Raw genomic sequence first — 72,089 nt, forward strand, 5'->3', positions numbered from 1 at the left:
GCAGCTGACGATACGCCTATAGCAAAACTACGAAAATTGGAATCAGTCATTTCCCTTATAGGTCAACTAAAACCAAAACCAACACCTACAACTACGAATATCAAAACCAATACCACAACACCTCAAAAATTCAAAAGTCAAACTTCCCTACGTAAATTAAAAGACATTCAGTACATGAGAGAGAGAAAGAGAGAGAGAGAGAGAGAGAGACGTCACACACCATAACACCTTACGTCATGGGTCAAAGGAGACGGGTGGAATTGGACGCTTCTGTTGCCCCATTTTCATTCTGTGAACACACTACACTTTTCATTCTCGCACTACGTACTATTCAGTCGGGTAAATTTAGCATAGTAGGATGCGGAGGGCAGTAAGCCTTGTAGCACACACGAAACAATCGCCAAATAACATTAATGGCTATGTAGCTAAAGATATAAATTTGCTTTTTGAAATGGGTCACTAAGAATGAAATTTCAAAAAGGACTACTATTGTCAATGTTTATAGAATGTACAAATAGAATTTGTTAGTGTAGTGTGAACAAAACAATTAGTTTTCTCCATACACATGAGAAGTGAGAAATGTGGGAGAACAAAACATGCACACATTGCCAGAATGCAGTGAACAAAGGGCATGTGGGAATGGAAGAAATGAAAGAATTTCATTTTGGAAACATTTAAGCCATGTAGGGATTAAAATGTAGCTCAAGTGTAGATACTGAAACACTTTTTTCATTGAGTATTGTAACAACAACATCCACACACGAAACGCCAATCTTCCTGCCTCTACTCTGGCAAGGTTCCTTACAGTGTATCCTAAACCTCATTGACTACAGGTGACTCTGTACTGTGTATCTGTTGGTCATTTGGTACATAGTTCCTGTACAGTTAAAACAGCTAAATTTACAAAACTATCTACCCATTAGTGTGTGAAAATACTGCAACTAAGTACTGACATCATTTCCACGCTGTTTGCTTCAGTGGTCAAACGCAGCTACTTGTATCCAATAGCAAACTATATCCATCCATGTATGAATAAACTGATCTTGATTGTGCTAGATGACCTGTTGTGACAAGGTAATTGGTTTTTCAAGATGCTATCATTCATATTTTACATAGGCCTGCTACATAGTAGTTTCCATGTACATCAGTGGCCTACCACGGTTTCATGTATGTGCAATCACATGATTGTAGATTTAATTAAAATTATACTTTTACCAGACGAGACAGGCTTCTACCATAGCCATACAAGAGCAAACATACAGATACAGTTTTTTTTGCCCTGTTTTCTGTGTAGAAAGCCTCGTAAAAAAAGTGTGTACTCTTGGCCCATTATATCACAGTAAAAAGGAGATCCCTGTTACAAAGCATCTGATAAGTAAAATAAAGCTCTAAGTAGCAATTATACAGGGTGTTTATAAATGAATATAGGAGTTTCAATGCTTTATAATGTTTATTACATTAAACTTACAGTTATAGAAGAGATGTTGAATGAAAGAGCAACTCAAACAGCTTTACCAAGAACCTTATAAATGTTCACTGAAATAGGAAAGTACGCGATTGGTTGAACTACACTGTACCTAAGCTCCGGATAGGCTGCTAGGGGGCCAATGACAGGGCTCGCTTTGCATGGCCTTGACGTTCACCCGACCTAACGCCATGCGATTTTTTCCTTTGGGGCTACATCAAGGATCGTGTGCACGTACCTCCGCTACCAGCAGACCTCCCCGAATTAAGAAACTGGACTGAAGCAGCTGTTGCTACAATCACTGAAGACACACTTATCAACGTTTGGGAAGAACTCGGCTATAGACTTGATGTGTGCCGTGTGACAAATGGTGCTCACATTGAACATTTATAAGGTTCTTGGTAAAACTGTTTGAGTTGCTCTTTCATTTGACGTATCATTTATAACTGTAAGTTTAATATAATAAATGTTATAAAGTGTTAAAACCCCAATATTCATTTATAAACACCCTGTATATATTTTCAATCAAAAAGAAGTAGTTACAGGCAAGGACATATTAAATTTTGTTCATTTTATACATAAAGGTGGACCATGTTAACTCAAAAAAGAAGAGAAAAGTGATCATGGGTACACCAAAGAAAGAAAAACTGTCCAGCAACACTGGACGTTAAGTGTGTCAGGGTATTCCCCGATTATGCAGTGAAGTCTCCAATAGACAGTTAAAAAAAGGTAGTATCAATTGAACAATGTGTGTGGATACATTAGCCTGATCAGTTACATGTATGTAATTTGACTAGCTCTTGTATATAAATATTTGTAATTCATTGATAAATTTGTATTGGATTAAAGGTTATTGAGAAATTGGAACGAGGCTTGGAGTCAACACAGACACCAAAAAGCTATCTGCAGTATTATGTGGCTGCCTCCCAAGCAAGCCGCCATAATCATGGCATTGAATGTGTGAAAGCAATTGGACACATACACCCTTTGCTTTCAAAAGAGATCAGGGATATGGTTGCAAAGGGGAGATAATCAGTTCAGATTATTAAGTTAGAACTGGAAAGATTTGTGGTCAACAGTTTCACTGGGGAAAACAGACAAGATCAGATGAACATAATGTTTTACCCAACAGACAGTACAATTTGTAGCCATATGTATCGGGTTCTGATTGATTTAAAGAAAACTGGTACTGACCACGTAGCATTAAGAAATCAAATTGATGAGTGGGTCAAGGAATTGAAGGATGAGAGACTTTTTTTCAGACCGTTTTCAGATGACAATGAAAACGTGCAGCCATTCCTCTTTTGTTACCAGCACAAGTGGCAAAGGGAACTTTTGAAAATGTATGGTATCGTATGTTTGCTTGATGCAACATGCAAGACAACAAAGCATGACATTCTATTATTTTTTTTTTTTTTGTAGTGAAAGCTAAGGTATGCTATTTAGTAGTTGGGATATTCTTCATTCAAGTAGAAAGCACAGCACCAATTAAAGAGGCTCTAGAAATTTTCAAGACATGTAACCCAGTTTGGAATCCAGTTTCATGGGCTACAGATTTCTCTGAGCCTGAGATACAGGCAATTGATGGAACATTTCCAATGCCAAGGGTTTATCTTTGTTTATTTCATCAAAAGCAAGCCTGTCACCAGTGGCTTAGCAAAAAGAACAATTTAGACCTACCAGGAGATAGTGAGCAAATTCTGAAGCTGTGGGAAGAAATTGCTGTGTCACCATCTGAAGAACAATTTTTAACTGCAAAACAAAAACTTCAATCTCATGAATTATTAGCTAGAATTTCTGGTGCACTTGATTATTTTAATAAGCAATGGCTTTCAGTATCTGAAAGGTGGGTGACGACCTATGAGGACAAGGAGAATTTGTTCACCAATATAAATACTACTAATGGTGTTGAATCATTAAATAAAAGAGTGAAACTTTTTTTTCTTAGACATTCAACGGATAAAGTTTGAATAAATGATTTCCTCCCTAGTCTGTTTAAAAAATATTGTCTGAAGAATTCAGCTGTCAAATCATACAGCAGAGATATTCCTCATTTCTTAAACAACAAGTCACACAAATTTGTGAATCAGATAATGAAAAGATATTCTTTAGCACAAAATGTATTTATCAAAAGTTCAGTGAGAGAAATGAGTGAGGGATTATTTTGCCTAGAAAGTGCTGAGTCCAAGGATTGTTACTATGTGGTGAATTTTGCAAAGCCTAATTGCATATGTGAAGACTTCCAAAGGTGGAAATATCCATGATGCAAACATTTCTGCGCTGTTTTCTATTATAACCTGGTGGGGGCTTTCATAAGTTGGATGACAGTTACATGAACAGCCCTTTAATTTGCCTCGATGAGACATTTGGGTTTGATTCAAGCAGCAGTCAGTCTGAACCTGCCAGCCCTGTGTTACAAAGTTCAGAGGATAACACCAGTGAGGAACCAGTAAGCCAAGGCAGTGACAATCCCAAAGCTCAACTTCATCAGAGGAGCAAGATGCACAGGAGTTAGCAAGGCAGGTTATAACCTGACCTACAACTATAGAAACAGAGGAGTGATTGTTAGAACACTCAACAGACATAGGGAATGTGTGGAAGATTTAACATAATCAGATCCACAAGCTGGTGGTCTTTTGTTATCTGCCCAAGTCTCGTAATCACACATCAGGGCCACTGTAAGAAAATGGTTGGAGGGAGGAGTAAGAAACATGCTTAGCTTGAACAGATGCAGCCTGAAGTATCCTACCTCTCTGCTGAAGCAAACTTAGCTCCAAGAATATGTAAGTGAAAATAAATTGTATTGGTATACATTTTCTAAAAGTAATGTACTATCACTATAATCAGGAAAGAACTACTTACTTGCATGGATGCCCATACTGATCTCCCTAGACTAAAAGAGGAACATAAATAAAATTCAAAATACGTGTCAGCCCCATGAATCAGTTAGGAATGAACATAGCAAGACAGCCAGTAGTATTTATTTAAATGTAATAAACTAGTTGCTGAAAACCAATTTGATTTTAAATACTTGGTGCTAAAATCTAGAATGATCCTTTGACATATTCAATGAGAGACAAGAACACACCCAATGTACTTCTAGTGCTGAAACTGTAAAGCATTGTCATGATTGCTGTCTTTCAGTGTATTAGTGAGTTTTGAGAAATAATTTGTGATAAGGGGCGCAAGCTAAAAATTACTGATTTCGGTGATTGTTCTGCACGATGATGTCATCTGTTTGTGTATATCTCATGAATTTATTGCAGAGACATGAAAATGTCAGCTGTGATGGGAAAATGACTCTTAAAGAGTGTGGATGGAATCATCTGGAAGTGCAGCATAAGCCTCCACTTTGAGTAACAAGATCAATGTTTTTTTTAACTCCATCACGGAAGAAGGTAGGTGGATCAGTATTTATTGATAGTTGCACATGTTATGTATTAAAAAACACCAATCCACCTACTTTCTTCCATGATTTAATTAAAAAACATTGATCCACTTACTCATTGCTCTCGTGTAGATAGATTGTATACCAACTCAAGAGGAGAGAAATATTTCTCTGCTTTCTCAAATATACCATGGGTTGTGACACTGTACTTACTTTGGTGATACTAGCACAGTTTAAATAGCTGTGACTCAAACAGGGAGCAGTTAAATATATGATTCTTGTTTAAAGCAATGTTTCATCCTTTTTTTCAAATGTATTACATCAAAACTCAGTCTGCCTGCTGCTCTCTCATTGGCTACATAATGCAGATGACACACCCTCTTTTGTTCCCACGTTATCTCACAAGAAGTCCTGACAACACTCCTGCACAGAACGCATAAGTATGCTACTGGCCCTATTCTAGATTTTTCACAATAGTTGGTTCACAATTTGGGCTGCTTCCACATAACACCCATTTGTGTAGCCTGCACAAGTGCCAAGTGCCAACTGCCTCTAAATAACTGTTTTACTGTCCCCCCACCCCACCACCCCCACATCACACACCTCTTCCTCCTCTCATAGTTTGTCCTACCTTACCAAAACCTTTTCCTGTTCTAATAATGTGTGCCTTATAAATCTTCCTGTAAGCAAATTCTTTCTCTATCAATCTATTTGCCCTCATTCTGTCCACCTTATCTCTTGTAGAGATTCTTTATCTTGCCTTTCACTACATATTACTATAATTACTGAAAGGTAGAGGCACCTGGGATGACTCAATCTCCATGTTTCTTGTACTGTACTGTGGTGAACAATTTTCGATGTTTTCGCTTGTGGAATTCGCTGTATACATTCTGGTGGTGATCAGACAAAAGGAGCCCTTGTCTTAGGTAGCTAATGCCTCATGGCATCATGAAAGGACTAAATGTTGTTGTACAGCTACTCTTACACACAACTGGCTTTTATATAAAATTCCCAAAGATTATTCAATTATTCTAGCTGTGATTATATACGTACACAAATTTCTCTGAGGCTCTGGTCTCTAGATCCATTAATCACTAATAGTATTGCTATTTTCATCAGTGGTATCATTCCAGTAGCCCCTTCCCCCCTCTGCTTGCCAATCTTGTTGAGAGATCATGTGTATGCCTTGAGCTGCCCTCATATTTTATCCTGCTCCTTTAACTTCTAACAGGGAACTGGTATAGAGCCTTACCTATGTGGAAAGATTTACCTCAGTAGCTCTGACATTTTCATTGACATATGAAGTGCAGGGATAAGTACATAAAAAATGGAGACCTTTATCTGTTGTATGATACTCATTCTCTGTGGGTAACTCCTAATATTTTACCAATTAATTGCATAGAATGTAGGGGTGATTGGTAGAAGTCATTTCACACACAGTGTTCGATTTTTTTCCATAGTGAAATTTTAATGACATGTGTTACATCTGCACTTACTTCTGTAAAACAACTTGTTAAGACTACCAATCATGATGTGAAAGCAACCTTGTAGATACAGTAAACAATGTAGACAGTGTTGCAAGGGGATCTTTTATGGTTGATAATTAAAGACAATGGGCTTAGCCCTTAATTACTGATTTACACATCCTGTAAATTGGAATTTACAACAATGAAATTTGTCTGTCATGGCAGGCACTGTTCTAGTCTTTGCTAAAAATGAACTGACATGTTGCAGCTAATTCCAAATTCACACAGTGTGTTTGACATTCACTATCCAAAAATTAGAAATTGTATGGAGACAAAGTCTGTTGAACATCAACATTGATGGAGGACTTTCCAATTGTGGCAGACTTAATGAAGTGGGATATTAATGTTACAAAAAGGATAGGAGAAGTTTTCGCAGACAGGCACAACAAAAAGACAGATAAATCTTAGCTTTCAGCCCAAAGGCCTTCATCTGAAGTAGGAAATACACAAACACGACCAATGTCTCTCACTATTGAGGCCAAAATTTGTGTCTAATTCGTATTTCAACAATGTTAGGCAGGAAAGTTGCTACTCACCATATAGCAAAGATGCTGAGTCGCGATAGGCACAACAAAAAGGTTCACACAATTATAGCTTTCAGCCATTAAGGCCTTTGTCAGCAATAGACAAGCACACATCTATTGCTGATAAAGGCCTTAATGGCTGAAAGCTATAATTGTGTGAATCTTTTTGTTATGCCTATTGCAAGTCAGCCTCTCCGCTATATGGTGAGTAGCAACTTTCCTGCCTAATGTTGTTATATTCCCTCCTGGGTTTTCCATTGTTTAATTTGTATTTCAGTTGGAGGAGCTTTGGCTGAAAGTGAAGATGGATAACAGTGTAATATTGTTGTTATTCCATCCTGGACTTTCATCAAGTAGAATGAATTTATACTGTTTGCCACAGTTCCTCAGTGTACATACAGATTATTATATTGCAAAGGAAATTTTTCTCAACACCTTGTCAGTCATATATAGATTGCAGTAGTAATAGGTAAGAATTGTAATATATCTTTTATTTTAAAGCTGTGGGTGGTGTGAGAGTTATCCCCTTTTGCAGTTAAACATGTTACTTATGTACATCATCATTAAATATGTATCGTTTACCCTTTTCTTGCTTACTTCATGAAAAAAACATTATATCACAGTTCACAAGTGCATTGGTTGTGTTCTTGTGCCACATTTAAAAGCAACATTCAGATCAGCTTTTTTGGTTCTTTCATGTTGCCTGGAGCCAATGGTGAAGCCACAAGTACAGTTTACAAGAGAGTTGCAGTTGCAGATCACCTCAGCATTGATTTTTGATTAAAATATCACTTGCAGGCCAAGTTATGTTAAAGTTAATAATTGTATTCCCATTCAGGTGACACAGCTGTCTTCTCCCAGCAGTGAGAGGCAATATTGTGGTCATTTCTCTGTACCTCCTTCTCTTGTGGAAAGTGTAATCGACACACAATGCATACCCATGTGCAGTTGTCCCTACCATTACTAGTGAGGTTACTGTGGCACATTATTTGGTTGTATAACATCAAGGTGCAGAGAGTGTTAACATTTATGAGTATTTATGTAAAATCTTATTACACGGCAATCTTTTAAATTCATTTTGCTTTCTACACTTAGTTAGACAGTATCAGTCTAAGGGGAAATATAATGGACATAAATAAGAGAGTGTTCAGTTACAGTTTCAAACTAATGGCTGGATTTTCCAGGTTTTCTATTCAGTGAGCAAATTATTACTGGAAAACAAAAGTGAGTGATTGTGAATTATATTTCTAGGAGCTTGTTATCTAACCACTTCAGTGTACAAGATTTGACAGCTTTGTATTGTTACAGGTTATTGGTATTCCTAAATCAATGATTGAGATAGCTGCAGAAGTGGCCTTGGTGTTCAAGTAAGAAAGAAAGGCAAATTAGTTAATTTTTGTTAAACATGCTGCTATTACATCATCCTCAGGGTAAGATGATGTAACTAGTGCACACATTCTCAAAGTATATTAATGTTTCTAATGTTGTAGGTCAGGTTTATAACCACCCTAGCTAACTGTCTTTCATCTTGTCCTCTGATGAAGTTGCGCTTCTGAGATTGTTACTGCCTTGGTTTTCTGGCTCCTCATTGCTAGTATCCTCAGAAGTTTGTAATATAGGTCTGGAATATATAGACAAACTACTGCTTGAGCCAAACCCATGTCACATCAAGACAAATTAACGCATTATTCTTGTAACTTTCATTCAGTTTATGAAATCCTCAGTAAGGGTAACAAATGAAAACTGTGCAGGTATGTTTGCATGGATATTTACACCTTTGGAAGTCTTCACACATGCAATTAGGCTTTGCAAAATTCACCACATTGTAACAGTTCCTGGACTCGGCACTTTCTACATAAAACAATCCCTCACCCATATATCTCACTGAGCTTTCAGTAAATTCAGTTTGTGCTGAAGAATACCTTTTCATTGCATGATTCACAAATTTGTATGACTTATTCTGCAGAAAATGAGGAATCTCTCTGCTGTAACATTTGACAGCTGAGTTCTTCTGCCAATATTTTTTAAACAGGCTAGGGAGGAAACCATTTATTAAAATTTTAACAACATTTGTCAATGTTCTATCTGCTGAGTGCCCAAGGAAAAATGTTTCACCTTCTTATGCACTGATTCATCACCGTTAGTTGTTATATTGGTGAAGAAATTTTCCTTGTCCTCATAGGCTTTCACCCACTTTTCGGATCTGAAAGCCATTGCTTATTAAAACAATCAAGATCATAATAAATTCCAGTTAATAATTTATGAGATTGAAGCTTTTCTTTTCCAGCTAAGAATTGTTTTTCACATGGTGATGCAGCAATTTCTTCCCACAGCTTTAGAATTTGCCCACTACATCCTGGTACATTTAAATTGTTCTTTTTGCTAAGCCACCATTGGCATACATGCTTTCAATGAATTAAACAAAGATTAACCCTTGACATTGGAAATGTTCCTTCAATTGTCTGTATCTTAGGCTCGGAGAAATCTGTAACCCATGAAGCTGGAAATTTTGTATTTGTGGGGATCCACAGCTTTCAGATACTAAAGAAATGGAAACATGTTCCATAGTAGGCTGTAATACAATGTTTGTTTGATCGTGCAATTACCAAATTGTGACTGTCATTGTGCAGTACATTAGTAATATCCGTATTTCATGTCATTTTCAGATCATTTAATTATAAGTAAAAATTACCCATATTCCATCATTTCACAAAAGGATGCACACTACAGTGATGCCTTTTAAAATTGTATTCTGAACTTTGCTCAATATACAACTTAACTGTTACAAATGTGCTTGACGATGCTTAGTTGAAATTAGCTGATCGAACAATTAAACATTGCATTACAGCCTACTATGGACCATGTTTACATTTACTAACCTTGAAAATTTCTAGAGCCTCTTTAACTGATCTACTGTTTTCTACTTGAATGAAGAATATGCCAACCACTAAACAGCATATACTAGCTTTCACTACTAAGAAAAATAATGGAATGTCATACTTCGTTGTCTTGTATGTTGCAGCAAGCAAACATACCCTACCATACTTTTTCAAAAGTTCCCTTTGCCACTTATGCTGGTAACAAAGAGCAATGGATGCACTTTTTCATTGTCACCTGAAAATGGCCTGAAAAAAAACTCTCAGCCTTTGATTCCTTTTCCCAGTTATTAATTTGATTCCTGAATGCAACTTGGTCAATAACAGTTTTCTTTAACTCAGACAGTACAATTTATGATCATACATATCAGGCTCTTCAGTTGGGAAAAATATTTTCATCTGATCTAGTCTGTTTTTCCAGCAACACTAAAGTGCACAAACCCTGAAAGTGTTAACCAACAAACTTTAGTTATGTTCTATTTGCAGCAAGTGTGTGTCTTTCTGTATTGCATCCTGGTCACTCACTGACTTCCTTACAACAAATAAGCTCTGTACACATAGGTGTAAGTTGTTTAATCTGTGTGATGAAACAATATTTGAGAAAAGGATTTTTCATTTAGAAAACAGTAATGAAGTCAAAACACTTATGTGCATTGCTCATTTAGGCTTTGCTATAATTTTTTGTTTAGTCAGAATACACATGCTGATTCTTGTTATTCCCTACTGGAAATAAGAAATCCAATTATGTAATTATCATTTCCTTTGGTGATAAATCATATAAGTCAGATATAACATTAGAGGGAACAGCAATTTTCAAATCATCTTTGTCAGTGTATACTCTTATACATGCATTGTTCCTTTAACTGTACACACAATCTGTTGTTCAAAATGACTAGTAGTTTATGATGTTTTTAAAATGTTAATACTGTTGTACATATCAATGTATTTTATATGTTTCACATTTATGTAAACATGCATGGACAATATACGTGAATTGGACATATGAATAAATTTCATTGTGTAATTATCTTTTTTGAGTGAAAACTAAACTCACTGTATTTCTTGTTATAGATAATAAAACAATGTGGTATCAATAATTATGAACTATTTTCTTAATCTTTTGCATTTACCCACTAGAATCCACAGGTATGAAGGTAAGGTAGTGTGATTGTGGTGCCTGAGTAATGTAACTCTCCTAACAAACTTACAACTTTTAGGTTAGTTTACTTCACAAGAGGATTAGAACTTTAAAAATGGCATATACACCTAGTAAGGAACATACTACAGGGGAATTTCTACACATGGTATTGCCCTCATCATTGTCATTTGCCCTTTCCTTTTGCATTTCTGGAGACTCTTACTCACCTTACAATTCTTCCTTGGTACCACCATATGGGCACCAGGTAGACAGTAATTCAAGTATGGAGTTTTCTGGGGAGAATAACTTAAGGCTACTGAATGTTATTAGAAATGTTGGTAGCCCAGCAAAAGTTGCTACCATTCTATCAAATAATGGTTTTAAAATTTAGCTTTTTTTTAGCTTTAAAATTTAGCTTTTTTACTTCTGTAATTCACAATCTTTTATATCCAATATGCCAGTTTTTACAATAAATCATGTGATCTGTCTTGTATGTTATGAGAGGCATTACATTCCAAATTTTAGGTACCACAAGCACTTCAGTTTAATCATTGGCTACTAATGTTTTCCTGTGTAACACGGTGGCACCAATGTGCTAAGTATTCTAAAAAATGTCTGCATCATTTTGATTGTGGTACTTCATATTATTTTAAATCATATTTTCCTTCACTATTGAAGCCAGAACATCAAGTAAACAAAAATCTATGTAAGTGGGCCTGCTTGTCTTCATATCTCATTACCCGAAAGAACCGAAATGGAAGTCCTTTAAAACAAGAAGATGCTAACAGAATTCTCACTGCCAATGTTCCATTTCACCCTTAGGAAGTACTATGGTGGGTTTTTGGTCTGAGAGATGATAGAAATGCTGCTTTAGCACTATTACAAGGAGGAAGCACTCCATAGCTTTAATAAGCCTCCACTACACACTGCGTGCAATGGGACATGCTTCCATTCAACTCAAGTTAAACTTTATCACTTACCTCTATTCTGTACAAAATGTTACAAACTGAAGATATATTACATTTCTTAAACAATTTAACACATTTGCAACTGTCTATAAACTGAAGTTTTGTTATATTTTAACACATTGATTGGCACATACTTACTGATGAGTATTTCGCTGCCAACCACTCAGTGTTAGATGCTAGGCTCCGCTATGGTCTCCAGAGGCTACATAATGTCAGGGCTGTGGTTCTACCATGGCTGCCGGCAGCCACAAGGCAGACAGTGTGTTCAAGAAATAAAAAAGTACTTGTTATTGAAGTTGTTATAATGGAAAATCTCATTTAAAAATGTACCAGTATTAGAGCTGGGCCATCTTCTTGCTGAAAAGCACAACATAAACCTATTCATTGGGTGCTTGAACAATACAATGGAGTATGCAGACCACAGTCATTTGCTTTGCTTCTCATAATACACCACAGGATGCTACGTGGACACAATCATGTAGCCCATTATTGTACACCAGATGTGCAATTATTCTGTGCAGACATGTATAGATGTACAAAAAATTAACAAATGATGGCACACTAGCAATTTTAGGCATGTACACAGATGAAAATCGATTGTATACTGGTAAGAACTGTCAGTTTATGAATCACACGTATATCTATACAGTACTTGTATGGTTAAGAAACATACCTGCTTCACCTAGTACTAAAAGAGAAATAACCTTGTGGGGAGTTTGTAATGTACATTATTTAACTGAAAGAGCTACGAAAGGCCTTAGTTATTCACTGTTTTTGCAGTTTAGAATCAGTTAGAGGCACAGTGAAAAATCTGCAACAATAAACTCTAGCTTATGACAGTCTACTGTATATAGTACAACAATTTGCACTGTTTGAAAAAAGTGCATCACTGAATTTATTTCTTTGTGTACTGTATCATATAGAAAGTGCTCATCTCCGTTTAGAATGTATTCTCATATGCCAATACTGAATGGAAATTGCCAAAGTAGTTAGCTTCTTTGAAAAGTAGCTGGGTAGCGCATACAAGTATTTCAGTCACACAGCCACAAATGTGTTTCATTTTTTTGCATCCAGATACAGTGTGGACAAAGCTCCTAGCTACACTTTTACAGAACAGCATGGAGGAAGGGATGCAGATCAAGAGAGTAATGACCAGGGTACAAGAGGACAGAATTTCATTAATATTAAACATGAATAAATGAGTTTTCATCACAATTGCAAGAGGTATTTCCACAACCACCTAATTTCAATATCTAGGATGACAAAATTATTCGCTACAAATAGTAGCAAGGGTTAATATTTGAAAAGGAAACTGATGTCTGAAAAATATTGAAAACTACTTTGGGAACAGAGCAGACAAGTGCGGCCCCATGCAGTTCTGTCCTCTTGTACCCTGGCCATTACTCTCTTGATCTGCATCCCTTCCTCCATGCTGTTCTGTAAAAGTGTAGCTAGGAGCTTTGTCCATAATGGTTTTTGGTTCCCTCATCTTTCTTTCTTTCTTCCCTTCACTTACACCATAGTCCCGCAGCGATCGCAGGGTCGGTGTGGTTACAATGGATTTGGCAATTTTAGTTTTAGGGATGGCTGGATACCCTTCCTGCCGCCACCCCATACCCCTCAGGATGGAATCAGTGTACCCCAACTGTCTGCATCTAGTGTAAATCGTGAAATAGTGTGGAAGTGTTTCAAATGTCTGCGACGCGTGTAACTGAGTCAGAACGTGGGGACCAGCCTGGTATTCACCTAGCAGGATGTGGAAAACCACCTAAAAACCACATCCAGGTTGGCCAGCACACCGGCCCTCATCGTTAATCCGCCGGGCGGATTTGATCCGGGGCCGGCACGCCTACCCGTGTCCAGGAAGCAGCGCATTAGCGCTCTCAGGTACCCTGCCAAGTCTTTTGGTTCCCTCATCTCCTGCATCAATAAGCAAGTATGGTCAAGGGATGAAGACAGAGTATTCTGTGCACCCACTGTTTACTGTTACCATCAATCTCTGTACAGGGCCTGCAGTCTGTCTTGCTAACAGTTATCAAACATAATTTTAATCACAATAAATAAAATAAAGAATGATTGACAGCAAACTGAATTGGACATCTGATAATCTACTACATTTGTAGAAGAGACCAAGCTTTGTGACTTTTGCTTTACATCTCACTTTCATGCCATGAAATTGACTGGTTTCATACCACTGAAGCATAAAATAGCCACAAGTGTGGCAAAAACTGTTGCAAATAACCTTTCTAAGACTGACGGAACAGCAATGAACAACACGTGCAAAATTCTGTGGGGGTGCATAGAAGCATCAATACTAAAACAATGTGTCACGCTATGAAAAAAGTTTCCAATATCAGTATCTGGATGCAAACAAATGAAACACATTTGTGGCTGTGTGACTGAAATACTTGTATGCGCTACCCAGCTACTTTTCAAAGAAGCTAACTACTTTGGGAATTTCCATTCAGTATTTGCATATGAGAATACATTCCGAACAGAAATGAGCACTTTCTATATGATACAGTACACAAAGAAATAAATTCAGTGATGCACTTTTTTCAAACAATACAAATTGTTGCTGTTTACAAAATCCACGCCAACCTTAAGGATAAAAAAAGGTTCAGAAGCAGCATATACTATGCCAACAAACAGCCAGTCAAATCACACAGTTACATCAATATTTAGTTTGTAAATTATGTTTAATCACCTACTACCACTCAGAAGATAGCCATATTTTATTTTCACTTTTATCAACACATTATTGCACACTATTTGCACAGTTCAGTATGTATGGAGCCATGATTATGAGTGCGGCTGGAGACTGTACATTGCTCTTGATGAAAACAATAAAACAATACATACACTTTCAGAAGAAATAGCTTTCACCTGAGAGAACAGGTAATTGTTTCATAATTTATTTACATTTCTTTTTCAATAGTCATCTGAACATCCACGTTCAATTCAAAAATTGCGGATACAGTGTGGGAATGAATGTTCTAAATGATGTGCTGACACGAGTCGTTTCATATATACAGCACCAAATACAGAGAAAGACCTCTGTGAGTCTGTGTCAGACTTTGGTAAATACGTTTCAGCAAACCAGTTAACACGTTTTTCGATTCAATATGCACTTTTTTGGAGTGGGTCTGTTAATATTGCACTTCATTAGTCTACTAGGAAAAGCATGTAAAATTTGGCGAATATAGTTGCAAGACAGGTCGTATGCAAATGTTGCCACAGATGAATTAACAGACACCGTATAGTTAGAAAACAACAGAAAACTCAATAACTTATCCACATGTTAACTACATAATTTTATTGCATTGTTAACACACTCAGGCCTTCGCAGATACTCCGTGTGAGACAGCACCCGAAAGGTCATAGCTAGCCTAAGCTTTCATGTCAACTCGATTTGTACTCGCGATCGACGTATCGACATACTTCGCGATAATGACTCCGATCTGGGATGGCACGAGAGCAGGATGTGTGTACTGGAGCTAAGGGTGTGGCGGATCGCCATCCGGCAGAGTTTGTTCTGTTGGTGGCCCCATCCGGCCCCCCACTTACAACGACCCCACAAGTATCCATGGTCGCTGATTTAGCAATGAAATGGACTAAGCATGCCGTGACCAGCGATGTACCCTCGCTGCTGGTATCCACCACCTCCACCATCACCACAACAACCATCACAACCACCAAAATTCGCTCCACCATCGCCACTCCCGGTCGCAGCTGCATTGATGCAGGCATCAATGAAGCAGCACCTAGGGCTGTTAGGGAATCTGGCACACCAGGGCCCCCTTCATGTGGGACCAACCCACGTGCGCCGAGGACGAGGTCATGCTCCCCCCTCCCTCCGCCCCCCCCCCCCGCCCCCTCCCCGGGCCGCCCTCGACATGCCTGACATCCAGGACGCCATGTGCCTCCCGCAATCATCTTCTGTACCAGGTGATGACGTTGACACAGCGATGATGACAGACGCCGGCATCCAGGAGGGGCTCGCTGAGCAGCTCATCGCCCTACGCGACGCCACAGCTGAGGGGGGACCGCAGATAGACAGTGTTCGGCTGCAGGCCCTCCTTTACCCAAACATGGCTGCTGTGGCCGACGACAGTGATGACGGGAGACTGATGGACTATGATGACGACCATTGGCGCCCGGTCGCTGACCATTGGAAGCAGCAGCTAGCCACCTCCTCTGACTCAGAGTCCACCCAGCCTGCAGAAGAACACGGGCAAACAAAGAAGAAGAAGGTGGTTGTTGACATGGAGGGCTTGCAAGTGCCGCGCAAAATGGCATCCTGCCGCCAACTCGCCGCGACTACTGCGGACGTGCCCGTCTACAACACGTTTGCGGCCATTGATGGCATTGCAGACACTCCCAGCACCACCTCCTCCTCCCCCTGCAACCTCAGCCACCCCCACTGCCCCCCACCCGTCATCATTGAGTACAAGGAGCCCTTTAAAGGACTCCTTGACATACTGAACTCCATAACCACCTCCCCTTATCATATCAAAACGGCAGGCGAGGACCTCTTCCGCCTGTCCGTTCAGTCGCCAGAAGACCTCATACCATTCGTATCCTCAACATCGGATACTCCACTACACCACCCCCCCACCCACCAAGTCTCGCCACCTCTGGGTCGTTGTCAGGGGGTCCCTATGAAGAACACTGACGACAACATGAAGGCGGCCATAACTGCCCTCAACATTACACCCAAAGTCATTTCGAGAATCATCTCCCCCCGTACCCATTGCCCCACGCCCCTCTCCTTTGTCTCTGCCCCTGACACGCCAGAGAACTGCCTCCTCCCCACCCTCACCTCCATTGATATTGTTAGCGTGATGATGGAGAAGCCTCGCTCCAGGAGTCTTACCCTGGTGTGCTATCGCTGTCAGGGCCTGGCGCACTTTGTGGGTGACTGCAACTGCGAAGTGCACTGTGTGAAGTCCGCCGGGGGTCACACATCTTCAGAGTGCTCCAAACCTCAAGAGCCCCCCCCCCCCCACCTGGGCCCACTGTGGTGGGAACTATACAGGCAGCTACATGGGCTGCCCCAAGAACAAATCTTTCCGTGCAAATCAGCATCGATCTTTGGGGCCCTCAGTGGCAACTCGTCCGGGTGTCAGTTACTCTGGCACCCCGGGGTGGGGGGGGGGGGGGGGTCGGCGCCGCAGGCTTACCCCCACCATGCCTCTCACTCCCATCGCGACCCTCTGGGCTCCTACCCACCCCCCTCCTCACCATCCCCATTCCATGCCCCCTACACCACTCCCCCTCCTCCCTCCCCAGCAGGTGTCAAGCTCTGCTTCCCCTTCCTCACAGCAGGCGTCATGCTCCCCTGTTCCTTCCCCACCCCAGCAGCAGGCGTCAAGCTCTGCTGCTCCCCCTCCCACCCCAGTACAATCGCAGCAACACCCTCTCCCCACCTCGTCCTCTATTCCCACAACTTTGGTGACCTCATTTCCATCATTGTCGAGGCTCTGACCGCAGCAATCACCACTGCCTTCAACTCCTTCCTCCAAACCATCCCTCTCCAGCTTGCCTCGTCCCTCTTTCTATCCATGTCCCCCACCACCACCATCCCCGCTCCTACCGGTCATGGCTATTAGAAACCATGGGTTGACAGCCATGATCTGGAACGCCAATGGTCTCCATAACCAGCAGGGCCAATTTCGACAGTTCCTCCTTGATGATGTTGTTGACATTTGCCTTGTCACTGAGATGCACCTGAAACCTGGTGTTTTTGTCCGTGTAGCGAACTACTCCTTCTACAAGACTGAAAGGCCCACCGCCTATGGTGGCACGGCAGCGTACGTATGTAATTCCCTCCACCACCACCCCACCCCCCTCCCCCAACTCAACACCATGGAAGCCACTGGCGTTGTCATCCCATCATGTTCGTGCTCTTTACAGACCATCAGCCCATACGATCCCACCATATACCCTACTGCAGGACATCCCCCAGATGTCTTAGACATCACAGTTGCGAAAGGTCTTCCCAACCATATCACTGCAGCCACCCGCATCACTCTGGCCTCTGACCACCAGCCGGTCATCTGCTCCATCGATCTCTACATCTACATCTACATCCATACTCTGCAATCCACTTGACGGTGTCTGGCGGAGGGTATTGCCTTGGCCGACGTCTTCACACACAACTTCATCCCGGTCGATGACTCCATTGACTCTGACCATATCCGCCTGGTGACGGCACGCCTGCCACAACTCCTTGCCGTCCAGGAACCTGAGGATCAAATCATCCCCATCAACGAAGGAGGGATTGAACTGCAACTGCAGTACCTCAATTCCAAGAAAGCTGGTGGCCCCGACAAGCTGACCAATGCCCTCCTCAAGCAGCTACCCCCAGCTTCTATTCCCATCCTGACGGACACCTTCAACAACGTCCTCACAACCAGGCAATTTCCCACTGTCTGGAAACATGCTGAGATGGTCACCATCCTCAAGGCTGCGAAGGACCTTCATTCCCCAGCCAGCTACTGTCCCATCTGCCTCTTGCCTGCCATCTCCAAGGTGTCCAAGAGGCTGTACCTTAACCGACTGCTCATCCACATTGCCCAGGAACGAGTCCTCCCTGATGAGAAGTTTGGCTTTAGGCAGGGTCATGCAACCACTGACCAACTCCTGCATCTTGTATAAGAGGCACTGGACGCCATAGAACATAGGGAGCACTTCGGGGCCATACTCTTTGATGTGTCCACGGTGTTTGATTCGGTCTGGCACGAAGGGCTGCTCTACAAGTTATTCTCACTCGGCTTTCCAGTATCCCATGTACGGCTATTAGCCACATACCTGGAAGGTAGGATCCCTGAAGGGAAATCCATGCGACAATGTATCAGGGCAGGAGTACTGCAAGGCAGCGTACTTGGATCGCTACTCTACTCCCTCTTTATGGCTGACCTGCCCTCTGCACCGAGGGTGCATTTAGCCCTCTATGCTGATGACATGATGCTCTTCTCTCATTCTCAGAGTGTGGCAGGTCTTCAAAAGCGGCTTCAGGGGGCAACAGATTCCCTAACTGAATGGGCTAGGACCTGGCGTCTAGCATTTAATCCCTCCAAAACCCAAGCCCTTATCATCTGCCAACGCCATATTCCCATTTGGCTCCCGCAGGTGTTGGTCCTTGGTACCCCAGTCCCTTGGACTTGTACTGTGAAGTACTTGGGCGTTACCCTGGACCAGCGCCTCAACTGGCGTGCCCACATTGATGACATGCGTCGAAAGGCAATAGGGGGCTATGACTGCTCTACCCCCTCATCAGTCCCAACTCTTCACTCCCTACACACCTTGCTGTCAGATTGTACACCTCCCTTGTTTATCCCACCCTTGAATACGCGGTGGTGGTGTGGGGAAATGCTGCCCTCACCCACCTCCAAACCATCCAAAATTGGGCTCTCCTGCGTGCCCTCCACCTCCCTTTCGACTTCCCTACCCAAATACTCCACATCCTGGCCGAGGTGCCACTCCTTCACTCCTGCATCCTTTCCGCAGCTGCTTCCTCCCAGTCCTTTAATCCTTCCCCTGGGGACCTGTGTCCACCACCTGCTGGCCTGACCTTCTCTTCCGTCCCCCATTACTCCTATTCACTAGCCACTTTCATTTCATGTCACCTTATCTTTCTCATTTCATCGCTCCATCTCATCACCATGTCATGACATTCAGCCCCCCCTCACCACCCCTCACGCCACCCCCACCGCACCTCACGCATGCGTATTCAAATACAAAGATATGTAAACTAGCAGAATACGGCGCTGCGATTGGCAGCTCCTGTCTATCTATCTATCTATATCCAGATCTCGCTCCAGCTACTGCCAGGTCTGGGTGCTGACGAGTCCCACCATTTTTCTTCCTCCACTTGCTGCCAGCCGGTGTGGCCTGCCAGGTCTGAGTGCTGACGAGTCCCACCATTTTTCTTCCTCCACTTGCTGCCAGCCGGTGTGGCCGAGCGGTTCTAGGCGCTACAGTCTGGAACCGTGCGGCCGCTACGGTCGCAGGTTCGAATCCTGCCTCGGGCGTGGATGTGTGTGATGTCCTTAGGTTAGTTAGGTTTAAGTAGTTCTAAGTTCTAGGGGACTGATGCTCAGAGCCATTTGAATCCACTTGCTGCCAGTTCACACCTCTACTTTCCACAGATATTCTCACTCCCGTTTTCCACCGAGTTCTTGGGCGCCTCTAGGTCTTTTTTCCATCCATCTTTAGTTCTTCCATAAATTTGGGGAGTCTCTGCCCACACATTCTCTTAACATGCTGTACCATCTTAATCGCTTTTTTTCAATTTCTGCTCTCATACATTGTTGTCTAAGGTCCTTTCTCATATCTACATTCCTTACTTTGTCCATTCTTATTTTTCGCTTAACTGCTCTGAGAAATTTCATTTCCGCTGTTTGCAGTGTGTTCCTTTCTGTCATTGTCCATGTTTCTCTTCCATAGGTGACAATAGGGAAGTAATAACACTTATACATAAGGAGTTTTGCTTTTTCTGAAACTTCCTCATTCCAAATCAAGTGTTTTATTATTTGGTAGAAATAGTCTCTCTTCTGTAACGTCCTATTAATTTCGTTGGTTATTCTTCCGTCGCTAGATATTTCACTCCCTAAATAAGTGAAACTGCCTACCACTTTGAGGGGTTCTCCATTCAAAGTAATATTTCCGTTGATTGCTTTGTCTCTTCCAAATACCATTACTTCACTCTTATCTTTATTTGTTTTTAACACATATCTTTGTTTATTCCCTTCCACACATCAAGTCGTAACTGTACATCTACCTCTTTATTGCCCCATATTACCATATCATCTGCAAAAATCATCTTTTTGTCTTTTTCTTTTACTACATCTTTAACTGCTCTATTCATTCCCTCCATCACAACATTAAAAAGTGCAGGAGATAGAATACTTCCTTGCTTAAGTCCTTGTCTTATTTCGATGCATTCAGAGTTCCCCAATGGTGTTCTAATTCTACAATTGTGTCCTCTGTACATTGTCTTTATTACATTAATGTATCCATCTTCTGTATCTATCTTCTTCATTTCTTCCCAGAGTCTTTTCCTTGGTAACTGAGACATATGCCTTCTCTATGTTTATAAAAACCATTATCACCATTTTTTTCTACTCCCAACTTTTTTCCATCAGTTGGTGGATAGAAAATATCAGGTCGATTGTGCTTCTTCCTTTCCTAAACCCATGCTGTTCTTCACTCAGCTCCTTTTCTATCTTTTGACTTATTCGATTTAGTAAAATTCTTTCAAAAATCTTGACTGTATGACTCATAAAGGTTATTCCTCTATAGTTTTTACAAAGTCTTTTATTGCCTTTTTTGAAGATGGAAACAATGTCTCCTCTTCTCCAATCGTCAGGTATTGAACTATTTTTCCACACACTTGATAGTACTCTATACACCCACTGCATTTCCACTGGGCCAGCTGCTCTTATCATGTCCACTGATACTTCATCAGGTCCTGGGGCTTTCCCCCAACATCTTCTTCACAGCTATTTCCATTTCTTCCTGTGTAATTTGTCCTAATTCTGCTTCTTCTCTCAATTTCTCCATTATTTGTCGTTTCCTCGTGTATCTGCTCCTCAGCGTTTAACAGTTTCTTAAAATATTCTTTCCAGAGATCTTTTATATTCCCTGGATCAAAAATTTGGTTCAAATGGCTCTGAGCACTATAGGACTTAACATCTGTGGTCATCAGCCCCCTACAACTTAGAACTACTTAAACCTAACTAACCTAAGGACATCACACACATCCATGCCCGGGGCAGGATTCAAACCTGCGACGTAGTGGTCACGCGGTTCCAGGCTGAAGTGCCTAGAACCGCACGGACACGCCTGCCGGCTTTCCCTAGATCTTCAATCACAGTACCATCTTCCGTTTCCATCTTTACTGGTAGTTCAGAATCCTTCCTTTTATTTTTCATCATTTTATAGAACATTTTCTTATTGCTCTTCACATCATCTTCTTTATATTTTCTTTTTCTTGTTAACTCTTCCCATGCCTTTTTCTTTGCTGTTTCCATTATTTCTTTGCACTTCTTTTTTTCCTCTATATATCTTTTATGGTCCTCATCATTTTTAGGTTTCCACCACTTTCTCCATGCTACATTTGTTTTTTCTTCTAACTGCTTGGATTGTGGTATCATCCCACCAACTTGTCTGTCTTATTTTTTCCTTTCCAGATGTTCTACCACATAATTTTTGTGCTGCTTCAACTAAAGTGTCTTTGAATAAACTCCATTCTTTTTCTACTTTGCAGAAAACTTCTTTTGGACATTTTTGTGTGATTAATTCTCTATACTTCTCAGCACTTTCACTCTCCTTCAGTTTCCAATCCTGTATTCTCATCACTTTCTTCTATTTTCTATTTTTCACACACTGAGTCATTTTCCATTGTCCCACCAGTAATCTATGGCCTCCATCTGCACTCACACTTGGAATTACCTTCACATTTGTGCTTTCTCTCCCCATTCCCTGTCTACTACAATATAATCAATTACACTGTTGGTTCTTTCATCTCAACTGTATCTGGTGATAAGATGAATCTCTCTCTTCATAAACCAGATGTTTGCTATTTTCATTCCATTCCTCTGGCACAAATCCAGGAGTCTTTCCCCTTCTTCATTTCTGCCTCCATATCCAAAACATCCCAACACTTGCTAAATACCTTTCTGTCTTTGCCTACCTGTGCATTAAAATCTCCCATAACTACACTCCTGGAAATTGAAATAAGAACACCGTGAATTCATTGTCCCAGGAAGGGGAAACTTTATTGACACATTCCTGGGGTCAGATACATCACATGATCACACTGACAGAACCACAGGCACATAGACACAGGCAACAGAGCATGCACAATGTCGGCACTAGTACAGTGTATATCCACCTTTCGCAGCAATGCAGGCTGCTATTCTCCCATGGAGACGATCGTAGAGATGCTGGATGTAGTCCTGTGGAACGGCTTGCCATGCCATTTCCACCTGGCGCCTCAGTTGGACCAGCGTTCGTGCTGGACGTGCAGACCGCGTGAGACGACGCTTCATCCAGTCCCAAACATGCTCAATGGGGGACAGATCCGGAGATCTTGCTGGCCAGGGTAGTTGACTTACACATTCTAGAGCACGTTGGGTGGCACGGGATACGTGCGGACGTGCATTGTCCTGTTGGAACAGCAAGTTCCCTTGCCGGTCTAGGAATGGTAGAACGATGGGTTCGATGACGGTTTGGATGTACCGTGCACTATTCAGTGTCCCCTCGACGATCACCAGTGGTGTACGGCCAGTGTAGGAGATCGCTCCCCACACCATGATGCCGGGTGTTGGCCCTGTGTGCCTCGGTCGTATGCAGTCCTGATTGTGGCGCTCACCTGCACGGCGCCAAACACGCATACGACCATCATTGGCACCAAGGCAGAAGAGACTCTCATCGCTGAAGACGACACGTCTCCATTCGTCCCTCCATTCACGCCTGTCGCGACACCACTGGAGGCGGGCTGCACGATGTTGGGGCGTGAGCGGAAGACGGCCTAACGGTGTGCGGGACCGTAGCCCAGCTTCATGGAGACGGTTGCGAATGGTCCTCGCCGATACCCCAGGAGCAACAGTGTCCCTAATTTGCTGGGAAGTGGCGGTGTGGTCCCCTACGGCACTGCGTAGGATCCTACGGTCTTGGCGTGCATCCGTGCGTCGCTGCGGTCCGGTCCCAGGTCGACGGGCACGTGCACCTTCCGCCGACCACTGGCGACAACATCGATGTACTGTGGAGACCTCACGCCCCACGTGTTGAGCAATTCGGCGGTACGTCCACCCGGCCTCCCGCATGCCCACTATACGCCCTCGCTCCAAGTCCGTCAACTGCACATACGGTTCACGTCCACGCTGTCGCGGCATGCTACCAGTGTTAAAGACTGCGATGGAGCTCCGTATGCCACGGCAAACTGGCTGACACTGACGGCGGCGGTGCACAAATGCTGCGCAGCTAGCGCCATTCGACGGCCAACACCGCGGTTCCTGGTGTGTCCGCTGTGCTGTGCGTGTGATCATTGCTTGTACAGCCCTCTCGCAGTGTCTGGAGCAAGTATGGTGGGTCTGACACACCGGTGTCAATGTGTTCTTTTTTCCATTTCCAGGAGTGTATATTAGCACTCTCTATATGGTTCTCTAACTTATTTTCAAGGTCCATGTTCTCTTCTTCGCTACATCCCACATGAGGTGCCTAAATCTGGATATCTTTTAGTGTTTCTTTTTGGAATCTCAGATTTAAGATTATGATCCTGTCTGATATATATTTCGCACTTTCAATACAGCTTTGTACATTCTTATTCACCATCACTGCCATACAGTTTCTTCCAAACCTGTTATTCCCACTCCAGTACAGGTTTCCTCCTACTCTCAAATTCTTCTCACCTTTTCCCTTCCACTTTGTTTCGCTTAATCCCAAAATGTCTAACTTTCTCTCTTCCACTTTTCCATTGAGGGTTATATACTAAGGGTGCCAATATTTAGTTTATTATTTAGTCCATTTGGTTTCATCTTCTTGTGCTGATGAATATCATCAGAATTCTCATCATTTGCAACAGTACTTGTAGAAGTAGTGGAGTCAAATCCTGGGTGGTTCGTTCCAAGGCTCATCTGTGTTTTGAAAGCAATATATGAAGACTTTCCCTGCTGGCTTGCTGGGCCTAATGCAAGAAAGGATTTTCCGTTGGGGTTGTCTCCCTTAGCCTTTGGAGTTTCTCCTACACTACAAGGCAGTGGTTCACTCTCATTTAATCCCCAGAAAGGAGCGTTGCCTCATGTGCCAGCTACGCCATTCCGAAGTCTTTCTTCTCCGCCGTTGCTGCCATTAAGGTCTGTATAAGGCCTGTATAAGACAAAAAGTGTTTGGCGCAGTTGTAAGATCGGTTAATGCTAATGGCAGGTTATCTACATTTATATGAGTTTGAACGTGGTGTGATGAGACACAGCATCTCTGAGGTAGTGGTGAAGTGGGGATTTTTCTGTAGGACCATTTCACGAGTGTACCGTGCATGTTATGAAACCGAAAAAACATCAAATCTCCAACATCGCTGCAGCCGGAAAAAGATCCTGCGAGAACTGGACCAACAACGACTGAAGAGAATCGTTGTACCATTCTACAAAACATCATCGATATGGGCTTTCGTTGCAGAAGGCCCTGTCATGTAGCCTTGATGACTGCACAACACAAAGCTTTATGCCTCGCCTGGGCCGTCAAGACCGACATTAGACTGTTGATGAAATATGTTGCCTGGTTGGACGAGTCTCGTTTCAAATTGTATCAAACGGATGGACGTCGACGAGTATAGAGATAACCTCATGAATCCATGGACCCTGCATGTCAGCAAGGGATTGTTCAAGCTGGTGGAGGCTCTGTAATGGTGTGAGGTGTTTGCAGTGGGAGTGATATGGATGCCTGATACCTCTAGATACGGCTCTCACACGTGTCACGTACGTAAGCATGGTATCTGATCACCTGCATCCATTCATGTCCATTGTGCATTCCGACGGACTTGCGCAGTTCCAGCAGGACAATGTCACACCCGATAAGTCGAGAATTACTACGGAGTGGCTCCAGGAACACTCTTCTGAGTTTAAACACTTCCGCTAGCCACCAAACACCCCACACATGAACATCATTGAACATATCTGGGATGCCTCGCAACGTGCTGTTTAGAAGAAATCTCCAGCCCCCGGTACTCTTACGGATATGTGTTTTAATTTACTGTACTCAGAAAATTTATGATTTAAATGCTGACAAACTTTTGATTACTCCGTCATGTCTATACTAAATAAACGCGTTTCTGGCTGCAACAAAAATATGAATGTTACTCTGAGTATATGCATACACAAATCTGACAAAATCCATACAGTGCCCAAGCAACCAACAGCTACTTGCAGCGAAAAGGCAAATAACAAAACAAGAAAGAAGTAGTCCGCAATTAATACCAGAATGTAGCTAACACGATCACGACAGGTTACGACCTCTTACATCGCGCGGCTTCTCTCCACCGCTGCGTCACACCACTTTCGACTCCCCCCAACAATGCTCACTCGCTACTACTCGCGATAACAATATCTCAGACTCAGAGTTTGTATACGCACACAGCAGAATCATAGACGTCCAACATTTCATAGAGTGGCTATAGGTCCGCCATGTTTGAAGCAAATTGAAGTTCTGTCCGCCATGTTTTCTTTAGTCAAGGCCTTCGTCAGATGTGTCCTGCCCCCTTGTAACTGCGTTTGACTTACTTGAAATAGCCCATACTAGCTTTATTTTTTCTAAAACAAGCTACAGACAGCAGTGAGTTCAGTGTACACTGACAGCAAAAAGGGATGTTTTCGTCGAAATATGCCAAAACTTTTCGATGTAGGTAACACTACAAGACAATTCAAATTAGTCAGTCCATCCACTATAACGTTACTTGTTGCCCACAAATTAATGCAATTACAGCAGGTACCACCAGAATACTACGGTGAAACTTCTAAACATGTTGTGGTTAACTATTAGAAACAGTAACGGGCGCAGAAATGCGATATTTTTGTCGCTATTTCAAGGTAAACAGTCAAAGCCTCAAAAACTAGTACACTGTGAACGAGAATATTATTTGAAATATGTGTTACAAGTAGTTAACACAAGCATAGTTATTCAATAATAATAATAATAATAATAATAATAATCTACAAGAAAAGTAAACTAATTTATTTAAATTTAATTTTTACAATGTTTCAACTGACATTCGTATTTTTTCAGTCTTTTCACTGACCTTTAAATAAAATAATCTTCGCGTACAGTTGTCTCACAACTCTACGTCTCTGCTTAGATGATTTTGATTTGCATAAATGATTTATTCGACATACAAAATAATGTTAGAGCAGCAGTTTTATCAGTTTAACACAATGGGTTTCTTCACCAAATTCAGTTTCTATAAAAAGATGTTCATTGTTTATAAATAAGGAGCCTCTCACCAATTGCAACACCAATTGAACCTCAACAAAACGTTTTTCTGACATTTCAGGATTATGTCCTCATTATTTCTGAAAACCTTCTCAGCAACATTACAAAGTTTAACAACATCATTAGCTGGATTGATTAAACTGGTTTTCACATCTTTCACTGCAATCAATCCAGTTCTTTTAGCCTCAATACAAGCAAAAATAACTTCTAAGCAGTCAATACAGTTAATTTTGTTTGTCACCTGTCTCACTATACTTCCAGCTATGTACTCAATGACACATTCAGAGTACATAATCAGTGAGGCATAATCTGGCACATAATCATGGTCTACAGCTGCAGGGCTTACGTTAGCAAAAGGAAGTGATGGAACGGTAGCAGGAGGTAGCATACTAGTATTTGATTCTTGGCAATTGCCATTTTGAGAACCTTCTATCTGTGCAATTAAGCATTTCCTGTATGCTGATCTAAACTGCATAGCATTTGGGTTATTTCTGTTTCCTCCTCTACTACGAATGCTGGAGAAAAATAATTCCAAGTTATCTTGACTTGTTCTACGGGTCAAAATATAATTGAGCTCTGCTTTTTCTTTCCAAACATACAATTCTGCAATTTGCCTTATGCTCATTAAATTCAGCATAAGTCTATACAATGGCATTTTTCTGTTAGACAGAATAACAGGACTTCCATCAGAAAGCTTTAAAGACTTGAAATACTTAATGTATTCATTGATCCTTTTACAGACTGTGTCTCTGTTCCCTCTGAAAATTGGTGCCTTAGTGCGCTTGCCCATTGTGTGACAAGAATTTAATAAATCAAAGGCACTGTCTAACATTTTGATATATTTAACTATTGCCTCACACCCATAAAATTCTTTAATGCCTAAATCTTTGCAGAACAACATGGCATTTGCAACAGAATTGCTAAGGGTTTGTGCTGCCAAAGCCACTTTCATTTTTTGAGTCTGGTACAGGATGTGCTGCCTTCCCTTTCATGCAAGTCCACTAACGTTTTAAAATATTCCCATTTAATTATGTTATCACTGCCTGAAATGCTACCATCTAACAAAAAATTCTTTTCTGCAAGTAAATTACGTGCCAGCTTTAGCATGTGAGCTGTGTCAAACATGCAAAATACCCTCATATCATTATTTGAAGGGTGGGGAAACCAACACTGTGCTCCCTGTTCATCACATCTGATCCCTAAATTTGCCATTAAAGATCTATTTGTGACAGTACCATTGCAAACCACAGCTACTATAGTAACACCATTGTCTTCAAGTTTTCGGAGATACTGTTGTACCAAATTTAGCTTTACAGTAGAAGATAGGGAGTGAACTAAACAATAACCCACAGGAATTTTCCTGTTTCTGTTTAGCGCTGTGACCATGAACGCAAGAGCCTCTTTTGCTGCCTTGCTATCATCACTTTCTATGCCACCCTCCCCAAAATCAACATAGCCTCTTATTTTTTCCCCATCCCAAACAAGGTCCTTCTTAATAGCCATCCCATCAAACATCAATGTTACAAAACTTTGGGTTGTGCTATTCTCAACTTCAGAGGCAATTTTAGTGAAACCCTCCTCAGTAAAATCTGGATGGCCACCCACTGACATTGTCCAACGGCGAAGCGTTCTTGGGTGGGGTAATTTCACAAATTTTCGAAAGTAGCTGTATGCCTTGGCGGAATAAAAGTGTAGGGTCAGGGCAAATTTCCTTATTTGCTGAGAATAATGGCATACTTTAGCACTGCACTGAAGTTCCAATAGCTCCTTCAACAAACCAACTACATGTTCACTGTGTAACATATCAGAAACTGAACTACATAGCCTTCTTCTCAAACCAGCAACTAAAGTCTGTAACTGCACTATTCTTCTTTTGTGTCGTACACTAAGTTGCTTCATTTGCTTTATCCGCTTCTTTAGTCGCACATTCTCAGCTTGCACTCTGTTGTATTGTGTTTTCAACTTCTTAGGGCTTGGTAGACAGTAATTGTGGTGAGCAGAAACAGATGTGAGTCCGACAGGCACTGAAAGAATGCAGTTACATCATAAGTTTATAACAGAGTTACACCATAAGATTATAATAGAAAGTATGTAATTCAAAGTAATAAGAACACCGAGTAAAATTAAATTATTGACTTACTTTGTGCTAATGATGTCACTGTAACAGCACTATCTTGCAAATTGTCGAAAGATCGCTTTCTGGGTTGTGGTCGTAATACTTTATCTAGCTTTTGTAAATGTCGTGGAAAGTTAAAGATAGTAGGTACTGCTTTTGACAAAAGGCGCCTCTGGACATTTGTGTGGTACATATATTTCTCTTCAAAATGAGCTGAACAGAGGTAACTGGCTGTAGTAGGAAACCAGTTTTCTCGCTTCATATTTATAACCCATCTTTTTGTAATTTCCTTATCTTTTAAAGGAAATCTGTAATCAATGATAAATAAATTACTTTCCTGCATTTGTCTTAAGCATAATTACAGTTCCAATGCAAATGACTCTTTAATAAACATTAAAAAACGTGTGTCGTGTTTCGGTACTAATATACTTACTTATAATATGATATATTTATTGTTTTATCGCTGCAATTTGTGCAGTTGAACGCTGAACACACTGCAGGCATGTTGACTTTATATTTTCTAACAAAAAAGTCAACTAGAAAAGTTAAATATTGGAATAATATCACAACAGCTGACACACTTCCACTATAAACAACAGTAACGCTTTCCTAATGTTTTGACTAAGGAGAACATGGCGGCCGAGTTAGCGCTGGTTGCCGCTAGGAGCGCTGTAACTAGTATCTCAGGCACTCCATGAAATTTTAACTCGTTGCGTCCAACTTTCAAAGTCATTGTAATCGGTGTTGGCACGGTGGCTCAGCGTGTTCGTTTAAAGGACTGGTAGCTCTCTGTAATAAAACCACCCCACCGAACAACAACGAACAAAACGAGATAAAAAAAAGTGGTTATAGGTCGTGCGTTGCAATTGGGCAAGTCTTGCCAACATTTTTTTATTTGTACCTTTTTCATCACTGGTCTCATTATTTCGTTTATATGACATTTGAGAGCTAAAATAAGGGAAAAAAACACGTGCATTTTCACGAAGTTGTAGTGAATTTCATATGTAATTAAATTTTCAGGGACGAGGGACAGGCTTGGGGCAACAAACCTCGATAAATAATGATGCCAATGACGTTATTCACAATGAGAGTTTGACAGAGCACTGAAAGACCTAAGTCGAAACAAGGCCCCGGGAGTAGACAATATTCCATTAGAACTACTGACAACCTTCGGAGAGCCAGCCCTGACAAAACTCTACAATCTGGTGAGCAAAATGTATGAGACAGGCGAAATACCCTCAGACTTCAAGAAGAATATAATAAATCCAATCCCAAAGAAAGCAGGTGTTGAAGATGTGAAAATTACCGAACTATCAGTTTAATAAGTCACGGTTGCAAAATACTAACGCAAATTCCTTACAGACAAATGGAAAAACTGGTAGAAGCCAACCTCAGGGAAGATCAGTTTGGATTCCGTAGGAATGATGGAACACGTAAGGCAATACTGACCCTATGACTTATCTTAAGAAGCTAGCTTAAGAAAAGGCAAACCTACGTTTCTAGCATTTGTAGACTTAGAGAAGCCTTTGACAATGTTGACTGGAATACTCTCTTTTAAATTCTGAAGGTGGCAGGGGTAAAATACAGGGAGCGAAGGGCTATTTACAATTTGTACAGAAACCAGATGGCAGTTATAAGAAGTGAGGGACATTAAAGGGAAGTAGTGGTTGGGAAGGGAGTGAGACAGGTTGTAGCCCCTCCCCGATGCTATTCAATCTGTATATTGAGCAAGCAATAAAGGAACAAAAGAAAAATTCGGAGTAGGTATTAAAATCCACGGAGAAGAAATAGCCACTCAGACTGGCAACACGAATGTGCATTTTGTGGAACTGTTTCAGGGTCACGATCGGGCTCATCTTAATACAGCCGTCAAGCGTAATGAGATCTGGGGGTGCGCTGATGACAGAAGGCATGGGTCACATTTCAGTGGTGTCGGTGGAGTCTATCAGCAGGACGGGTTTCACTAGACATGGCTCGCACCTCAACAGGTATGGAAAGGGGAGGTTGGCAAAGCTTATAGGTGACAGCATAGGTGGAGGTGGTGGGACCACACATCGGAAAATTCCTGCACTAGTGGGTGTTAGAGCTGCACCTTTTTTAGATTGAAGTCAGCTGATAGGTATTCCTGGTTAAGGGAAGGCTCTCTAACAAAGAAACCACTTTCGACAAAGCGTAGGTATCCGAGTAATGAGGGAATTAGTATATTTCATCAAAATATACAAGGTATTAGAGATAAAGTTAGTGAACTGAAATTATTGGTATATCTGAACACTTCCTAAATAAGGAGATTATTCAGAGGCTTCCTTTACCAGGATACAGGTTGGATGGCAGCTTATCTAGGAGCTCTTTGCAGTGTGGGGGAGTAGCCATGTATGTGAAAAACGGTATTCCATTTGAGTCAATTGATGTTTCAAAGTACTGCACTGAAAAGGTGTTTGAATGTTGGGCAGGTGTGGTTAAATTTAGTGGAGTTAAATTTCTAACTATTGTTATTTATAGATCCCCAACTCCGATTTCACAACATTTTTGATAAAGCTAGAGGAGGTTCTTGGTTCACTTTATAGGAAATACAAAAAGTTAATTATATGTGGTGACTTCAATATTAATTTTATAAGTGATTGTACAAGGAAAAGGATGCTGGTGGACCTCCTTAATTCGTATAATTTTATGCAAACCGTATTCTTTCCAACGAGAGTGCAAAGGAACAGTAGAACAACCATAGACAACATTTTTGTTCATTCTTCATTACTAGAAGGGCATTCTGTTAGCAAAAAAGTGAATGGCCTTCAGATCATGATGCACAAGTTTTAACTCTAAAAGATTTTTGTGCTGCAACACATGTTAAATATAGTTATCAACTTTTTAGGAAAGCTGATCCAGTTGCTGTAGAGACCTTTGTAAACCTTATCAAGGAACAAGAGTGGCAAGATGTTTAGAGTGCTGATACAGTAGACGATAAATATAATGGTTTCCTCAAGACTTTTCTCGTGCTCTTTGAAAGTTGTTTTCCTTTAGAACGTTCAAAACAGGGTACTAGCACAAACAGGCAGCCTGGGTGGCTGACTAGAGGGATAAGAATATCCTGTAGAACAAAGTGGCAATTATATCAGAACGTTAGAAACAGTCAAAATCTAAACGCAGCAGCCCATTACAAACAGCATTGTAAGGCGCTTAAAAAAGTTATTAGGAAGGCAAAAAGTATGTGGTTTGCAGATAGAGTAGCTAAGTCTGAGGATAAAATTAAAACCATATGGTCAGTCGTAAAGGAAGTGGCTGATCTGCAGAGACAGGTCGAGGATATAGAATCAGTCCGTAGTGGGAATGTCCATGTTACTGATAAGTCGCATATATGTACAGTATTTAATAATCACTTTCTGAATGTAGCAGGTGAACTAAATAGAAACCTAGTCCCAACAGGGAATCATATAGCGCTCGTAGAAAAAAGTGTTTCGAGACTGTTACCTGAAATGCTCCTCCATGATACTGACAAGAGGGAGATTGAGTTAATAACTAAATCACTAAAGACCAAGAACTCTCATGGATATGATGGGGTATCTAGCAGAATACTGACGTATTGTTCTACGTATGTTAGCCCAGTACTTAGCCATATCTGTAACTTTTCCTTTTGGAGTGGTCAGTTTCCTCACCGATTAAAGTACTCGGTAGTGAAGCCACTTTATAAAAAGGGAGACAGGGATAATGTTGACAATTATAGACCTACTTCTATGCCATCGGTGTTTGCTAAAGTTATCGAGAAGGTTGTATATACAAGCTTACTGGAGCATTTAAATTCACATAATTTGCTGTCAAATTTACAATTTGGTTTTAGAATTGGTTTAACAACTGAAAATGCTATATTCTCTTTTCTCTGTGAGGTTTTGGACGTATTAAATAAAAGGTTGATTTAACGAAGGCTTTTGACTGTGTTGTCCACAGAATATTACTGCAGAAGTTGGACCATTATGGAGTAAGGGGCGTAGCTTACAATTGGTTCGCCTCTTACTTTAAGAACAGAAAGCAGAAGGTAATTCTCCGCAATATTGAGAGTGGTAGTGATGTTCAGTCCCAATGGGGCACTGTTAAGTGGGGCGTTCCCTAAGAGTCGGTGGTGGGGCCACTGCTGTTTCTTATTTATATAAATGATATGCCTTCGAGTATTACAGGTGATTCAAAAATATTTCTGTTTGCTGATGACACCAGCTTGGTAATGAAGGATCTTGTGTGTAATATTGAACATTATCAAATAATGCAGTTCATGTGTAGTGTAACGACGTAAGTTTTTGTTTATAACCAATTTTTGTTTGACATATGACCATGTGCAGACTTCGTCACCTACGTCAGTTACAACCCACTTCAAAATGATTTATATTCTTTTTAAATTGTCATAGAATGGTTCTTGAACGAAACTGTAAAACATCAGTTGAGTCGTATGCAAAGAATTACATCACTTGGGCCAATTGGTTTTCGTAACTTTTTCGATTTAAATTTCCTTTGTTTCTCCTCAGAAATTATATTGACACACGTTATCTTGATCTAATCGATATCAGAATCACACATTAAATAAACTTTTGAGATTGAAAGTTTCGATGAACGCTGTCAGAATCAATAATCTTGTCAAATATATTATTAATCCGTTCACATAATTCTTCATAAATAAATCCTCAGAACACGTGTTTCAACTTTAGTAGCATACACTATTTTATTAGCTTCCTACGCATACAGATGTGAACTTGACCGTTGACAGACAGTGACTGACTTTTCAATAAGATTAAGCTCTATATGACGTTATTGTTGTACAAAAAGAGTATAAAAAATTCATTTTTAATTTTTAGAAGCACGACGCAACAACTCGGTTCCAGGATCTTCTGTTGCTCCTTGGCTGTCGACCCGCGACGTATAGCGGCCAGCAATTTCCTCTCTGGTCGCGGCAACGAAGATGCTGTCTCCGTTCGTTGCGCCGCCCTCTCCGTACATGAAATACATTAAAAAATACAAAACTTTTAGATAATTCACAGCTATTACAAATATTAAGAAAAATACATAAACAAAACTAAATTAAACTTATAGTCACCTGCAAACTGGGCTGACATTGGTGGATGGGTGACGCTTAATTTCGACCCACTACACATGAAATAAGTTCGTGGCTTGTGGAAAATAATATGATGCTAAATCACAGTAAGACTCAGTTTTTACAGTTTCTAACTCACAATTCAACAAGAACTGATATTTTGATCAGACAGAATGGGGATATTATAAGCGAGACGGAACAATTCCTAGGCGTTCGGATAGATAGTAAGCTGTTGTGGAAAGCCCATGTTCAGGATCTTGTTCAGAAACTAAATGCTGCTTTATTTACCATTAGAACAGTATCTGAAATAAGTGACAGTTCAACACGAGAAGTAGTCTACTTCGCATATTTTCATACGCTTATGTCATACGGTATTATTTTTTGGGGTAATTCCTCTGATTCGAAAAGGGTATTTTTGGCTCAAAAACGGGCTGTTCGAGCTATATGTGGTGTAAGTTCGAGAGCCTCTTGTCGACCCCTATTCAATAGTCTGGGAATTCTGACATTGCCCTCACAGTATATATTTTCTTTAACGTCGTTTGTTGTTAGCAGTATTAGCTTATTCCCAAGAGTTTGCAGCTTTCACTCAGTTAATACCAGGCAGAAATCAAATATGCATGTGGAATGCACTTCCTTGACTCTTGTGCAGAAAGGAGTGCACTATTCTGCTGCATCCATTTTCAATAACTCAAAATCTTTTTGATAACTCAAAAATCTTAGCAGTAGCCCAAACGCTTTTAATTCTAAACTGAAGGGTTTCCTCATGGCTCACTCCTTCTATTCTATCGAGGAGCTCCTGGAAGAGCTGAAAAATTCGTGTTACATTGTTGATTTTCTTTATTTAAACTTACGAATTGTCGCCTGAATACGTTTCTTGTGTTTCATTTTATCTGTTTCTACTATCGTGTTATAATTTCATGTATTGACTCGTTCCATGACCATGGAGACTTCTCCTTAATTTGGTCCCACGGAACAATAAATAAATAAATAAATAAACTTTAAGGTTCGCCAATGACATTGTAATTCTGTCAGAGGCAGCAAAGGACTTGGAAGAGCAGTTTAACGCAATGGACAGTGTCTTGAAAGGAGGATATAAGATGAACATCAACTAAAGAAAAACGAGGGTAATGGAAAGTAGTCGAGTTAACTCGGGTGATGATGAGGGAATTAGATTAGGAAATGAGACTCTTAAAGTAGTAAAGGAGTTTTGCTATTTGGGGAGCAAAATAACTGATGATGGTCGAAGTAGAGGGGATATAAAATGTAGACTGACAACGGCAGGGAAAGCATTTCTGAAGAAGAGAAATTTGTTAACATCGAGTGTAGATTTAAATGCCAGGAAGTCGTTTCTGGAAGTATTTGTATGGAGTGTACCCACGTATGGAAGTGAAACATGGACGATAAATAGTTTGGACAAGAAGAGAATAGAAGCTTTGGAAATGTGGTGCTACAGAAGAGTGCTGAAGATTAGATGGGTAGATCACATAATTAATGAGGAGGTATTGAATAGAATTAGGGAGAAGAGAAAATTCTGTCACAACTTGACTAGAAGAAGAGATCAGCTGGTAGGGCATATTCTGAGGCATCAAGGGATCACCAGTTTAGTACTGGAGGGCAGCGTGGAGGGTACAAATTGTAGAGGGAGACCAGATTCAGAAGGATGTAGGCTGCAGTACGTACTGGGAGATGAAGCAGCTTCCACAGGATAGAGTAGCATGGAGAGCTGCATCAAACCAGTCTCAGGACTGAACACCACCACAACAACAACAACAACAACAATTAGTAAGTCAAAGTGTGATAGACCACAAGTGTAATGTGCAGTTACTTTGGTTACACCATAAATCAGTTGAATCGAAAGGCCGTAAATTCAACTCAGTACCTAGGAATTACAATTACGAACAACTTAAATTGGAAGGAACACACAGAAAATGTTGTGGCGAAGGCTAAGCAAAGGCTGCGATATATTGGTAGGACACTTACAAAATGTAACAGACTTACTAAGGAGACTGCCTACACTACGCTTGTCTATCCTCTTTTAAACAGTGCTGCGCGAACTATGGGATCCTTACCAGATAGGACTGACAGAGAACATCGAAAAAGTTCAAAGCAGGGCAGCACGTTTTGTATAATCGTGAAATGTGGGAGAGAGTGTCACTGAAATGATAGAGGATTTGGGCTGGACATCATTAAAAACAAAGGCGTTTTTAGTTGCGGAGCAATTTTCTCACGAAATCCCAATTACCAGCTTTCTCCTCCGAATGGGGAAATATTTTGTTGACGCCGACCTACATAGGGAGAAACATTCACCATGTTAAAATAAGGGAATCAGAGCTCGTACAGGAAGATATATGTGTTCGCTCTTTGCACGCACTATATATATATATATATATATATATATATATATATATATATATATATGTGTGTGTGTGTGTGTGTGTGTGTGTGTGTGTGTGTGTGTGCGCGCGTGTGTGTGTGTGTGTGTGTGTGTGTGTGTGTGTGTGTGTGAGAGAGAGAGAGAGAGAGAGAGAGTCGTGAGGTGCATTGTCCTCTGACGTTTCTGCAGATATTTGCAGTTTCTTTTTTCTTTGTATTGTGTAGCTGGAGCTATACCAAAGAATTGCTGCTCATCACGTAATCACGTCTTTCGTGCGTCACCCAGTGTCAACGGAGAGCGTCGGTTTGTTTCCTGTTGCGAGCAAAATAATTTTTGAAGCGGAATTTTACGTGGCCATTCGATAGAGCGGTTCCCGACTGATCTAGTGCGATATCCATCTTATCGACATGTACGAGTGACAGGGACAGTAAAACGCGGACGATAACCGTTACCCCAGAGGCGAAAGCACCGCCCTAGCGTGCTCTGACTGCTATCTCGATGCAGCGGCGCTGCCATCTCACCATTCTGAAGTGGGCCCTGTACAGTGTCTCCAGAGTAGACGGCAGCGGGCGCTGAGAGGTTTATAAAGTGAGGAACTAAGGAAAAGCAAGGTCAGTATCTTATGAAAACGCACGTCCATGGTACAAAATAAATGTAATGACTTCACGTACGTTGTTCCAAAACCTGTAGGATTTCCCGTTTCACCAATTACGTCCTTTAATCGGAACAGTCTGTAGTTAGTGGAATAACAAGGCTAAAATGACTCCGAGCACTGGTCATCTGTCCCCTAGAACCTTGTGTAGTTTCACCGCCAGACACCACACTTGCTAGATGGTAGCCTTTAAATCGGCCGCGGTCCGTTAGTATACGTCGGACCCGCGTGTCGCCACTATCAGTGATTGCAGACCGAGCGCCGCCACACGGCAGGTCTAGTCTAGAGAGACTTCCTAGCACTCGCCCCAGTTGTACAGCCGACTTTGCTAGCGATGGTTCACTGTCTGCATACGCTCTCATTTGCCGAGACGACAGTTTAGCATAGCCTTCAGCTACGTCCTTTGCTACAACCTAGCAAGGCGCCATATTCAGTTACTATATGTCTTCTGAACAGATAATATTGTGAATCATGTACCGTCGAGAGCGACGTTCATCATTAATGGATTAAAGTTAAGTATCAAACTAATTACGTCCGCTTTCTGAATTCTAATTCCTTGTCTTGTTCCAGACCTCACGTCAGTACAGCCCTTCCCTCCTCACGCCAGCCTGCGTGAGCTAAAACGCGTGCCTTTCGGCCTCCTCTAGTAACACGGTGTTGGCTCTTCTGCCAACACAACACCTAGAACTACTTAAACCTAACTTAACCTAAGGACATCACACGCAGCCATGCCCGAGGTAGAATTCGAACCTGCGAAAGCAGTAGCACGGTTCCAGACTGAAACGTTTAGAACTGCTCGGCCACGAATAACAAGGTAGATAAAGAAGTATTGCATAATAGCCATACACCAAAATACTGTATCTGTGCTATCACTCGCCAAAATCTCGTTCCGATATCTCAAACTGTTTATGATACACGTGGAATGTTGTGGATATTTCACTTTGGCTTTATCGCTGGCGCAGGGCGGTCGTAAACTAATTTTCTCGACATGGGTGAGAGATTCAGACTTCCACCCAAGTCTAAAGAAAAATTCAATATGTTAGCTAAATTTTAGCAACATATTATGTGAAACTTCCTGGCAGATTAAAACTGTGTGCCCGACCGAGACTCGAACTCGAGACCTTTGCCTTTCGCGGGCAAGTGCTCTACCATCTGAGCTACCGAAGCACGACTCACGCCCGGTACTCACAGCTTTACTTCTGCCAGTACCTCGTCTCCTACCTCCCAAACTTCATGTCAGCGCACACTCCGCTGCAGAGTGAAAATCTCATTCTGGAAACATATTATGTAATATGCACCAAACGCAAAATCATAGCGACCCCTGTTTATCGTTGCAAACTTTCGAAATCCGAGCAGTGTCTTACTTGTACGCAAATATCACAATAACTATGATCGTCAACGAAACGATGGGCACATCATAAAGAACCTGACGTACAAAGATACAAGTGAAGCAAACATGAATTTTATTTACTGAATAGATTCGGTAAAATCGTTCGAGAAAGATTGCAGGGCACGCGCGTCGATTCTGTCATCGCCGACTGAACAATGAATGAACTCCCCCAGCGTTTTGGACAAAAGCTGGGCACTTGGGATCGGCCACGCCAACTATAGACTTGACTGTCAAGGCGAAGGCCTCAGGCACAGCCAACCGATTCGGCTCAAATTAGGCAGATCGCTTATGTACAATCCAAAACCAAGGACCTTAAGATACACTACTGGCCATCAAAATTGCCAGACCAAGAAGAAATGCAGATGATAAATGGATATTCATTGGACAAATATATTATACTAGAACTAACATGTGATTACATTTTCACGCAATTTGGGTGCATAGAACCTGAGCAGTCAGTACCCAGAACAACCACCTCTGGCCGTAATAATGGCCTTGAACGCCTGGGCATTGAGTCAAACAGAGCTTGGGTGGCGTCTACAGGTACAGCTGCCCACGCAGCTTCAACACGATACCACAGTTCATCAAGAGTAGTGATTGGCGTATTGTGACGAGCCAGTTGCTCGGCCACCATTGACCAGACGTTTTCAATTGGTGAGAGATCTGGAGAATTTGCTGGCCAGGGCAGCAGTCGAACATTTTCTGTATCCAGAAAGACCCGTACAGGACCTGCAACATGCCGTCGTGCATTATCCTGCCGAAATGTAGGGGTTTCGCACGGATCGAATGAAGGGTAGAGCCACGGGTCGTAACACATCTGAAATGTAACGTCCACTGTTCAAAGTGCCGTCAATGCGAACAAGAGGTGACCGAGACGTATAACCAATGGCACCCCATACCATCACGCCAGGTGATATGCCAGTATGGCGATGACGAATGCACTCTTCCAGTGTGCGGTCACCGCGATGTCGCCAAACACGGATGCGACCATCGTGATGCTGTAAACAGAACCTGGATTCACCCGAGAAAATAACGTTTTGCCATTCGTGCACCCAGGTTCGTCCTCGAGTACACCATTGCAGGCGCTCCTGTCTGTGATGCAGCGTCAAGGGTAACCGCAGCCACGGTCTCTGAGCTGATAGTCTATGCTGCTGCAGACGTCGTCGATCTGTTCGTGCAGATGGTGGTTGTCTTGCAAACGTCCCCATCTGTTGACTCAGGGATCGAGACGTGGTTGCACGATCCGTTACAGCCGTCGGATAAGATGCCTGTCATCTCGACTGCTAGTGATACGAGGCCATTGGGATCCAGCACGGCGTTCCGTATTACCGTCCTGAACCCACCGCTTCCATATTCTGCTAACAGTCGTTGGATCTCGACCAACGCGAGAAGCAATGTCGCGATACGATAAACCGCAATCATGATAGGTTACAACCCGACCTTTATCAAAGTCTGAAACGTGACGGTACGCATTTTTTCTCCTTACACGAGGGATCACAACAACGTTTCACCAGGCAACGCCGGTCAACTGCTGTTTGTGTATGAGAAATCGGTTGGAAACTTTCCCCATGTCAGCACGTTGTAGGTGTCGCCACCGGCGCCAACCTTGTGTGAAAGCTCTGAAAAGCTTATCATTTGCATATCACAGCATCTTCTTCCTGTCGGTTAAAGTTCGCGTCTGTAGCACGTCATGTTCGGGGTGTAGCAATTTTAATGGCCAGTAGTGTAGGTGGTCATTCTTTCTGCGGGCTATACGAGATTGGAATAATAGAGAATTGTGAAGGTGGTTCGATGAACTTCTCTTCCGATCTTTCTCGGAATTGCCAGGGTAGTGCACCTTACTAGTTACATCTACATCTACATCCATACGCCGCAATCCATCTGACGGTGTGTGGCGGAGGGTACTTTGAGTACCTCTATCGGTTCTCCCTTCTATTCCAGTCTCGTATTCTTCGTGGAAAGAAAGATTGTCGGTATGCCTCTATGTGGGCTCTATTCTCTCTGATTTTATCCTCGTGGTCTCTTCGCGAGATATACGTAGGAGGGAGCAATATACTGCTTGACTCCTCGGTGAAGGAATGTTCTCGAAACTTCGACAAAAGCCCGTGCCGAGCTACTGAGCGTCTCTCCTGCAGAGTCCTCCACTGGAGTTCATCATCTCCGTAACGCTTTCGCGATTACTAAATGATCCTGTAACGAAGCGCACTGCTCTCCGTTGAATCTTCTCTATCTCTTCTATCAACCCTACCTGGTACGGATCCCACACTGGTGAGCGATATTCGAGCAGTGGGAGAACAAGTGTATTGTAACCTACTTTCTTTGTTTTCGGATTGCATTTCCTTAGGATTCTTCCAATGAATCTCAGTCTGGCATCTGCTTTACCGACGATCAACTTTATATGATCATTCCATTTTAAATCTCTCCTAATGCCTACTCTCACATAGTTTATGGAATTAAGTGCTTTCAGTTGCTGACTTGCTATATTGTAGTTAAATGATAAAGGATCTTTCTTTCTGTGTATTCGCAGCACATTACACTTGTCTACATTGAGATTCAATTGCCATTCCCTGCACCATGCGTCAATTCGTTGCAGATCCTCCTGCATTTCAGTACAATTTTCCATTGTTACAACCTCTCGATATACTACAGCATCATCCGCAAAAAAGCCTCAGTGAACATCCGATGTTATCCACAAGGTCATTTATGTATATTGTGAATAGCAACGGTCCTACGACACTCCTCTGCGGCACACCTGAAATCACTCTTACTTCGAAAGACTTCTCTCCATTGAGAATGACATTCTGTTATCTAGGAACTCTTCAATCCAATCACACAATTGGTCTGATAGTCCATATGCTATTACTTTGTTCATTAAACGACTGTAGGGAACTGTATCGAACGCCTTGCGGAAGTCAAGAAACACGGCATCTACCTGGGAACCCGTGTCTATGGCCCTCTGAGTCTCGTGGACGAATAGCGCGAGCTGGGTTTCAGACGATCGTCTTTTTCGATACCCATGCTGGTTCCTACAGAGTAGATTTCTAGTATCCAGAAAAGTCATTATATTCGAACATACTACGTGTTCCAAAATTCTACAACTGATCGACGTTAGAGATATAAGTCTACAGCCCTGCACATCTGTTCGACTTCCTTTCTTGAAAACGGGGATGACCTGTGCCCTTTTCCAGTCCTCTGGAACGCTACGCTCTTCTAGTGACCTACGGTACTCCGCTGCAAGAAGGGGGACAAGTTCCTTCGCGTACTCTGTGTAAAATCGAACTGGTATCCCATCAGGTCCAGCGGCCTTTCCTCTTTTGAGCGATTTTAATTGTTTCTCTATCCCTCTGTCGTCTATTTCGATATCTACCATTTTGTCATCTGTGCGACAATCTAGAGAAGGAACTACAGTGCACTCTTCCTTTGTGAAACAGCTTTGGAAAAAGACATTTAGTATTTCGGCCTTTAGTCTGTCATCCTCTGTTTCAGTACCACTTTGGTCACAGAGTGTCTGGACATTTCGTTTTGATCCCCCTACCGCTTTGACGTAAGACCAAAATTTCTTAGGATTTTCTACCAAGTCAGTACATAGAACTTTATTTTCGAATTCACTATATGCCTATCGCATAGCTCTCCTCACACTGCATTTCGCTTCGCTTGATTTTTGTTTGTCTGCAAGGCTTTGGCTATGTTTATGTTTACTGTGAAGTTGCCTTTGCTTCCGCAGCAGTTTCGTAACTCGGTTGCTGTACCACGGTGGCTCTTTTCCATCTCTTACGATCTTGCTTGACACATACTCATGTACTGCATATTATACGATGGTTTTGAACTTTGTCCACTGATCCTCAACACTATCTGTACTTGAGACCAAACTTTTGCGTTGAGCCGTCAGGTACTCTGCAATTTGCCTCTTGTCATGTCACTCTTGCCAAACAGAAAAATCTTCCTACCTTTTTTTAATGTTTCTATTTACGGCTGAAATCATCGATGCAGTAACCGCTTTATGATCGCTGATTCCCCGTTCTACGTTTCAAATAGTTCGGGTCTGTTTGTCACGAGAAGGTCTAATATGTTATCGCCACGAGTCGGTTCTCTGTTTAACTGCTCAAGGTAGTTTTCATATAATGCTCTTAAAAAAAAAATTCACTGGATTCTTTGTCCCTGCCACTCGTTATAAACGTTTGAGTCTCCCAGTCTATATCCGGTACATTATGTTGTTTTTGCTAAAGGTGTACAAAATTTGAGCTAACCAGCATCACGCCGCTATTCCAGACACCGACGATTTTTTGATAAAGGCACGTCTTGAAAGCAGCGCCACAGCACATATTGACTGTTTTAGAAAGAAGGAAAACATAGTGCCAGTTACCGATAAATCGAGTGAGAAGGCTCGGAGAATGAAAAAGCCGCAAAAAACTGCGTACTTTCCCGTAACTCGGGCCCCTTGTCAGATAACGGCGTCTGTAAGTGACTTGCGATCAGTACCGTTATCTGGCCATCCATCGCGTATGTGGAGTATCAGAAGAGTGGAATTTCATCACCCGGTAACTTTTCTCACGTTACGAAGAAAGGATATACCAGGAGCAGTTATCTGAACTTTGAACAACCTGTAAACTCATCGTCCTGCGTTCTTGTGTTCACTTAATGAGACTGTATAAGCAAAATGAGGCGCAATTTTAAACGAATGAAAATCAAACGGACAAGTCTAATCGTTAGTGCCATGAAATGGCACGTTTTTGGAATTGAGAACATTACAGAAAAACGCAGAGAATTTAATAGTGAAACCTTTGTGGCCATTATCGACCTTGAGAAGGTTTTTGACCGTGTGAGCTTTGACAGCGTACGGAAGGTTATATCTGAATGTGGATATCGTTAGCACAAACTAGTGCTACTGAAAAGTCTTTACAAAACGACACGTTTTGTAATAAACACAGGTAGAAATCGCTTAGAAGAAATAGCTGTTAATCCACTGACTTCATTCTTCGCAAAACGAAATGTGAAGTAAATAAAGGAATTAAGATAACGAATGAGGAATACCTGAAGGTACCTTCGTTTACATGTGACATCGTTACAATTAAAAAGAATGAAGATGACCTCCAAAGATCAGTATACCAGCTGAATGAAATATGAACAAATACAACTTTAAAATTTCTGGTAATAAAACGAAAATAATGGTATTCCGAGGAAAACATCCAGTCAGATCAAAAATTGTTATGGATACAGGATAATTCAGTTTCACAACAAGTCTCTCAAATCTCTTATTTAGGCTGTGCTATCAGTTTTTATTTTGTCTCTGACATTGAAAATAAAATACACAAATTCCAAGCTGCCTTTGGTGCCATTAGCATAGCATTGGGCCATAAACTACAGAAAGTGCCCACAGTGAAAATATATAAGGTGATGGCAATTCCTGCGTTACACTACGAGAACTAAAGATGGGTTACCCAGCAAAAAAATAGCAAAATAAAATAAAATAAAAAATAAAATTTAATAAAAAATAAAATAAAAAATTAAATTTCATAACAAACAAAATAAAATAAAATAAAAATAAAAATAAAATGCAAACAGCGAAGATAAGGATCCTAAGGAAGATGAAGGACTGCACAAAAAAGTATATGAGTAGAGATGAAGATGAGAATTAAACGTTTCCAGCAGGAATGAAGAAATTCACAAGTGTCGTGAAAATTGGAGACAACGACTCATGGGGATTCCAGGCCACAGAATTCTCCAGAAAATGCTGGACTACAAGCCGAATGGGAAGAGAGACGTTGGAAGGCCTCGAAAAAGATTGGAATGATTTTGTTTGTGAGTCCGGAACACGCAACAGCCTAATTCTTGAAAGGAAGATGATGATGATGTCATGTTGAGAAAACGAATTAAGTGGTAGAACGGTCAGTATTAGTCCTCTGAAGTTAATATTACAAGTAACTGGAGCAAAACAAACACTGTCCGTGCAAGTCTTGAAGACCGAACGTCACCGACCGGCCGCCGCGTCATCCTCAGACCTTAGGCGTCATCGGTTGTATGGTCAGCACACCGCTCTCCCGGCCGTTGTCAGTTTTCGTGAGCGGCACATGGAACTAAAAGAAACGAGAAAAAGTATAACAAGGGAGGAAGTGACACAGTAGGGTTCACAATGGGTGTAAATCTATGAAAGGCGATTGTACAGGGTGATTCAAAAAGAATACCACAACTTTAGGAATTTAAAACTCTGCAACGACAAAAGGCAGAGCTAAGCACTATCTGTCGGCGAATTAAGGCAGCTATAAAGTTTCATTTAGTTGTACATTTGTTCGCTTGAGGCGCTGTTGACTAGGCGTCAGCGTCAGTTGATGCTAAGATGGCGACGCTCAACAGAAAGCTTTTTGTGTTATTGAGTACGGCAGAAGTGAATCGACGACAGTTGTTCAGCGTGCATTTCGAACGAAGTATGGTGTTAAACCTCCTGATAGGTGGTGTATTAAACGTTGGTATAAACAGTTTACAGAGAATGGGTGTTTGTGCAAAGGGAAAAGTTCTGGACGGCCGAGAACGAGTGATGAAAATGTAGCACGCATCCAGCAAGCATTTGTTCGCAGCCCAGGAAAATCGACTCGCAGAGCTAGCAGAGAGCTGCAAATTCCACAATCAACTGTATGGAGAGTGCCACCACATTGGACTTATCTGTCCGTAACTACCTGAATGTCAACTACCCGAGGCGATGGATCGGCCGCCAGGCAGCCCGTGACAGAGCACTTCATCGCTGGCCTCCAAGAAGCCCTGATCTTACCCCCTGCGATTTTTTCTTATGGGGGTATGATAAGGATATGGTGTTTTGGCCACCTCTCCCAGCCACCATTGATGATTTGAAACGAGAAATAACAGCAGCTATCCACGCTGTTACGCCTGATATGCTACAGAGAGTGTGGAACGAGTTGGAGTATCGGGTTGATATTGCTCGTGTGTCTGGAGGGGGCCATATTAAACATCTCTGAACTTGTTTTTGAGTGAAAAAAAACCTTTTTAAATACTCTTTGTAATTATGTATAACAGAAGGTTATATTATGTTTCTTTCATTAAATACACATTTTTAAAGTTGTGGTATTCTTTTTGAATCACCCTGTATTTCACCAACGCCATCCAGTTGTCACTTTTAATGCCAGCAGCCAGCAAAACATTAAAACGATGTGGCGGAGGTGGTTTTGTCGAAATCAGAGTCGAAAAATGTTTTGGAAATTTATGGTAGGTATCTGTGGGAACAAACTGTTGAGGTCATCGGTCCCTAGGATTACGCACTACCTATTCTAACTTAAACTAACGCTAAGAACAACACACACACACCCATGCCCGAGGGAGGACTGGAACTTCCGACAGGAGGAACCCCGCGAACCGTGGCAAGGCACCCGAGAGCGCGCGGCTGCCCAGCGCCGCAATCAGAGTCAGAGTTGGAGGCTGCTCACTAGTTTCCCTGGACTGAGACTTACGCAGCTATCACTTCTAATTAACAATGCAGTATATGAAATGTTCCGGTTACTTATTTAAACAAGAAATTTTAGTGATATTGTAAACTATTTGTGTAATTAATGATTACAAGATGTACTGGGAAATAAAAATGGATGGCTTCCTGTAAACTGATGGTACGGTGTCATCAATTGTATTAAACGATGCAAGCACACATCTCTCACAAAATGAAGAACAGCCATCATACAGGGTGTTTCAAAAATGACCGGTATATTTGAAACGGCAATAAAAATTAAACGAGCAGCGATAGAAATACACCGTTTGTTGCAATATGCTTGGGACAACAGTACATTTTCAGGCGGACAAACTTTCGAAATTACAGTAGTTACAATTTTCAACAACAGATGGCGCTGCAAGTGATGTGAAAGATATAGAAGACAACGCAGTCTGTGGGTGCGCCATTCTGTATGTCGTCTTTCTGCTGTAAGCGTGTGCTGTTCACACCGTGCAAGTGTGCTGTAGACAACATGGTTTATTCCTTAGAACAGAGGATTTTTCTGGTGTTGGAATTCCACCGCCTAGAACACAGTGTTGTTGCAACAAGACGAAGTTTTCAACGGAGGTTTAGTGTAACCAAAGGACCGAAAAGCGATACAATAAAGGATCTGTTTGAAAAATTTCAACGGACTGGGAACGTGACGGATGAACGTGCTGGAAAGGTAGGGCGACCGCGTACGGCAACCACAGAGGGCAACGCGCAGCTAGTGCAGCAGGTGATCCGACTGCGGCCTCGGGTTTCCGTTCGCTGTGTTGCAGCTGCGGTCCAAATGACGCCAACGTCCACGTATCGTCTCATGCGCCAGAGTTTACACCTCTATCCGTACAAAATTCAAACGCGGCAACCCCTCAGCGCCACTACCATTGCTGCACGAGAGACATTCGCTAACGATATAGTGCACAGGATTGATGACGGCGATATGCATGTGGGCAGCATTTGATTTACTGACGAAGCTTATTTTTACCTGGACGGCTTCGTCAATAAACAGAACTGGCGCATATGGGGAACCGAAAAGCCCCATGTTGCAGTCCCATCGTCCCTGCATCCTCAAAAAGTACTGGTCTGGGCCGCCATTTCTTCCAAAGGAATCATTGGCCCATTTTTCAGATCCGAAACGATTACTGCATCACGCTATCTGGACATTCTTCGTGAATTTGTGGCGGTACAAACTGCCTTAGACGACACTGCGAACACCTCGTGGTTTATGCAAGATGGTGCCCGGCCACATCGCACGGCCGACGTCTTTAATTTCCTGAATGAATATTTCGATGATCATGTGAATGCTTTGGGCTATCCGAAACATACAGGAGGCGGCGTGGATTGGCCTCCCTATTCGCCAGACATGAACCCCTGTGACTTCTTTCTGTGGGGACACTTGAAAGACCAGGTGTACCGCCAGAATCCAGAAACAATTGAACAGCTGAAGCAGTACATCTCATCTGCATGTGAAGCCATTCCGCCAGACACGTTGTCAAAGGTTTCGGGTAATTTCATTCAGAGACTACGCCATATTATTGCTACGCATGGGGGATATGTGGAAAATATCGTACTATAGAGTTTCCCAGACCGCAGCGCCATCTGTTGTTGAAAATTGTAACTACTGTAATTTCGAAAGTTTGTCTGCCTGAAAATGTACTGTTGTCCCAAGCATATTGCAACAAACAGTGTATTTCTATCGCTGCTCGTTTAGTTTTTATTGCCCTTTCAAATATACCGGTCATTTTTGAAACACCCTGTACATTGAACAGCCAAAGAAACCGTTACACCTGCCTAAAATCGTGTAGGGCCCCTGTGAGCACGCAGAAGTGCCGCATCACGCCGTGGCATGGACTTGACTGATGTCTGAAGTAGTGCTGAACTGACACCTTGAATCCTACCGGGCTGTCCATAAATCCGTAAGAGGGGGTGGAGATCTCTTCTGAACAGCACGTTGCAAGGCATCTCAGATTTGGTCAACAATGTCGGTGTTGACAGGCCCAGGCGAGGCATAAAGCTATGTGTCACGCAGTCATGAAGGGCCCACGAGTGGACCTTCGGCTCCGAAAGCCCATATCGATGATGTTTCGTTGTATGGTTCGCACGCTGACGCTTGTTGATCGCCCAGCATCGAAATCTGCAGCAGTTTGGGTAAGGATTGCACTTCCGTCACGTTGAACGGTTCTCTTCAGTAGTCTTTGGTCTTGCTCTCGGGGGATCTTTTTCCGGCCGCAGTGATGTCAAATGGTTCAAATGGCTCTGAGCACTATGGGACTCAACTGCTGTGGTCATAAGTCCCCCAGAACTTAGAACTACTTAAACCTAACTAACCGAAGGACATCACACACATCCATGCCCGAGGCAGGATTCGAACCTGCAACCGGAGCAGCAGCGCGGCTCCGGACTGGAGCACCTAGAACCGCACGGCCACCGCGGCCAGTGCAGCGATGTCTCAGATTGGATGTTTTCCCGGATTCTTGATATACGCGGTACACTCGTAAAGTGGTTGAATGCTCAATAATGTTCGTGTCTGGGTAGTTCGGTGGACAGCGGAAGTGTTTGAACTCAGAATAGTGTTCCTGGAGCCATTCTGTAGCAATTCTGGACGTGTGGGGTGTCGCATTCCCCTGCTGGAATTGCCTAAGTCCGTCGCAAAGGCCAATGGACATGAATGGATGCTGGTGATCAGACAGTATGCTTACGCCCGTGTCACCTGTCAGACTCGTATCTAGACTTATCAGGGGTCCCATATCACTCCAACTGCACACGCTGCCCACCATTACAGTGGTGCCAGATGAGTCTATCAGTAGATCGGGTTTCAGTAGGCATGGCCTGCACCTCAATAGGTATGAGAAGGGGAGGCTGGCAAAGCTTGTAGGCGACAGTCTAGTGGAGGGTGCTGGGATCACTCATGGAAAAATACCTGTAGTAGTTTGTGTTAGAGCCACATCTTGTTTTGATTGAAGTCAGCTGATAGGTACACCAGCTTAAAAGGAGTACCTCTAACTAAGGTGACGTCATGTTTCTAAGTAGAGAAGGAATTAGCATATTTCATCAAAACATAAGAGGTATTAGAGATAAAGTTAGTGAACTGCTTATAGATGTTGATTCTGAAATTATTGGAATATCGGTGCACCACTTAAATAATTTGACAATTCAGAGGCTTCGTTTACCAGGATACAGATTAGCTGGCTGTTTTCCAAGGTGTTCCTTGCAGGGTGGGGAAGTGCCCATGTACATAAAAAACAGTATTCCATTTGAGTCCATAGACATATCACGGTACTGCTCTGAACAAATATTTGAACGTTTTGCAGGGCCAGTTGAATTTGATGAAACTAGACTTCTAATTTTTGTTGTTTATAGGTCCCTTAACTCTGACTTCAGAGCATTTCCGCTCAAGCTAGAGAGGATTCTTGATTCACTTTTTAGCGAGCACCAGAAATTAGTGTTGACTTCAATATTAGTTTTGTATATGGTTATGCAAGAAAAAAGATGTTGGTAGATCTCCTAAATTCATATGATCTGATGCACTGTGTTTTTTCCAACTAGTGTGCAGGGAAACAGTAGCACATCCATAGACAATAGTTTCATTCATTCTTCTTTACTAGATGGGCATTCTGTTAGTAAAAGAGTGAATGGCCTTTCACACCATGATGCACAAATTTTAACACTAAAAGGCTTTTGTATTCAAACAAATGTCACATACACTCCTGGAAATTGAAATAAGAACACCGTGAATTCATTGTCCCAGGAAGGGGAAACTTTATTGACACATTCCTGGGGTCAGATACATCACATGATCACACTGACAGAACCACAGGCACATAGACACAGGCAACAGAGCATGCACAATGTCGGCACTAGTACAGTGTATATCCACCTTTCGCAGCAATGCAGGCTGCTATTCTCCCATGGAGACGATCGTAGAGATGCTGGATGTAGTCCTGTGGAACGGATTGCCATGCCATTTCCACCTGGCGCCTCAGTTGGACCAGCGTTCGTGCTGGACGTGCAGACCGCGTGAGACGACGCTTCATCCAGTCCCAAACATGCTCAATGGGGGACAGATCCGGAGATCTTGCTGGCCAGGGTGGTTGACTTACACCTTCTAGAGCACGTTGGGTGGCACGGGATACATGCGGACGTGCATTGTCCTATTGGAACAGCAAGTTCCCTTGCCGGTCTAGGAATGGTAGAACGATGGGTTCGATGACGGTTTGGATGTACCGTGCACTATTCAGTGTCCCCTCGACGATCACCAGTGGTGTACAGCCAGTGTAGGAGATCGCTCCCCACACCATGATGCCAGGTGTTGGCCCTGTGTGCCTCGGTCGTATGCAGTCCTGATTGTGGCGCTCACCTGCACGGCGCCAAACACGCATACGACCATCATTGGCACCAAGGCAGAAGCGACTCTCATCGCTGAAGACGACACGTCTCCATTCGTCCCTCCATTCACGCCTGTCGCGACACCACTGGAGGCGGGCTGCACGATGTTGGGGCGTGAGCGGAAGACGGCCTAACGGTGTGCGGGACCGTAGCCCAGCTTCATGGAGACGGTTGCGAATGGTCCTCGCCGATACCCCAGGAGCAACAGTGTCCCTAATTTGCTGGGAAGTGGCGGTGCGGTCCCCTACGGCACTGCGTAGGATCCTACGGTCTTGGCGTGCATCCGTGTGTCGCTGCGGTCTGGTCCCAGGTCGACGGGCACGTGCACCTTCCGCCGACACTGGCGACAACATCGATGTACTGTGGAGACCTCACGCCCCACGTGTTGAGCAATTCGGCGGTACGTCCACCCGGCCTCCCGCATGCCCACAATACTCCCTCGCTCAAAGTCCGTCAACTGCACATACGGTTCACGTCCACGCTGTCGCTGCATGCTACCAGTGTTAAAGACTGCGATGGAGCTCCGTATGCCACGGCAAACTGGCTGACACTGACGGCGGCGGTGCACAAATGCTGCGCAGCTAGCGCCATTCGACGGCCAACACCGCGGTTCCTGGTGTGTCCGCTGTGCCGTGCGTGTGATAATTGCTTGTACAGCCCTCTCGCAGTGTCCGGAGCAAGTATGGTGTGTCTGACACACCAGTGTCAATGTGTTCTTTTTTCCATTTCCAGGAGTGTATAATTACAAACTATCCAGGAAAGTTAATCCAATGGCAATAGACAGGTTTTTAAATCTTGTTAATGAACAAGAGTGGCAGGATTTTTATAGTGCCGATAAAATAGATGACAAATATAATGCTTTCCTTAACACATTTCACATGACCTTTGAGAGATGCTTTCCACTAGAACGTTCTAAGCGATGTACTAGCAGTAAAAGGCACTTTGGGTGGTTGACTAATGAAATAAGGATATCATTTAGAACAAAGCGGAAATTATGTCAAAATGTTAGAAGTAGTCACAATCATGCTAGAGCTGTCCGTTACAAATAGTATTGTAAGGTGCTTAAAATGTTATTAAGAAGGCAAAGAGTATGTGGTGTGCAAATAGAATGCCTAATTCTCAGGATAAAATTAAAACCGTATGGTCAGTTGTGAAGGAAGTGTCTGCTGATGACACTAGCTAGATAGTAGAGAATGTGTGCAACATTGGCTCAGGACTGTTAGTCCTATCTGGTATGGGTCCTTCACAGTTGAGCACTATTCTAGAACCAATCCCACGAATAATTTTGCAAGCAAATCTCTTTTGTAGACTGGTTACACTTTCACAGTACTCTATCAATAAACAGAAGTCAACCACCTGCTTTATCTGCCACTGAACCTGTGTAATCATTCCATTTCATATTCCTACAAATCGTTAGACTCAAGTATTTTTATGTGTTGGTCGATTCCAAGAGTGAATCACTGATATTATAGTCATAGGAGACTACGTTTTTCTGTTTCGTGAAGTGCAGAATTTTACATTTCTGAACATTTAGAGAAAATTGCAAATCTCTGCACCACGTTGAAAAGTTATTAAGACCTGACTGAATATTTATGCAGCTTCTCTCAGATAGTACTTCATTATAGATAACTGTATCACCTGCAAAAAGCCAAATTTTATTGCTAATATTATCTGCAAAATCAATAATATACAACATGAACAGTGAGGGTCCGAAAACATATCCCTGGGGCACACCTGAAGTTACTTCTACATCTCACAATTTCTCTCCCTCAAAATAACATTCTGTGTCCTCCCTACCACAAAGTCCTCAATCCAGTCACAAATTTCACTGCTCCCTATTGATCGCAGTTTTGACAATAAGCGTTAGTGTGGTACTGAGTCAGATGCTTTCTGTAAATCAAGAAACACTGTACCTACTAGAGATGGGTCGAACTCGTTCATTCCCGTGAACTACTTCATTCATTTCACTCTTTGCCGTGAAGCGTTCAAATGAAGTAGTTCATTCATGAAGTACGGAAGGCTGGCGAAGTTGCCCAGTTCGCCGCTCAGCCACTCGCTTCGCCTCGCTCGTACAATAAAGCTTCGTAAAACTTCATAATTTTACCAACAGATGGCCGAACTATGCAGTAACGTGCACGCAACGTTTTACGCTCTTACAGCATCTGAGTTAGCTTAAATAGAGCACGGTAGAAGGGGACAAAGGAAATATAAACAGAGGAGCCTGTCACATGCAAAGAAGGTACTACATTTAATCTTGCTCGACATTGTCTCATGAAGAGCCCAAAAAAGTCTTTATCTGCTAAATGAAACATTATTTGTTGTAGTCAAAATATCCACGGGTGTGCTGCCGGTCTACAGTGTCCAACGGGCACAATATTTCGGCGATCATACATGTCGCCATCATCAGGTGAACTGACGGACTGAGCTCCTGTGAACGTGCCGGCACGGAGATCCGTACGCTATGGCTGCTCAGAGGGAACTGGGTTCGGTCGCGGCGGCGGCTGATTTAAATACCCTCCGCCCGCGGCGCGCTCCCTCCGCCGTCCGCGCCCCGCGCCACGGTCGCGCGGTGGAACAGATTGCCACGGCGTCTGAGATGACGTCGGAGTGATGGCTCTGTCCGCCGTGGTCGTCACAACTATACGTTTGCTCGATTTACTCTTGATTAACCCGATCGCTGGTTCCCAAGCCTTGCTAAGATTATAGCCACAGTCACGGTTTATGAGGTCGTCATTGGTGCGAATTTCGATGGCCTCTCTAACAACGCTGTCCCAATATCTCGACGTCTGTACCAGAATCCTCGTGCGGTCATATTCCATGGCGTGATTTTCCGACAAACAATGTTCAGCGACCGCCGACTTGCTCGGATACATCAGACGAGTGTGCCTCTGGTGTTCACGGCATCGATCCTCGACGGTACGCATCGTCTGACCAATATACGACTTGCCACATTGACACGGAATCTGGTACACGCCGGCCTTCCTGAAACCGAGGTCATCTTTGGCGCTCCCCACTAGTGCACGAGTTTTATTTGGAGGACAAAACACAGTTCCGACCCGGTGTTTCTTCAGAATGCGAGCGATTTTCCCCGAGAGTGCGCCTGTGTATGGAATAAATGCAGTGCCTACCTCCTCCCTCGTGACTTCATCCATCTCAAGGGGTTGTGCTGCAGTGGTTGGGCGGAGAGCACGTTGAATCTGCCACTCTGAGTACCCATTCGGGTTAATCAAGAGTAAATCGAGCAAACGTATAGTTGTGACGACCACGGCGGACAGAGCCATCACTCCGACGTCATCTCAGACGCCGTCGCAATCTGTTCCACCGCGCGACCATGGCGCGGGGCGCGGACGGCGGAGGGAGCGCGCCGCGGGCGGAGGGTATTTAAATCAGCCGCCGCCGCGACCGAACCCAGTTCCCTCTGAGCAGCCATAGCGTACGGATCTCCGTGCCGGCACGTTCACAGGAGCTCAGTCCGTCAGTTCACCTGATGATGGCGACATGTATGATCGCCTAAATATTGTGCCCGTTGGACACTGTAGACCGGCAGCACACCCGTGGATATTTTGACTATCAAATACGCCGGGAGAAACTCAAGAATCACATTATTTGTTGTATTCATGGACTGAAAACTAGGGCTACCAACGAAATACAGTCCAGTTTTATGTTCCTTTTAAAATTTAATCCAAAATAGAATGAGTATGTCTACCACTGTCACAAAGTCTATATACCTACGTTAAGTAATTATTCAGAAGTTTTCCTGTAGATTTTATTTTTGTTGAGAATAATAACCCTCCAGATTCAAAACGTAAACTGTCACCTGTAGTCATTGGTACGACTTCAGGTAAAGTCCCTCTTTCGGTGTTATTAACAAACCTTTTATTGTCATGTTGGCTGTGCGTGCTCACACAGCCAGCCTCTTCGTTTGTATCTTTAATATTCATTTGTCTGCAAGGGCTGCCAACGGCAGGCTACCCGTAGAGGCGAAGTTTAACTGCACAAATGGTCACGGGTAATGATGTCAGTACTGCAGGAAGCAGCTGACGCTGCATTCCCCTCGCTCCTCACCCCCCAAAACCCCTCGAAAACCTATCTTTCCCCACAAACACTGCGCGATTCGTCGACAGGCAGCAGCGCCGAAGTAGTGGGTGAGGGAGAGGGGAAGAGAGTGAGTGAACTGGAAAAAAGTGTGGAGTGTGCTATCTGTGAAGAGTTTGAAGTACCAGTTCATTGAAATTGAGTGGTTAGTTCACACTTCACTGGAGCGAAGCGTTCATTTGAACGACTCATTCGCGAGCTCCCCATCACTAGTACCTAGGTGTTCGCCTTAATCCAACGCTTGCAGGGTGTCATGAGAGAAAAGTGTGAATTGGGCTTGTCAAGGTAGATGGTTTCGAAATCCATTCTGATTGGTATTGAGAAGGTCATTCTGTTCAAGATACCTAATTATGTTTGAGCTCAGAATATGTTATAAGATTCCATCAACAAATGAACGTCAAGGATTTTGCACGGTAGTTTTGTGGACTACGTGTGGCAGTACTTGCTCTGAGTGAGGTCTCCGACAGAAGTATGTCTTGAAACAAATAGTGGAACTCGTCGAGACAAGCTGGCAGAGATGGGGCACCTGCATGTGCAATGTGGAATTTGGTACGTTCAGGCGCCATTGCTGGTCGTCTCTAGGTCAGTGCTGGTGGGGAAGCAAAGCACTCTGAGATAGGGGAATGCGGGGTCCTAAAATTGAAAGCGGCAGGTAGCTGCAGGGACCAACGGCTTTGCCACAGTCGTAACACCGGTTCCCGTCGGATCATCGAAGTTAGGCGCTGTCGGGCTGGGCTAGCACTTGGATGGGTGACCATCCGGTCTGTCGAGCGCTGCTGGCAAGCGGGCTGCACTCAGCCCTTGTGAGGCAAACTGAGGAGTTACTTGATTGAGAAGTAGCGGCTGCGGTCTCGGAAACTGACATACGGTCGGGAGAGCGGTGTGCTGACCACATGGCTCTTACGTATCCGCGTCCAGTGACGCCTGTGTACTGAGGATGACACGGAGGCCGGTCGGTACTGTTGGGCCTTCGTGGCCTTTTCGGGCGGAGTTTAGTTTTAGGTTTCTACAGGGGGGAGGAAGGCCTTGTGCAGCCAGCTTTGCAGGGGTCGTTAAGCAGGAAAAGAAACTCGCTAAACAGAGCTGGAATAATTAAAAGCGAGATAAACAGAATAAAAACGAAGTCTACAATTAATGGCAATTATGATGAGTCACAACAATAATATGCTAATAAACTGCTGAATAATAATGGATGTATAAGAGGATACAATAATTCTTCTTCTTTTCCTGATACCTTTGTCCAACTGCGTCATAGGGTCGGCACGGTTATGGTCAGATTTGGCAGGGTTGGTTTAGGGGGTGGCCAAACGTCCTTCCTGTCGCCACCCCGTTACACGAATGATGATGAGGATGAAGAAATGAAGAGGACAACACATGGACAACACAAACACACATGCCCCGGGCAGAGAAAAACCCCAACCCAGCAGGGAATCGAACCTGGGACCCCATGATCCAGAGGCAGCAACGCCATCCACTAGACCAGGAATTGCAGGCGAGATGGTACAATAGTTGACAAAGTACATTTAAAATAATAAAAAAAAATCAGGAATTAACAATGAAGAAAAAGATAGCAGTTAAGACTTCATTGAAGTTATGGTTAACTATAATCTACAAGAACACTATAAACACATAAACTTGTGGCAGTAAGAGTTGGCATGCTCTTAGCTCCTAAATCACAGGCTTCCAAGTTCGATTGCATCGTCAACTGATCTTTTTCCTTATCCAGCCATCACCATTATACGAACAACATTTGTCCATACATTATGTAGGTCAAACCTCGAAATCGTTGTTCAAAAATTTTAATCTTTCAGAAGTGAGATGAGACACGACTTCCTGAGTTACTCTTTCTCTCAGAAGATTTCGGATCTTATCCTGTACATCACGCATTTCACTGTTATTGGTTCAAGTTTTTATAGATTCTGGCATTCTACGTCCCACTCTATGACTTCCGTCAATATCGTTCAATGTCATCTGCAGGCGTAGTTTCTCACAGACAAGATTCGTCACTAATTCATCTGTGATCTCTCTGCTATTCTGTGGAGTTCTGAATAGTATGATATTATTGCGTCTTTTATATAGTTCAAATTCGTCAGACCTCCCAGCCAGTTTCTGTTTGAGCAATTGAGCCCTGTGCTCATTTCCTTTTAATGATTCATCTAGAGCACAGACCTCGCTCCCATTCACCTCGCGAGTGTGCTGTACTTCACTGCCACTGTGACAGTTCCAGTTACGGTTAGGACGAGAAGCCTGAGCATCTCCTGGGCTTGTAGAGTGGCATCAACCTCAAACCTGACGTGTCACTCAGCATTCCTGGCATCTACATCTACATCCCGAACTGGAGCATGGCGGAGGGCACCCTGTACCATTGTGTGTTGTGTATTGAACTGGGGACCTAGAAACAATGGTTTCGTCGCCGCTGTAGACCTCAGTGGTTCACAACCCCACAACAAGTTAAAGCAGTCCACTCATCCTACCGCCACCCCACATCAAACCCAGGGTTCGTGTGCAGTTCAGCCCCCAATGTACCCATCGCCTTCCCCCCCCCTCCCCCCTACCCCCCCTTCCCCCCCTCCCCCCCCCTCCCCCGGGAACGTCTCATACCAGACGAGTGTAGAGCAATTCTGGTGTGCACGTATGTGGAGTCAGTGTTTGTGTGCAGCAATCGCCGACATACGAGGTGTGGCTAGAATAAAACCGGACTAGTACTGGTGAAACAATAAAACGAATGCAATAAGGCTGAAAGTCGCGTGGCCTGTCACGTGACTCTCGCTCCGCCTACTGCTCGAGTTTCATCTGCCTCCTGCACTCAGTCTGCCCGTGGCGTCTGTTTTAAGTAGTTGACGTTTTGTCTGTGCGTCGGAAAATGTTGAGTGTACAGAAAGAACAGCGTGTTAACACCAAATTTTGTTTCAAACTAGGAAAATCTGCAAGTGAAACGTTTGTAATGTTACAACAAGTGTACGGCGATGATTGTTTATCGCGAACACAAGTGTTTGAGTGGTTTAAACGATTTAAAGATGGCCGCGAGGACACCAGTGATGACACTCGCACTGGCAGACCATTGTCAGCAAAAACTGATGCAAACATTGAAAAAATCGGTAAACTTGTTCGACAAGACAACAGGTCAACTCCTTTTAACTCAGACACTGCTCTGATTGTTAAACGGCGATCTTGTCGAACAAGTTTACCGATTTTTTCAATGTTTGCATCAGTTTTTGCTGACAATGGTCTGCCAGTGCGAGTGTCATCACTGGTGTCTTCGCGGCCATCTTTAAATCGTTTAAACCACTCAAACACTTGTGTTCGCGATAAACAATCATCGCCGTACACTTGTTGTAACATTACAAACGTTTCACTTGCAGATATTCCTAGTTTGAAACAAAATTTGGTGTTAACACGCTGTTCTTTCTGTACACTCAACATTTTCCGACGCACAGACAAAACGTCAACTACTTAAAACAGACGCCAAGGGCAGACTGAGTGCAGGAGGCAGATGAAACTCGAGCAGTAGGCGGAGCGAGAGTCACGTGACAGGCCACGCGACTTTCAGCCTTATTGCATTCGTTTTATTGTTTCACCAGTACTAGTCCGGTTTTTTTCTAGCCACACCTCGTACACTGCTGGCCACCGTAAATGCAACACCAAGAAAGACAAGAGGTGGCACAACAAGATTTATTTTGTAGATAACATGTTGACCAAGTATCAAATGATTACGTTTACAGACGTCTGTGACATGTGGTTCCTGCCAGAATCAGTAGCCAGAGTAGCCGCCATTGTTGGAGATCACGTCTCGGCATTGAGTCAAAGAGACGTTGGATGTGTTCCTGGGATACAGCAGCCCAAGCAGCTTCCACACGTTGCCAAAGATCATCTGGTGTGGCAGCTGGGGATGTAATCTGGGTCACTCGTTGAGCAACCATGGACCACATGTTTTCTATCGGAGAAAGATCAGGAGAGCGAGCCGGCCAGGGAAGCAATGCAATCTGGTTATTGACGAAGAACCTTTGGACAATGCGTGCCACATGTGGTGCGCATTATCCTGTTGAAATATGGCTGTGGCCGAGACCTGAAGGTAAAGAAGGACAACTGGCTCCAGCACCTCGGATATGTAGCGCCGGTTATTTAAAGGACCGGCAATGCGTACTAGAGGCGTGCCAGAGTAATATCCAATACCGCCCCATACCATAATACCCGGTGCAAGACCAGTGTGGCGGTGCATAATGCAGCTGTCCAGCATTCTCTCTCCACGGTGTCTCCACACTCGAATCCGACCATCGTGGTGCTGCAGACAGAAGCGTGCCTCGTCAGGAAAGACAACGTCATTCCATTCTGCCGTCCACATCCGTCTGTCATCACACCATTGGCGACGGAGACGTCTGTGGTTCTGCGTCAATGGTAGACGAAGCAATGGACGTCTTACGGACAGACCACTCTGCTGTACGCGAATGGTACGCGCAGACACTGGATGATGCGTTACAGACGCAATGTGCTGTGCTATGGTTCGGGATGTCACTGTGCGATCCGTCACTGCCATGCGCACAATTTGCCTATCAGCACGTGCAGTGGTGCACCGAGGTGAATGCGATCGACCACGTTGGTCCGTCGTACCCTCCTGCATCCAACGGCCACATATCCGCATTACAGTTGTTTGGTTTCGTCCAACACGACTAGCGATTTCTCTGTATGATAATCCACAATCTCGGTAAGCCACTATCCTTCCTCTGTCGAACTCGGATACTTGATCATACGATGTTCGCTGTTGTCTACGAGGCATAACTGATCGTCTTGTGAAACAACCACAAGGTAAACACACGTGCCGAACGTACACTCGTCGAAATCGCCAAGCCTTAAATGGCGCTATGAGGTGGCGCCACAGGCGCTCGTGATGTGCGTCTGCGCTGAAATTCTAATCAGTTGCATATCTCATTGCTGCAAACCCATGGTGTAAATTTCACTTGATTCGGATGCTTCCTTCAGGGTGTTGCATTTACGGTGGCCAGCAGTGTAGTGTAACTGAGGCGGAAAAAGGGGAACCAGCCCGCATTCGCCGAGGCAGGTGGAAAACCGCCTTAAAACCATGCACAGGCTGGTCGGCACACCGGACCTCGACACCAATCCGCCGGGTGGACTCGTGCTGGGATCGGCGCGCCTTCCCGCTCGGGAAACAGCGCGTTAGACCGCGCGCCACCCTGTGCCATTACTTACCATTTCCTTTCCTATTCCACTCGCAAACAGAGCGATGGAAAAACGATGGTCTGTATGCCTCCATACGAAGCCTTTGTGGTCCTTACATGCAACGTATGTTGGCGGCAGTAGAATCGCTCGGGAGTCAGCTTCAAATGCCGTTTCTCTAAATTTTCTCAGTAGCGTTTTTCGAAAGAACGTTGCCTTCGAGTCCCCGAAGTATCTCCGTAACACTTACGTGTTGTACCGGTAATAGATCTACACTCCTGGAAATGGAAAAAAGAACACATTGACACCGGTGTGTCAGACCCACCATACTTGCTCCGGACACTGCGAGAGGGCTGTACAAGCAATGATCACACGCACGGCACAGCGGACACACCAGGAACCGCGGTGTTGGCCGTCGAATGGCGCTAGCTGCGCAGCATTTGTGCACCGCCGCCGTCAGTGTCAGCCAGTTTGCCGTGGCATACGGAGCTCCATCGCCGTCTTTAACACTGGTAGCATGCCGCGACAGCGTGGACGTGAACCGTATGTGCAGTTGACGGACTTTGAGCGAGGGCGTATAGCGGGCATGCGGGAGGCCGGGTGGACGTACCGCCGAATTGCTCAACACGTGGGGCGTGAGGTCTCCACAGTACATCGATGTTGTCGGCAGTGGTCGGCGGAAGGTGCACGTGCCCGTCGACCTGGGACCGGACCGGAGCGACGCACGGATGCACGCCAAGACCGTAGGATCCTACGCAGTGCCGTAGGGGACCGCACCGCCACTTCCCAGCAAATTTGGGACACTGTTGCTCCTGGGGTATCGGCGAGGACCATTCGCAACTGTCTCCATGAAGCTGGGCTACGGTCCCGCACACCGTTAGGCCGTCTTCCGCTCACGCCCCAACATCGTGCAGCCCGCCTCCAGTGGTGTCGCGACAGGCGTGAATGGAGGGACGAATGGAGACGTGTCGTCTTCAGCGATGAGAGTCGCTTCTGCCTTGGTGCCAATGATGGTCGTATGCGTGTTTGGCGCCGTGCAGGTGAGCGCCACAATCAGGACTGCATATGACCGAGGCACACAGGGCCAACACCCGGCATCATGATGTGGGGAGCGATCTCCTACACTGGCCGTACACCACTGGTGATCGTCGAGGGGACACTGAATAGTGCACGGTACATCCAAACCGTCATCGAACCCATCGTTCTACCATTCCTAGACCGGCAAGGGAACGTGCTGTTCCAACAGGACAATGCACGTCCGCATGTATCCCGTGCCACCCAACGTGCTCTAGAAGGTGTAAGTCAACTACCCTGTCCAGCAAGATCTCCGGATCTGTCCCCCATTGAGCATGTTTGGGACTGGATGAAGCGTCGTCTCACGCGGACTGCACGTCCAGCACGAACGCTGGTCCAACTGAGGCGCCAGGTGGAAATGGCATGGCAAGCCGTTCCACAGGACTACATCCAGCATCTCTACGATCGTCTCCATGGGAGAATAGCAGCCTGCATTGCTGCGAAAGTATGGATATACACTGTACTAGTGCCGACATTGTGCATGCTCTGTTGCCTGTGTCTATGTGCCTGTGGTTCTGTCAGTGTGATCATGTGATGTATCTGACCCCAGGAATGTGTCAATAAAGTTTCCCCTTCCTGGGACAATGAATTCACGGTGTTCTTATTTCAATTTCCAGGAGTGTAGCATGCCATCTCTGTATTCCTTCAACATCTTCCGTCAACGCAACCTGGTACGGATCCCAAATGCTCGAGCAGTACTCAAGAATGGGCCGCACCAGAATCCTATACGCGGTGTCCTTTACAGGCGAGCCACTCTTTCCTAAAATTCTCCCATTAAACCTATCATGATTCTCACATGCTTCGCAATGGTACGCCCAAGTATTTAAACGACGAGACTGCCAAGCAGGACACAAGTAATACTGTATCCGAACATTACGGGTTTGATCTGCCTGCTCATCCACATCAACTTACGTTTTTCCACAATTAGGGCTAGTTGCCATTCATCACAGCAACTGGAAATTTTGTCTAAGCCGCCCTGTATCTTCCTACATTCACTCAACTTCGACACTTTGTAAGTAGGCTGTTTAGGTTTTTTTATTGGTAACGCCACCTCTGTATGAAAATCACTGGCTGTGCTGTGTGCAGTCTGTGGCTAGTTTGCATTGTTGTCTGCCATTGTAGTGTTGGGCAGCTGGATGTGAACAGCGCGTAGTGCTGCGCAGTTGGAGGTGAGCCGCCAGCAGTGGTGCATGTGGGGAGAGAGATGGCGGAGTTTTGAAATTTGTAAGACTGGATGTTATGAACTCCCATATATATATTATGACTTTTGATGATATTAAGGTAAATACATTGTTTGTTCTCTATTTAAATCTTTCATTTGCTAACTATCCCTATCAGTAGTTAGTGCCTTCCATAGTTTGAATCTTTTATTTAGCTGATAGTAGTGGCGCCAGCTGTATTGCAGTAGTTCGAGTAACCAAGATTTTTGTGAGGTAAGCGATTTGTGAAACGCATAGGTTAATGTTAGTCAGGGCCATTCTTTCGTAGGGATTTTTTGAAAGCCAGATTGGTTGCGCTAAAAATACTGTGTGTCAGTTTAAGCACAGTCATGTATAATTGTTCAAAGGGGACGTTTCAACTTTGCCGTACACCACAGCATCATCAGCAAACAGCCGCAGCCTGGCCTTTGATGGTGCTGCACGATCCTCGGCGGTTTTCCATTCTGAGAGCCAACTGACGTAACATATACTGAAAATGAATTTCCAATACGACACTAGGCACTCGTGCACGAATCTTGAGTATATAGAATAGTCTCACGCTTAACAACGCCTACAAATTTCAGGTAAACTTGTAAACTGAGCAAGGGCACACCAGTCCCTCTTTCGCTGCCATCTTACGCTGTATACACAGATCAAAAAAGTTTTGCATCACCCAGGTTCCCAGAACTTCTGAAGATAGACGTTGACTGCGGATATTGTATCACAGACACAGTCCTATTGATTGTTCAGAGATGTCACTAAACCCACTCAAAGGTGTAAAACAACCATGCATGAGTAGCGTCTATTAGACAGAGGGGCTCCGACAACCGATCAGTTCCAGTCATTCCACCAGGAAGGAGGTACACGGCTCGGGTTGTCTTTAGTTCAACCGTACCTAGACGATCAATATCGCCGTTCGTTCGCGCCCGCGTTGTTACTTGGTGCCAGGAACGGCTCTAAACAAGGAAAGTGTCCAGGGGTCTTGGAGTGAACCAAAGCGATGTTGTTTGGACACGGATGAGATACAGAGAGACGGGAACTGTCCATGACATGCATCGCTCAGGCCACCCAATGGATACTACTGCAGTGGATGACCGCTACCTATGGATTATGGCTCGGAGGAACCCTGACAGCAACTCCGCCATGTTCAATAATGCTTTTCGTGCAGCCACAGGACGTCGTGTCACGACTCAAACTGTGCACAATGGGCTTTATGATGTGCAACGTCACTCCAGACGTCCACAGCGAGTTCCATCTTTGCAACCACTACACCGTGTAGCATGGCACAGATGGCTCCAACAACATGCCGAATGGACCGCTCAGGATTGGCATCACGTTCTCTTCACCGATGAGTGTCGCACATGCCTTCAACCAGGCAATCATTGGAGACGTGTTAGGAGGCAACCCAGTCAGGCTGAACGCCTCAGGCACACTTTCCAGCGAGTTTGGCAAGGTGGAGGTTCCCTGCTGTTTTGGGGTGGTATTATATGGGGCCGACGTATGCCGCTGGTGGTCATGGAAGGCGCCATAATGGCTGTATGATACGTGAATGCCATCCTCCGACTGACAGTGCAACCATTTCGGCAGCATATTGGCGAGGCATTCGTCTTCATGGACGATAATTCGCATCCCATCGTGCACATCTTGTGAATGACTTCCTTCAGGATAAGGACATCACTCGACTAGAGTGGTCAGCATGAACCCTATTGAACATGCCTGGGGTAGGTTGAAAACAGCGTTTATGGACGATGTGACTCACCAACCACTCTGAGGGATCTACGCCGAGGAGTGGGACAATCTTGACCAACAGTGCCTTGATGAACTTGTGGATAGTATGCCGGGACGAATACAGGCATGCATCAATGCAAGAGGACGTGCTACTGGGTATTAGATGTACCGGTGTGTACAGCAATCTGGATCACCATCTGTGAAGGTCTCGCTGTATGGTGGTACAACATGCAATGTGTGGTTTTCATGAGCAATAAAAGAGGCGGAAATATTGTTTATGTTGATATCTATTCCAATTTTCTGTACAGCTTCCGGAATCCTCAGAACCGAGGTGATACAAAACTTTTTTGATATATATATATATATATATAATACATACTCATTGATCAAAAAACGATGAAGAGTAGGCAAAAATTTAAGAGAATCATCCAGAAAGATAAGTGGGGAAGGGAATGGTATGCTGAGGTGCAGATGAGTGGTGAGACACATCTGAAGTTGACATGTATACTCTGATATGGAATACCACACTACATATTTCTGCTGAAGAAGAGCGGCAACATATGTTCATACATTGTCTTGCTGAAAAATGGCATCTGGACTGTTGCGTACAAAGAGTATGGCTACGGGTCGCAAGATGTAGTTCACATAGGTCACACTGGTCACAGTGCCCGGAAGAAGCACCAGATGTGTTTTTTGGATGTACTCAATAGTTCCCCATACCATAAGGCCCTATACACTCCTGGAAATTGAAATAAGAACACCGTGAATTCATTGTCCCAGGAAGGGGAAACTTTATTAACACATTCCTGGGGTCAGATACATCACATGATCACACTGACAGAACCACAGGCACATAGACACAGGCAACAGAGAATGCAGAATGTCGGCACTAGTACAGTGTATATCCACCTTTCGCAGCAATGCAGGCTGCTATTCTCCCATGGAGACGATCGTAGAGATGCTGGATGTACTCCTGTGGAACGGCTTGCCATGCCATTTCCACCTGGCGCCTCAGTTGGACCAGCGTTCGTGCTGGACGTGCAGACCGTGTGAGACGACGCTTCATCCAGTCCCAAACACGCTCAATGGGGGACAGATCCGGAGATCTTGCTGGCCAGGGTAGTTGACTTACACCTTCTAGAGCACGTTGGGTGGCACGGGATACATGCGGACATGCATTGTCCTGTTGGAACAGCAAGTTCCCTTGCCGGTCTAGGAATGGTAGAACGATGGGTTCGATGACGGTTTGGATGTACCGTGCACTATTCAGTGTCCCCTCGGCGATCACCAGTGGTGTACGGCCAGTGTAGGAGATCGCTCCCCACACCATGATGCCGGGTGTTGGCCCTGTGTGCCTCGGTCGTATGCAGTCCTGATTGTGGCGCTCACCTGCACGGCGCCAAACACGCATACGACCATCATTGGCACCAAGGCAGAAGCGACTCTCATCGCTGAAGACGACACGTCTCCATTCGTCCCTCCATTCACGCCTGTCGCGACACCACTGGAGGCGGGCTGCACGATGTTGGGGCGTGAGCGGAAGACGGCCTAACGGTGTGCGGGACCGTAGCCCAGCTTCATGGAGACGGTTGCGAATGGTCCTCGCCGATACCCCAGGAGCAACAGTGTCCCTAATTTGCTGGGAAGTGGCGGTGCGGTCCCCTACGGCACTGCGTAGGATCCTACGGTCTTGGCGTGCATCCGTGCGTCGCTGCGGTCCGGTCCCAGGTCGACGGGCACGTGCACCTTCCGCCGACCACTGGCGACAACATCGATGTTCTGTGGAGACCTCACGCCCCACGTGTTGAGCAATTCCTTGGTACGTCCACCCGGCCGCCCGCATGCCCACTATACGCCCTCGCTCAAAGTCCGTCAACTGCACATACGGTTCACGTCCACGCTGTCGCGGCATGCTACCAGTGTTAAAGACTGCGATGGAGCTCCGTATGCCACGGCAAACTGGCTGACACTGACGGCGGCGGTGCACAAATGCTGCGCAGCTAGCGCCATTCGACGACCAACACCGCGGTTCCTGGTGTGTCCGCTGTGCCGTGCGTGTGATCATTGCTTGTACAGCCCTCTCGCACTGTCCGGAGCAAGTATGGTGGGTCTGACACACCGGTGTCAATGTGTTCTTTTTTTCCATTTCCAGGAGTGTATTTGGCACTGTATGCCTTCTTCGAATGCTGTCACTGTGACATCGCTCCCCCTGTCTTCGGCGAACCAAAAAGCGGCCATCATTAAGCGGAATCTTGATTCGTCCGAAAACACTATCTTATGCCATTCCTGTCCTGAGTGACGTCCTTCTATACACCATTGTCGTCTAGCATGTTTCTGCTCACTCGTCAAAGGTAGGCGGACAAGTGGACAGCACAAACGTCATCCATGCCATAATAAACGGCGACGGACTGTCAGCCCTAATAGTGTATGATGTGAAACTTCCTGGCAGATTAAAACTGTGTGCCCGACCGAGACTCGAACTTGGGACTTTTGCGTTTCGCGGGCAAGTGCTCTACCATCTGAGCTACCGAAGCACGACACAGGCCCGGTCCTCACAGCTGTACTTCTGCCAGTATCTCGTCTCCTACCTTCCAAACCTTACAGAAGCTCTCCTGCGAAACTTGCAGAACTAGCACTCCTGAAAGAAAGGATACTGCGGAGACATGGCTTAGCCAAAGCCTGGGGGATGTTTCCAGAATGAGATTTTCACTCTGCAGCGGAGTGTGCGCTGATATGAAACTTCCTGGCAGATTAAAACTGTGTGCCCGACCGAGACGCGAACTCGGGACCTTTGCCTTTCGCGGGCAAGTGCTCTACCATCTGAGCTACCGAAGCACGACTAACGTCCGGTCCTCACAGCTTTACTTCTGCCAGTATCTCGTCTCCTACCTTCCAAACTTTACAGAAACTCTCCTGCGAAACTTGCAGAACTGTAAAGTTTGGATGGTAGGAGACGAGATACTGGCAGAAGTAAAGCTGTGAGTACTGGGCGTGGGTCGTGCTTCAGTAGCTCAGATGGTAGAGCACTTGCCCGCTATAGGCAAAGGTCCCGAGTTCGAGTCTCTGTCGGGTACACAGTTTTAATCTGCAAGGAAGTTTCATATCAGCGCACACTCCGCTGCAGAGTGAAAATCTCATTCTGGAAACATTCCCCAGGCTGTGGCTAAGCCATGTCTCCGCAGTATCCTTTCTTTCAGGAGTGCTAGTTCTGCCAGGTTCGCAGGAGAGCTTCTGTAATGTTTGGAAGGTAGGAGACGAGGTACTGGCAGAAGTAAAGCTGTGAGTACCGGGCGTGAGTCGTGCTTCAGTAGCTCAGATGGTAGAGCACTTGCCCGCGATAGGCAAAGGTCCCGAGTTCGAGTCTCGGTCGGGCACACAGTTTTAATCTGCCAGGAAGTTTCATATCAGCGCACACTCCGCTGCAGAGTGAAAATCTCATTCAGTGTATGATGTGTTCCACTACTGCACTGTTGCGCCACAGCCGAGGAGGGCACTGATCTGCCCTGCAATGCCGTTCGAATGAGGGTTCGATGTTCTCGGGGGGTGGTCTGGGGGTGGGACTTGACCCATTTCGTGCTCTACGGCCATCCGTCAACCATTCTGCACACACCCGTTGCACTGCCGAAATACTTCGTCCCGCACGAACAGCAGTTTCCCTGATGGATACATCACATTCTCTGATGCCAATAATTTTGCAACGTAACCTTCCAGTGCTGGTGGTGGTAAAACTCGACCTAGTAAGAAGATTACTGTCGGTTTGTCATGTCCCACAGCTCCTGCAAGCTACGCTCTGTAGTAAATGGTTTAACAAATTCGTGTGGTCCACGAAATTACTGGCTCCTGCCGGATATTAATAATTTCTAGCGGAAGGTTTTTAACCAACCGTTAAAAATTTGAAAGCAACGGATAACGCATTATTTCTTATAACCACTGCAGAAGGAACCTATGCAGTGCTTAAAAGGCAACATATAGCTCGTATTTGTTTTCATGACGCAGGATTCTTTATGATGGAGGGAGGAAATAATCCGTCAAGGGTGTAGATTAATTGATATTTATTCAGTACCAATGGCATTTCAACATCTAGCCGTGTTTCTGTTGCAATATGCCTTATCACAACTGGTGTGTCTAGTTACCATGGTTCAGTTTCGCCACATGATTATGGAATGGGAGAGGGGAGCGCAGACCTGGCTTCAATGCAAAATAAGCAAACTTACAATTACACCTAAACTCATGCTTATGGTATTTAATTGCTATAGGTCACGTAGAACAACTTCAGCAAAGACGCTACAAGTGAAGTAGGTCAGGGCGGAAGAGTATTTTGCAAGTCTTTATCCACTCAATGGGCATTAAAACTGGAGCTTTTCCTAGGTGCACGAGCTTAAACCGTGTATTTTCCGTAATGCACAACATTGCAAGCAAATCAAATACTTAGGGGGGCGGGGCACATACTATTTCACACACGTGGCCAAGTTTTGGTAGCCAACAGAAAACCAGAAACATACCAACACACAAGATTATTGTTTCCCTATTTTACACTCGCCCACAACTGTATGATTATTCATCATCTACTGCACATTTTTAGACCGAAAGTACACTTTACCAATGTGGCGGTCGCTCTAACCGATCACGTGGCGCGAAAGGAAGTTCACAAAGCAAAAATATGGAAAATTAATAAAAATCCCCCAAAATATTACTGTAAATGAAAGAGCAGATTAAAATAGATTAAATGAGTGAATTTCCGTTAAGCACAGAGCAATAATATGACCGTGCGCTTAAGGCCCATGGTGCGTGGCCTGACCAAGGCACAAACGCAAAGTTCTACTGAAATTTGAATACATTATGAAAATAAATTCCCTTATGGGGGTTTAGTGGTAATCTCACACCTGATTTCAACATCTGGACTTCCTTACCGAGCAGATTTCAGACAACCTACACTACTGCCCATTAAAATTGCTACACCAAGAAGAAATGCAGATTATAAACGCGTATTCATTGGACAAATATATTATACTAGAACTGACATGTGATTACATTTTCACGCAATTTGGATGCATACATCCTGAGAAATCAGTACCCAAACCATCACCTCTGGCCGTAATAACGGCCTTGATATGCCTGGGCATTGAGTCAAACAGAGCTTGGATGGCGTGTACAGGTACAGCTGCCCATGCAGCTTCAACACGATACTACAGTTCATCAAGAGTAGTGACTGGCGTATTGTGACGAGCCAGTTGCTTGGCCACCATTCAAAAATGTTCAAATGTGTGTGAAATCTTATGGGACTAAGGTCATCAGTCCCTAAGCTTACACACTACTTAACCTAAATTATCCTAAGGACAAACACACACACCCATGCCCGAGGGAGGACTCGCAACTCCGCCGGGACCAGCCGCACAGTTCAAGACTGCAGCGCCCTAGACCGCTCGGCTAATCCCGGGCGGCTGGCCACCATTGATCAGACGTTTTCAATTGGTGAGAGATCTGGAGAATGTCGTGGCCAGGGCAGCAGTCGAACATTTTCTGTATCCAGAAAGGCCGGTACAGGACCTGCAACATGTGGTCGTGCATTATCCTGCTGAAATGTTTCTGCAGGGATCGAATGAAGGGTAGAGCCACGGGTCGTAACACATCTGAAATGCAACGTCCACTCTTCAAAGTGCCGTCAATGCGAACAAGAGGTGACGGAGACGTGTAACCAATGGCACCCCATACCATCACGCTGGGTGTTACGCCAGTATGGCGATGACGAATACACGCTTCCAATGTGCGTTCACCGCGATGTCGCCAAACACGGACGCGACCATCGTGATGCTGTAAACAGAACCTGGATTCATCCGAAAAAATGAAGTTTTGCCATTCGTGCACCCAGGTTCGTCCTCGAGTACACCATCGCAGGCACTCCTGTCTGTGATGTAGCGTCAAGGGTAACCGCAGCCACGGTCTCTCAGCTGATAGTCTATGCTGCTGCAAACGTCGTCGAACTGTTCCTGCAGATGGTTGATGTCGTGCAAACGTCCCCATCTGTTGACTCAGGGATCGAGACGTGGCTGCACGATCCGTTACAGCCGTGCGGATAAGATGCCTGTCATCTCCACTGCTAGTGATACGAGGCCGTTGGGATCCAGTACGGGCGTTCCGTATTACCCTCCTGAACCCACCGATTCCATATTCTGCTGACAGTCATTGGATCTCGACCAACGCGAGCAGCAATGTCGCGATACGATAAACCGCAATCGCGATAGGCTACTATCCGAACTTTATCAAAGTAGGAAACGTGATGGTACGCATTTCTCCTCCTTACACGAGGCATCACAACAACGTTTCACTCGGCAACGCTGGTCAACTGCTGTTTGTGTATGAGAAATCGGTTGGAAACTTTCCTCATTTCAGCACGTTGTAGGTGTCGCCACTGGCGGCAACCTTGTATCAATGCTCTGAAAAGCTAATCATTTGCATATCAGAGCATCTTCTTCCTGTCATTTAAATTTCACAGCTGTAGCACGTCATCTTCGTGGTGTAGCAATCTTAATGGCCAGTAGTGTACGTACAATGCGTTTTTAGGAATCTTCTCGGAAGTCACTATTATCGTAGATAATTACGAGTTGGGTATGGGAAACTATTGTTACGTCCTTAGTGAAAATATTGTTTCGAGTCTCGTAACAATACAGTATTTTTACTGTGAAATTACTATGAATTACTTTTGTTAATACTTGACAATCATCTGATCACTCTCACTCTTGACTACTCTTCACACTAGCACTTGCTGCAACTAGGACGTGTCACGTATTCATTCTTCAGTCTTAATATTTCTGCTGCTGAGTGAGAACTAGCTTCCTATTCGGCGAATAGTCCGTATTTATAACGCTACGTATCGGAGGTTCTCTGTACAAGAAGACAGTAGAATATTCGCGACTTTTCTCGAACAAATGCCAGACAGAAAAACGTATCGAGATCACTAGAATGGCCGCGACTTTTCTCGTAGGTATGTGTTAGTTATCTATGTGCCAGTCAGAAGCGTATAAAATACGATGACGTGAACGCGCGTGCTACATAGGAAAGTACAACTACTCGATAACTCGATTCAGTCGAGTCGACTGGCGAAAGAAGCGAAGGGACAGCGTGCGGGCTGAGTGGCGCGGATAGCAGTGCTGTCGGCCCAGCAAGTGTGATGGGGGGGAGAGGGGAAGGGGGAGGGTGAAGCGCGCGCTCCCCATATATATCCGCCACTGCCGCTGATTGGCCAGTGCTGACCAAGTTTAATGCGCCGGTGAAGCTGTTGTCGCGCACATTACAGTTCAGTGTGTGTGCGTGTAACACAGCATAAAACGTAACCTTACGATCGTACTTGACTGTACTGGCCACAACTTGGCTTCCACTCCACGTGAAACGAAATGCAATGAGATTCGAGCAAACGCGGAAGAATACACAGCGTAATGTTTACATCAGACTTATTCTTATGACGAACATAGTCAGAAGAGTGTGGCTTAAGGGGGGGGGGGGGGGCGTCAAAGGGGCCAATTTGGAGCAGGACAGGTACCACGGGACATTTTAATTTCCACTTTCAATGCTTTTACAAATAAATTCATAAAACTTCCTGGCAGGTTAAAACTGTGTGCCCGACCGAGACTCCAACTCGGGACCTTTGCCTTTCGCGAGCAAGTGCTCTACCATCTGAGATACCCAACCACGACTCACGCCCCGTCCTCACAGCTTTACTTCTGCCAGTGCCTCGTCTCCTACCTTCCAAACTTTACAGAAACTCTCCTGCCAACCTTGCAGAACTAACACTCGTGAAAGAAAGGATATTGCGGAGACATGGCTTAGCGACAGCCTGGGGAATGTTTCCAGAATGAGATGTGAGCTGTGAGGATGGGGCGTGAGTCGTGCTTGGGTAGCACTTGCCTGCGAAAGGCAGAGGTCCCCAATTCGAGTCTCAGTCTAGCACACAGTTTTAATCTGCCAGGAAGTTTCATATCAGCACACACTCCGCTGCAGAGTGAAAAATCTCAATCTGGTAAATTCATAAACTTTGTCAGCACGACAAGGAATAATTCAGTATTCACATTCATAGCAGTGAATGTTCAAAAAACATACCAAAATATTTTTTTACATGTGAAATTTTATTATTTTTTTACTTAGTATTGGCTGGATTTCTTGCTACAGGCTCACTTTTCTTCATAAGTAAGAGTGATTCTTCCATGAATTTTGCACAGCATACAAACCATACTTATAGGTGTAAGAAACTCTAGATTTTATTTGCTTTATAAACAAAATGAGCGATTACTTCTTAAACTACATGTCTAGAAAAGACTCAAATTTTGTAGTTAATTATGTCAGTTTTTAAAACAGTTTTTCATAGATTTGGAAAATTCTAGAGTTTCATACATCTGTAAGTATGGATTGTATGCTGTGCAAAATTCATCGGAGTATCTCTCTTACTTATGAAGAAAAGTGTACCTATAACAACAACTGCAGTGAAAAAAACAATGAA

Source organism: Schistocerca americana, chromosome 11 (assembly GCF_021461395.2).
Source record: "Schistocerca americana isolate TAMUIC-IGC-003095 chromosome 11, iqSchAmer2.1, whole genome shotgun sequence".
Classification (NCBI taxonomy): Eukaryota; Metazoa; Arthropoda; class Insecta; order Orthoptera; family Acrididae; genus Schistocerca; species Schistocerca americana.